The sequence below is a fragment of the Anomaloglossus baeobatrachus genome, chromosome 12 (genome assembly GCF_048569485.1).
Source record: "Anomaloglossus baeobatrachus isolate aAnoBae1 chromosome 12, aAnoBae1.hap1, whole genome shotgun sequence".
Taxonomy (NCBI): domain Eukaryota; kingdom Metazoa; phylum Chordata; class Amphibia; order Anura; family Aromobatidae; genus Anomaloglossus; species Anomaloglossus baeobatrachus.
This window is the reverse complement of record NC_134364.1, coordinates 106,884,236-106,956,324: the sequence shown is the minus strand read 5'-3', so window position 1 is coordinate 106,956,324 and position 72,089 is coordinate 106,884,236. Positions and strand designations below refer to the sequence as shown.

Here is a 72,089-nt window from a genome sequence, read left to right as displayed (position 1 = left end):
ATTCAGCCAAAGGCAAAAACGAAACCCAGTCATCCTGATCCGTAGAAACAAAACACCGTAAATAGGTCTCCAGGGTCTGGTTAGCCCTTTCAGTCTGACCGTTGGTCTGAGGATGAAACGCCGAGGAGAAAGACAGCTGAACACCCAATTTGGAGCAAAAAATCCTCCAAAACCTGGATACAAACTGCACCCCTCTGTCAGAAACAATGTTTTCGGGAATACCATGCAAACGAACAACATGTTGGAAAAACAAAGGCACCAACTCTGATGAAGACAGCAACTTAGATAGAGGAATCAAGTGGACCATCTTGGAGAATCTGTCACAGATCACCCAAATCACAGTCATTTTCTGAGAGACGGGAAGCTCTGAAATAAAATCCATAGAGATGTGCGTCTAAGGTTTCTTAGGTACAGGCAAAGGCAATAATAGCCCACTAGAACGTGAACAACAGGGCTTGGACCTAGAACAAACTCTACACGACTGCACAAAATGACGGACATCTCGGGACAGGGAAGGCCACCAAAAAGAGCGTCGTACAAGATCCCGAGTACCAAAAATGCCAGGATGACCCGCCAAAACAAAGCAATGAACCTCAGAGACAACTTGGTCTCTCCATTGGTCTGGGACAAACAGATTCCCTGTAGGACATCTCTCAGGTTTATCCCCCTGAAATTCCGCCAGTGCCAACCGCAGATCAGGCGAAATAGCCGAGAAAACTACACCATCATTCAGGATAGTAGACAGTTCGACAACCTCCAAAGAGTCAGCGCAGAAACTCCTGGAAAGGGCATCCGCCTTAACATTCTTGGTGCCCGGTAAAAAAGAGACCACAAAATTAAACCGGGTAAAAAACAAAGCCCACTTGGCCTGCCGAGGATTCAACCTCTTGGTCGATTCCAGATAGATGAGATTCTTGTGGTCCGTAAGCACCACAACTTGATGCCTAGCCCCCTCCAACCAATGCCTCCACTCTTCAAATGCCCACTTCATAGCCAATAATTCCTGGTTCCCCACATCATAATTCCGTTCAGAAGGAGCAAACTTCCGAGAGAAAAAGGCACAGGGCTTAAGTTTACCCAAAGTAGCGTCTCGTTGAGACAGAACAGCACCTGCTCCGATCTCTGAGGCATCGATCTCAACTTGAAATGGGTGAGACACATCAGGTTGCTGCAGAACTGGGGCAGAAGTGAATTGCCTTTTAAGCTCCTGGAAGGCCACAATAGCCTCAGGGGTCCAATGCTCAGAATCAGCTCCCTTCTTTGTAAAATCTGTCAGAGGTTTGACAATGGCAGAAAAATTGGCTATAAATTTACAGTAAAAATTAGCAAACCCCAAAAACCGCTGCAGGGATTTTAGAGAAGTCGGTTGCACCCAGTCGTAAATAGCCTGAACCTTAACCGGGTCCATTTCGATAGCGGAGGGAGACAGGATGATGCCCAAAAAGGAAATCCTTTGCACCCCAAAGAGGCACTTTGACCTCTTAACGTACAGTGCAATATCCTTAAGTATCTGAAAAACATCCCGTACTTGCCCAACATGAGAGTCCCAATCATCAGAAAAAATCAAGATGTCATCCAAATACACAATCAAAAATTTACCAATAAGGTCCCGAAAAATATCATTCATGAAGGCCTGAAAGACGGAGGGTGCATTAGTGAGCCCAAAAGGCATCACTAGGTACTCAAAATGCCCCTCAGGAGTATTAAAAGCCGTCTTCCATTCATCACCCTCCTTAATACGGATGAGATTATACGCACCCTTGAGATCCAGTTTCGTAAACCATTTGGCACTCTTCACTCTAGAGAACAGATCAGACATCAGAGGCAAGGGGTATTGATATTTAAATGTAATTTTATTAAGAAGACGGTAATCAATACAAGGCCTCAACGAACCATCCTTCTTAGCAACGAAGAAGAAGCCAGCACCCAAAGGAGAAGATGAGGGCCGAATGTGCCCCTTCTCCAATGATTCCCTGATGTATGACCGCATGGCATCATGTTCGGGCACAGACAAGTTGAAAATCCGCCCCTTGGGAAATTTACAACCGGGCACCAACTCAATGGCACAGTCACAGTCCCGGTGTGGGGGCAGAGAATCAGATTCCTGGTCATTAAATACATCACGGAAATCAGACAAGAAGGCCAGAACATCAACTGCCTGAGCAGACGTGGATGACACGGAGAGGTCCTGATTCACACCTTGACAACCCCAACTAGCTACCGACAAGGATCTCCAGTCAAGAACCGGATTATGGGTCTGCAACCACGGAAATCCCAGTACCAAGGTATCCTGTAGATTATGCAATACTAAAAATGTACAAGTTTCCTAATGCGCTGGTGCAACTCTCATAGGCACCTGGGTCCAAAATTGGGGTTTATGTTCTGCCAAAGGGGTAGCATCAATACCCCTTAAAGGAATAGGAGTTTGCAAAGGAACCATGGGGAAACCACAATCCCTAGCAAACCCAAAATCCATCAAATTGAGCGCTGCCCCTGAGTCCACAAAGGCAAATGCAGAAAAGGAAGACAATGAGCAAATCAATGTGACAGACAAAAGAAACTGGTTGCAAAGAACCCACAGTAACAGAAGTAGCAAATCTCCTTTCACGTTTAGGGCAGACAGAGATGTTATGAGAAGCGTCTCCACAATAGAAGCACAGTCTATTCTTCTGTCTGAACCCCTGCCGACTACCATTAGAAAGGACCCTATCACACTCCATAGGCTTCAAAGGCTGTTCCACAGGCACAAAACCAGCAGGTATCTTCCTGCGCTCACGTAAACGCCTATCAATCTGAATGGCCAAGGTCATAGAGGCATCAAGACCAGAAGGGACAGGAAATCCTACCATTACATCCTTCACAGCATCAGCAATACCCTTGCGAAAAAGAGCCACAAGCACATCATCATTCCATTTGGTAAGGACTGCCCACTTTCGAAATTTCTGACAAAACGTTTCTGCAGAATCCAAACCCTGCGTTAAGGACAACAAGACCTTTTCTGCTTGGTCTACAATGTTGGGTTCATCATATAATAATCCCAAGGCCTGAAAAAAGGAGACCACATCATTGAGAATCGGAACATCAGACACTAAGGAGAAGGCCCAGTCCTGAGGGTCACCACGCAGCAAGGAGATGACAATCTTAACCTGCTGTACGGGATCCCCTGAGGACTTAGGGCACAGGTGAAAAAATAATTTACAATTATTTTTGAAGCTCAAAAATCTCGACCTACAGTTAGGTCCAGAAATATTTGGACAGTGACACAAGTTTTGTTATTTTAGCTGTTTACAAAAACATGTTCAGAAATACAATTATATATATAATATGGGCTGAAAGTGCACACTCCCAGCTGCAATATGAGAGGTTTCACATCCAAATCGGAGAAAGGGTTTAGGAATCATAGCTCTGTAATGCATAGCCTCCTCTTTTTCAAGGGACCAAAAGTAATTGGACAAGGGACTCTAAGGGCTGCAATTAACTCTGAAGGCGTCTCCCTCGTTAACCTGTAATCAATGAAGTAGTTAAAAGGTCTGGGGTTGATTACAGGTGTGTGGTTTTGCATTTGGAAGCTGTTGCTGTGACCAGACAACATGCGGTCTAAGGAACTCTCAATTGAGGTGAAGCAGAACATCCTGAGGCTGAAAAAAAAGAAAAAATCCATCAGAGAGATAGCAGACATGCTTGGAGTAGCAAAATCAACGGTCGGGTACATTCTGAGAAAAAAGGAATTGACTGGTGAGCTTGGGAACTCAAAAAGGCCTGGGCGTCCACGGATGACAACAGTGGTGGATGATCGCAGCATACTTTCTTTGGTGAAGAAGAACCCGTTCACAACATCAACTGAAGTCCAGAACACTCTCAGTGAAGTAGGTGTATCTGTCTCTAAGTCAACAGTAAAGAGAAGACTCCATGAAAGTAAATACAAAGGGTTCAAATCTAGATGCAAAACATTCATCAATTCCAAAAATAGACAGGCCAGAGTTAAATTTGCTGAAAAACATCTCATGAAGCCAGCTCAGTTCTGGAAAAGTATTCTATGGACAGATGAGACCAAGATCAACCTGTACCAGAATGATGGGAAGAAAAAAGTTTGGAGAAGAAAGGGAACGTCACATGATCCAAGGCACACCACATCCTCTGTAAAACATGGTGGAGGCAACGTGATGGCATGGGCATGCATGGCTTTCAATGGCACTGGGTCACTTGTGTTTATTGATGACATAACAGCAGACAAGAGTAGCCGGATGAATTCTGAAGTGTACCGGGATATACTTTCATCCCAGATTCAGCCAAATGCTGCAAAGTTGATCGGACGGCGCTTCATAGTACAGATGGACAATGACCCCAAGCATACAGCCAAAGCTACCCAGGAGTTCATGAGTGCAAAAAAGTGGAACATTCTGCAATGGCCAAGTAAATCACCAGATCTTAACCCAATTGAGCATGCATTTCACTTGCTCAAATCCAGACTTAAGACGGAAAGACCAACAAACAAGCAAGACCTGAAGGCTGCGGCTGTAAAGGCCTGGCAAAGCATTAAGAAGGAGGAAACCCAGCGTTTGGTGATGTCCATGGGTTCCAGACTTAAGGCAGTGATTGCCTCCAAAGGATTCGCAACAAAATATTGAAAATAAAAAATTTTTTTTTGGGTTTGGTTTATTTGGCCAATTACTTTTGACCTCCTAAAATGTGGAGTGTTTGTAAAGAAATGTGACAATTCCTACAATTTCTATCAGATATTTTTGTTCAAACCTTCAAATTAAACGTTACAATCTGCACTTGAATTCTGTTGTAGAGGTTTCATTTCAAATCCAATGTGGTGGCATGCAGAGCCCAACTCGCGAAAATTGTGTCACTGTCCAAATATTTCTGGACCTAACTGTATCTCCCGAAAAAAATTCAAGAACAGGAATCTTAGGCTTTGCAAGGGGAGTCTGTGCAAGACAAGACTCTATACGACGAACCTTAGCATCAAGACGAGCAACACGCTCACCCAACTCATCCATGCTAGAAAAAGAAATCTTCCACAGAACCCAAAGAAGAAGAGGAAAAACACAAAAAAAAAAAAATGTTCTCAGCAGCTTTTTTTTTTTTTTTCCTTCTTAAGAGTACCCTTTAAATTTGTTGGCCGGATGTACTGTTATGATCCGGAACCATGGAAGACCACCACAAATCATTGGCAAAAGGTAACAAGAGCATTGGCAACTAATCTGGCCGCCATCCCCTTACTAACCATCACAACTAGAAGTAGCCGAGGGGTGAACTAACATCCTGTGCACCGCGAACCCAGTCGGAGAACTAACTATCCTAAAGGTAGGAAAGATGAATAACTCTCTGCCTCAGAAAATAGACAAGAATAGCTATTCAAAGACTGCGGTGATATAGGAAAAACACAATACACAGGTAGATGACAGGATTAGCAAAAGATGAGGCCCCCGCTGACTAAAATAGGAAAGGACAGGAAAGGGACTGATGGTGGCCAGAGAAAAACCCTGCAAAATACCAACTTCCTGATAGTACAAAAAGGCCCTCAGATCGCACGATCTGAACTCCGTCCTATACCAGTTGCCCTTGTCATACCAATGAACAGAAAACAAGAATGATAACAAAGTCAACAAGCCACAAACACATGGACCCAAAGGAGCTATAATCCACACAGAACCGCAGGGAGTTCCTCAACAATCTACTAAGGGGGAAAATCCCTGTAAGCAAATAAACTGAAACCAACCACAGCAAATGTGAAACCCAGATAAACAAAAGAACCAGACAATAAATAAAAAGCAAGCACTTATCTGGAGTAGGTGTGGTGTAGAGCAGGATTAAGCAGGCTGGAGATATAAAGAACAACTGACATCCAGCAACAACCTGCAATAAGACCAGGATTTAAATAAGCAGAGCGTTAGCAAAGGAAACACCCACTGCACAACACACCTTGTCCAAGTCCAAACCATTCCTGGCCACCAGAGGGAGCCTCCCAGCAGCCAAAACATAACTAATATTCACAAAAGCCACCTATTGGAAGTAGCGATCCTAAAAGTCAAATGTGGATTTTTAACAATTCTTTGCATATGACCTAGGATATATAAGCCAGATCAGAATCCCAATTTGCAGACACAGTGTTTCGGGGTGCTTGCCCCTCATCAGTGGAAAGTATTGGGTGTCTGATCTGGCTCATGAGAAGCTTTGTGTGGACCACGGGGGAACACTATTCTCCTTAAGGAGACTTTGCAAGCCAGTCTGGCTGCCAGTAAAGTAAGGGGACTTATAGCTGCCACGCCCCTCTGGGGAATATTCAATTTGTCTCTCCAGGAAAGGAGACAAACTCTAGCGCAGCGACACCTATTGAAAGTAGCGATCCTAAAAGTCAAATGTGGATTTTTAACAATCCTTTGCATATGACCTAGGATATATAAGCCAGTTCAGAATCCCAATTTACAGACACGGTGTTTTGGGGTGCTTGCCCCTCATCAGTACAAAGTATGCGGTGTCTGATCTGGCTCATGAAAAGCTTTGTGTGGACCACGGGGGAACACTATTCTCCTTAAGGACACTTTGCATGCCAGTCTGGCTGCCAGTAAAGTAAGGGGACTTATAGCTGCCACGCCCCTCTGGGGAATATTCAAATTGTCCCTCCAGGAAAGGAGACAAACTCTAGCGCAGCGCCACCTATTGGAAGTAGCAATCCTAAAAGTCAAATGTGGATTTTTAACAATCCTTTGCATATGACCTAGGATATGTAAGCCAGATGAGAATCCCAATTTGCAGACACAGTGTTTTGGGGTGCTTGCCACTCATCAGTGCAAAGTATGGGGTGTCTGATCTGGCTCATGAGAAGCTTTGTGGGGACCATGGGGAAACACTATTCTCCTTAAGGAGACTTTGCCAGCCAGTCTGGCTGCCAGTAAAGTAAGGGGACTTATAGCTGCCCCGCCCCTCTGGGGAATATTCAAATTGTCTCTCCAGGAAAGGAGACAAACTCTAGCGCAGCGTCACCTATTGGAAGTAGCGATCCTAAAAGTCAAATGTGGATCAAGTCTAGAAAGGTCATTCTGGTGGAAGAAAGGTCATAGGTAAGAAAAATGTTGATCTCATTCACATTTAGTTGTTCAATAAATTCCCGACATTCCAATTCTGTGCTTGTCCATAGAAAGAAGATGTCGTCGATATATCAATGCCATTTCTTCACATATTTTTTGAACCCCGGAGATGGAAAGACAATGGTGGCCTCCTACCGTCCCAAATAAAGATTTGCGATGGCCAGTAGGCATTTCACCCCCATGGCCACTCCTGAAACTTGGCAAAAATAGGACCTGTCAAAAAAAAAATAATTGTGTTTGAGAGCGAAATCAAGACGGTCCACCAAAAAGGAATCATGCATATGGTCAGAAGATATCTGATTGTCCAGAAAAAAAGTTGTGGCATGCATACCATCTAGATGTCCAATATTTGAGTAGAGCGACTCCACGTTGCATTAAACAAGTAGATCTTGTGATGTCACATCAATGTCTTGGCATATTTGCATAAAATGTGCCGAGTCTCGTACATGAAGGTAATTTGATGACCAAAGGCTAAGAAACAGTCAATATATGTACATGCCTTTTCGCAGGGACTGCCGATATTAGCAACAATGGGGCGGCCCGGTGGTTTCCGCAAATTCTTGTGTACCTTAGGTAATATGTAAAAGGTCAGAAGCACCGGGTGCTCCACCAAAATAAATTGCCTTTCTTTAGCTGTTATGATCTCCAAGTTAAATGCCGATTGCAACTGGTTCTTACGTTTTTTTCAAGAATAGAGGCCCTGGGTCTGATTGTAACTTGTGGGAAAATCTGATGTTATCCAATTGTCTATGGGCCTCCTCCATGTACATCTCTGTGGGCCATAGGACCACGTTTCCCCCCTTATCTGCTTCCTTCATAATGAACGAGGTGTTACTCTTGAGGGTATTAATAGCTCTCATTTCTACCAATGTCAAATTGGGGAACTCAATAGGACGAGAGCAAAGGGATATGAAAGCCTTCTTGGCTAGTTCAAAATAGATCTTAACTTCTGGAACCAAAGACAAAGAGGGGCAAACCGTGGATCTGTTAGTCATAGGAAATCTCAGCCTGCCTGATAAGAGAACGTGTTCATTCAGAAGATTCATAAGATCATGAAATGCTTGCCATTCGTCCTCTGGGTGTGTTGACCATATCTGGCCTCTGATAGATAACCCGGAGAATGAGTCTCCTACAAAAGAGGTAGAGGTCTTTGACAAGTGTAAACTTATCAACCGACTGAGTTGAAGAAAAAGTAAGACCCCGTTCTAATACAGAGGGCTCATTCTCTGAAAAATCATAGATTGAAAGGTTAATAACCTGTAAGGGTCCAGTTGGGGGCTGTTGCTTGTTCTCAGTAATATCCAACCGCACTGGCAACATTGTTTGTTCTAAAGTCTCTTGGACCGCAGGTACAGCTTCGTCTGATATCTGGCTTTTATCGGTCATTGCCTTAGTTGTCTTGATGGACCTGCAGCATCCTAATCGAGTGCAATGTCTGGGTCGCTGCTGGTTGTGGATAAAAAATCACTACTGGAAATGCCACCATCTATAGTGCTTCCCGTATTGTTAGCTTTTTGTCTCGATTCAGAGACTTAGATAAAGCGTTGGTTACCGGTATGGCTTCATTTATAGGCAGAGTTATTCTCATAATCCGTGCGGTCTCTATTGAATTTCTTTTGTTTTCTTGAAATAATTTCACCCTCATACTTATCTAAAGTGTCCTTTAATTTAGCATGGAAATTGGAGACCGGATATGTATCAGTATGGAAGCCAGTTTAGTCTCTAGCAGTTTGATATGTGCCTTGGTGCTAGCCAAGAGTACACGATCATGCTCAAGGAGCATGTTGATAATTATATTGGAGCACCATAGCAATCCCTGTTCTCAAGATTTACGGAATGACGGTGATGGTTCCCAATAAGGAAAAATAGAGACCCTCAGGCCTCGAGGAACAATGTTAATTTTGAGGTATTCTTCTAAGGTACATATGTACCACCAGGTACTCATACCTTTCTTATGGTACATGGTGAGTTCTTTTGTTAATTCTATAAATCCTGAATCCCCAGAAGGAATAACCATATTAGAAAAGACATTACTGGAACGAATCTGCCAGGCCACTTCACGAGCCTCCCAATCCATAATGAAAAGCTACACCTCCACAGCAGCAATAGACACTATTAGAAAGGAGAGACCATACAATATATATTATTATTATTATTTATTATTATAGCGCCATTTATTCCATGGTGCTTTACAAGTGAAAGAGGGTATACGTACAACAATCATTAACAGTACAAGAAAGACTGGTATAAGAGGAGAGAGGACCCTGCCCGCGAGGGCTCACAGTCTACAGGGAATGGGTGATGGTACAATAGGTGAGGACAGAGCTGGTTGCGCAGTGGTGTACTGGACTGAGGGTTATTGTAGGTTGTAGGCTTGTTGGAAGAGATGGGTCTTCAGGTTCCTTTTGAAGCTTTCCACGGTGGGGGAGAGTCTGATATACTGAGGTAGAGCATTCCAGAGTATGGGGGATGCACGGGAGAAATCTTGTACGCTATTGTGGGAAGAGGAGATAAGAGAGGAGCAGAGAAGGAGATCTTGTGAGGATCTGAGGTTGCATGCAGGTAAGTACCGGGAGACTAGGTCACAGATGTAAGGAGGAGACAGGTTGTGGATGGCTTTGTATGTCATGGTTAATGTTTTGAACTGGAGTTATATAAGTCTCTTACTCTATATTATAGGGCAAACAAACCACAACATTTGGCCATGTGCTACCCTGGGAAAAGGTTCCGAAGAAGGAACCACAGACAACAATATAATTAAGGGGCAGGGTGCACGCTTGCCAGAAAAATAAACAAATCCAAAAACTTGGGTGCTACAGCTTTGAGGAAATGCTTACTGTGAGGAAAAGAGGAAAAGGCTTCAATAGAAACATGTGCACACCAATAAATATGAAAATGTCTACATTTTTATTTTGTCAGGAACTTACAAAACACAAGTGAACAAATAAATTCATTTAAAAACAAAGCAGCCATTTATCTCAAAGTTTACATGATTCTATGATTCTATAACAAATACAATATTGTTTGAAATACTGAGTCCCCAAGAAAATATATAATTAGATGTAACAAATAGATGTCCAGTAAATTTCAATAACCTCTAGACATGCACAATCACCCTCAATAGCTCAGCGGTACAGTGAATATTTGACACAAAAGAAAAGAAAAAGAAAAAAAAATATTACTGCATAATACTGCATATAATTATTACTAAGCAAACTGTAACATAAACATGTTGTAGGGTCAAAGTCTACAGAATGAATTCCCATAAGAAGACATGATACTCGTTTTTGCTTGATAAAGTAAAATATAGTGGTACCCCTGCCGGGGGCTAGTACTTTTGTAGCAAACTGCCAGATATAGCGTGGACACATTACCGATCTATGCATTTCAGACATACCTGATATTATATTTTCGGCATGGCTAACAAATTTTATATTTTGAATGTGCAGACTTTTATTAACTTTATGATTCCACCTGTGATTTTTTTTTAATACTTAATAGAGATGAGCGAACCGGTCCCGGTTCGGCTCGAGGCCGGTTCGCCGAACGGGGGTCCCGTTCGAGTTCGGTTCGTCGAACGTTCGACGAACCGAACTAGAACCAATAGGCTATAATGGGGGGCAATCACAAACACATAAAAATGCATTATAAATGTACACAAACAGTTAATAAACATTGCCATAACACTTGCCGGTCCTCGCGATCCCTTCTGCACTCTGTCTCCTGCCGCTATTCCATCCGATGATCGCTGAATCCTCCCGGTGACCTGCACTGCCAGCAGAGAAGCAGGACCTATCGTGACGTCAAAATAGCCATGTGACCAGTCACGTGGCTATTATCTCATTGGCTACAGACTGGTCACATGACTATGACACGTCATGTAGGACCTGCGAGTGCATCTCTCCGGTACACGGTGCACATATGTGTATCGCCGTGTACCGGCGACATGCTCTAGCACACGGTCGACTCCCCGTTCCGTTAGGGACCGGCTGACACAGCCGGTCATTAACGGAGATCACCGTTGCCATAGCAACGCAGTTAGCGGTGACGTCACCGCTAACCGCGGCTCCGGGAGCACCGTTGCTATGGTAACGCGTCTGTCAGCGTTACCGCTGTTACCGCTAGCAGCCAGCAGTGATCACTCACGGAGTGAAGGCTGCACGCTGCTTCCCGATTGTAGTGAGCATTGTAGTTAGGATGGAGGTTCCCCAGCCCCAAGTGATGCCCCTCACTACAATCGTCACTACTACTACACTAGAAAGAAAGAAGACAGAAGAGCAGGATCGTGGAGGGCTGACAGGGGGTAATAAAGATGGAGTCTCTAATGTGTCTGTGTATTTATTTCTATTAAAGTATTTTTTCTCTGTGTGGTGTCTTTTTTTAACCCTTTATTGGAGATTCTTAATGGCCGGGTCAAACGTGCCTGACATTAAGAATCTCTGGCTTAATACTGGCTGGTAAAACAAAGCCAGTATTAACTCATGATTACCCAACAAGCCACCCGGCTCCAGGGCTGTTGGAAGAGTTGGATACAGCGCCAGATGATGGCGCTTCTATGAGAGCGCCATTTTCTGGGACGGCTGCGGACTGAAATCCGCAGCAGAGGCGCCCACAAACCTCGGGCTAACCTGTGCTGCGGATTCCAATCCCCAGCTGCCTAGTTGTACCCGGCTGGACACAAAAATAGGGCGAAGCCCACGTCATTTGTTTTTTAATTATTTCATGAAATAAGTGAAATAATTAAAAAAAACGGGCTTCCCTATATTTTTGGTTCCCAGCCGGGTACAAATAGGCAACTGGGGGTTGGAGGCAGCCCGTGGCTGCCAGCTGTACCTGGCTAGCATACAAAAATATGGCGAAGCCCACGTCATTTTTTTGGTGGGCAAAAAACTTCTGCATGCAGTCCTGGATGGAGTATGCTGAGCCTTGTAGTTCTGCAGCTGCTGTCTGCTCTTCTCCATACAGACAGACAGCAGCTGCAGAACTACAAGGCTCAGCATACTCCATCCAGGACTGTATGCAGAAGTTTTTTGCCCCCTGAAAAAATTATGTGGCTTCGCCATATTTTTGTATGCTAGCCAGGTACAGCGGGCAGGTACGGCTGCCCCCAACCCCCAGTTGCCTATTTGTACCCGGCTGGGAACCAAAAATAAAGGGAAGCCCTTTTTTTATTATTTCATGAATTTCATGAAATAATTAGAAAACAAATGACGTAGGCTTTGCCCCATTTTTGTGTCCAGCCAGGTACAACTAGGCAGCTGGGATTGGAATCCGCACCACCGGTTGGCCTGAGCTTTCTGGGCCCCACTGCTGCGAATTGCAGTCTGCAGCCACCTCAGAAAATGGCATTTTCATAGAAGCGCCATCTTCTGGCGCTGTATCCAACTCTTCCAGCACCTGCCTGCTATACCTGGCTAGCATACAAAAATATGGCGAAGCTCACGTCCTTTTTTTGTAGCTTTTTGGCAAAAAAAAAAAAAAATGCTTCCCTGGATTTTCCATTGCCAGTGAAGGTAACACCAAGCAGTGGGGGTTAGCAGCCAGTAGCTGCTTGGATTACCCTTAGCTAGCAATACAAAAAATGCAGTGGGAGCTAACATATATTTTTTTTAATTATTTATTTAAATAACTAAAAATAAAATGGGCTTCCCTGTATTTTGATTGCTGGACATCACAGTGCTGTAAAAATAAATCTTTAAAAAAATGACGTAGCGCTCCGCGGTATTTTTGATTCTCAGCGCAGATAAAGCAGACAGCTATGGGTTGCCACCCCCATCTGCCTGCCGTTACCTTGGTTGGCAATCAAAATACAGGGAAGCCCATTAATTTTTTCTATTTAAAAAATAGTTAAAAAAAAAAATTACGTTGGGTCCCCCCATTTTTGATAGCCAGCTAGGGTAAAGCAGACGGCTGTAGCCTGAAAAAACCACAGCTGGCAGCTTTACCGTGGTTGGGGATCCAATGTGGAGGTCCCCTCAGGCTCTTTTTTATAATTATTTTATAAATATTAATAATTACACAATAAAAGTAGGGGACCCCCCAAATTGGATCACCAGCCAAGGTAAAGCGGACAGCTGTGGTCTGGTATTCTCAGGGTGGGAAGGTCCATAGTTATTGGGCCTTCACAGCCTAAAAATAGCAGGCCGCAGGCACCCCAGACGTGGCGCATCCACTAGATGCGCCAATCCTGGCGCTTCACCCCAGCTCATCCCGTGCCCTGGTGCAGTGGCAAACGGGGTAATAAATCGGGTTGATACTAGCTGTAAAGTCACCTGAGATCAAGCCCAGCAGTTTGTGATGTCATGGCGTCTATTAGATACCCAACATCATAAACTGTCAGTACTAACAAAAACAAAAAATCGACAAAAGAAATTTATTTGAAAAAACAGTCCCCAAAACATTTCCTCTTTCACCAATTTATTGTAAGAAAAAAAATAAAGGGGTCCCACGACGACTCTGGACCGTCTAGAATATGGGGGGGAGACACTCAGGGAACGTATCCCCCATTTTCTAGGAGTGCGGACCCTTCATGTGAGGAGTGTGGGTGCAATGAATCTGCACTCACTCTCCCCGGGTCCACAGCAGCAGAGTCCATGTCGTAATGGTTGCTACCAAAGCTGCAATGCCCTGCTCATGAGGTAAGGGCATGCCTAATCAGGAGAACTACTGTAGAGGAAGCTCTGCTCACTGGTATATAGGTGCTCAGAGGTAATAATAGATAAAATTAGTGAGTAACCTCGGCACTCTATATCTCCCAGACTAAGTCAGTAAGTCACAACGGATAGTAATGCAAAATCACTCTTTATTGGTCCGTATTAAGAAAATTTTTTTTTCATAAGCATATATGTTTTTGTCCAAAACAAGTTACAAATGACGTTTCGGCCTGAGCCTTCGTCAGATTGGACTTATCTGCATGTAATCATGAAAAATGACAATAATCAGTATCACATAAGAGTGAGAGAACAATAACATAAACTCGAACAATGTAGAGGTACAATTGGGATGCAGCAAAAAAATTGCAACACAGCAAGAAATGAAACACATGATACAAATGTCATAATACAGTACAAGGACAATATAGTAATGACAAATATGGGGTCAGAGTAGACTTAGACAGCTCTGGTACGAAAGAGATGTCAATCATAAAGTAACATGTGCAGTAGGTGTAGAGCTACACTATGCATGGCAGAGCTAATGGGTAGACCGACCATAGAAAAAGTAGAGAAAAAGTGGAGAAAAAGTGGAGAATAAGTGGAACATAAAAGGAGAAAAAGTGGAGAAAAAGTGGAGAAAAAAGTGGAGAAAAAGTGGAGAAAAAGTGGAGAAAAAGTGGAGAAAAAGTGGAGAAAAAGTGGAGATTAAGAGGAGAAAAAGTGGAGAAAAAAGTGGAGAAAAAGTGGAGAAAAAGTGGAGCATAAGTGGAGAAAAAGTGGAGAAAAAGTGGAGCATAAGAGGAGAAAAAGTGGAGAAAAAAGTGGAGAAAAAGTGGAGAAAAAGTGGAGCATAAGAGGAGAAAAAGTGGAGAAAAAGTGGAGAAAAAAGTGGAGAAAAAGTGGAGAAAAAGTGGAGAAAAAGTGGAGAAAAAGTGGAGAATAAGAGGAGAAAAAGTGGAGAAAAAGTGGAGAAAAAGTGGAGAATAAGAGGAGAAAAAGTGGAGAATAAGTGGAGAAAAAAATGGAGAAAAAGTGGAGAAAAAGTGGAGAAAAAGTGGAGCATAAGAGGAGAAAAAGTGGAGAAAAAGTGGAGAAAAAGTGGAGAAAAAGTGGAGCATAAGAGGAGAAAAAGTGGAGAAAAAAGTGGAGAAAAAGTGGAGAAAAAGTGGAGCATAAGAGGAGAAAAAGTGGAGAAAAAGTGGAGAAAAAGTGGAGCATAAGAGGAGAAAAAGTGGAGAAAAAGTGGAGAAAAAGTGGAGCATAAGAGGAGAAAAAGTGGAGAAAAAGTGGAGAAAAAGTGGAGAAAAAGTGGAGATTAAGAGGAGAAAAAGTGGAGAAAAAGTGGAGAAAAAGTGGAGCATAAGAGGAGAAAAAGTGGAGAAAAAAGTGGAGAAAACGTGGAGAAAACGTGGAGAAAAAGTGGAGAAAAAGTGGAGAAAAAGTGGAGCATAAGAGGAGAAAAAGTGGAGAAAACGTGGAGAAAAAAGTGGAGAAAAAGTGGAGAAAAAGTGGAGAAAAAGTGGAGAAAAAGTGGAGAAAAAGTGGAGAAAAAGTGGAGCATAAGAGGAGAAAAAGTGGAGAAAAAGTGGAGAAAAAGTGGAGAAAAAGTGGAGAAAAAAGTGGAGAAAAAGTGGAGAAAAAGTGGAGAAAAAGTGGAGAAAAAGTGGAGCATAGGAGGAGAAAAAGTGGAGAAAAAAGTGGAGAAAACGTGGAGAAAAAGTGGAGAAAAAGTGGAGAAAAAGTGGAGCATAAGAGGAGAAAAAGTGGAGATTAAGAGGAGAAAAAGTGGAGAAAAAGTGGAGAAAAAGTGGAGAAAAAGTGGAGAAAAAGTGGAGAAAAAGTGGAGCATAAGAGGAGAAAAAGTGGAGAAAAAAGTGGAGAAAAAGTGGAGAAAAAGGGGAGAAAAAGTGGAGATTAAGAGGAGAAAAAGTGGAGCATAAGAGGAGAAAAAGTGGAGAAAAAAGTGGAGAAAAAGTGGAGAAAGTGGAGAAAAAAATGGAGAAAAAGTGGAGAAAAAGTGGAGAGAAAGTGGAGAAAAAAATGGAGAAAAAGTGGAACACCCTTTGGTACCTTTCATGTGGCACTAAGGGGTGCTTAGCTTTGTATTTAGCCAAAAAAATGAAAAAAAAATGACATAGGGTTCCCCCTAGTTTTGTAGCCAGCTAGGGTAAAGCAGACGGCTGCAGCCTGCAGACCACAGCTGGCAACCTCACCTTGGCTGGTAATCCAAAACTGAGGGCACCCCACGCTGTTATTTTAAATTAAATAAATAATTGAAAAAAAAAACACGTAGGGGTCCCCCAAAATTGGATCACCAGCCAAGGTAAAGCAGACAGCTGGGGCCTGATATTCTCAGACTAGGGAGGTCCATGGTTATTGGAATCTCCCCAGCCTAAAAATAGCAGGCCGCAGCCGCCCCAGAAGTGGCGCATCCATTAGATGCGCCAATCCTGGTGCTTCGCCCCAGCTCATCCCGCGCCCTGGTGCGGTGGCAAACGGGGTAATATTTGGGGTTAATACCAGATGTGTAATGTCACCTGGCATCAAGCCCTGGGGTTGGTGAGGTCAGGCGTCTATCAGATACCCGACATCACCAACCCAGTCAGTAATAAAAAAAAAATACACGACAAACACATTTTTATTTGAAAAAACACTCCCCAAAACATTCCCTCTTTAACCAATTTATTAGATTGAAAAACAAATCCAGGTCTGGTGTAATCCAAGGGGTTGCCATGACGATGCACACTGTCCCAGTCAATGAAGAGCAGGATGTTCCCCATTGGCTGGGAGAGCAGTGCAGTGACCTGAGCTAACATCAATGGGTCAGCCCAGGTCACTGCAGGGGGGTGACAAGTGCTGCTGTCAGTGAGGTACATTACCTGCGCTGATCTCCAGCACACTGACAGCCCCTGTCACTGAGCTCAATGACCGCCCGGCGCCTTCACACCAAGTATCGCGAGAGGTCCGTGACGTCACCGCTAGTCAGTCTCGGGTCGGAAGCGATAGGTGATGTGACAAGCGGCGGCCATGGAGGACAGTGACAGCGCTGAGGTCGGGATGGCGGGACTTCATCACCGCAGGTAAGCCGAGCGAGCGAGCGAGCGAGCGGGCGGGCGGGCGGGCGGGCGGGCGGGGGGGGGGTGGGGGGGGGGTATGTGGATGTGTGTGTGTGTGTGTGTGTGGGTGTATGTATGTGTACATGCCGCGGGCAGGAGGGGGTGGAGCGAGCTGAGCGGGAAAGTGTGGGCTTCCTGCACGTAACTAAGATAAACATCGGGTTACTCACCAAAGCGCTTTGCTTGGATACCCGATGTTTATCTTGGTTACCAGCTTGTGGCAGGCTGCCAGCGATGGCTCCTGCTCACTGTAGCTGTAAAAAGCCCTGCTTTTTGCTGCTAGAACCGTTCTCGAACGTATCTAGAACTATCGAGCTTTTAGCAAAAAGCTCGAGTTCTAGTTCGATCTCGAACAGCCCAAAAATCACTCGAGCCGCGAACTGGAGAACCACGAACCACGAACCGCGCTCAACTCTAATACTTAAATATAAGAGGTAAAAATCTTTTGAATTTATTTTTTTTTATTTTAGTTTATTTGTTAGTTCCCTCAGTGAAATTATACTATAAACAGCAATACTTTAGTATTTCTGTACAAAGTAAAAATTACAGTCTTCTTTGAAGTCCATCCAAAGGCTGGGTTTAAACAGAGCGCCATGATGGCAGACATTGGGATCTGTATTACAGTCCATAGGCAGTATAAATTTCCTGCTCCACTCATGGCTAAAAGAGATAGATCCTGGCTGTGTGTCCCAGCCATTACCTGCTGATATGCGCTTTACTAAGCTTCTCAGCCTGTTCCATACACCTGCTCCCAACTTGTATTATACATCTACTTTACAGTGGATGTTGGGCAAGGGTTAATGGCCATTTAATCTCTGATTCTGACTTTTTATAGCTTAGATGCTGGAATTAATAGTGGTGCTCACCACTGTTTGATACTTGATTGAGTTTTGCGAATACTCGAGTGCCATTCTCTCTCTCTCTCTCCCCAACCCTCCTGGTAGGGTCTTAAATAAACATGCTTGAGTTTCTCATTTAATTCCATTATACTTGTTACTCGAGTAGCCCATCTGAGCATTTAACCTGCTCAATTTGAATACTGAGCACTTGAACATTTTATTGCTCACCCATAACTAGTGATTTATCAAACCCAAACTGTATAGTTTGGAGTTCGTACTGAACACACAGTATTTGTTGCACACAATCCCAAACACGAGCTTTCCTGGGAAGCTTGTGTTACAGTTCGGGTCCAGTTCAAGTCCAGGGGCTATAAAAAAAAGCACATTATTAAAAAAACATTACCATCATACATACAGGTCCCGCAACGAGTCCTGCAGACTCTGTTTCCCGGCCTCTTCTGCTTCCGCGTCTGATCACTGCTTTGCTCCCCGGTAAGCACCACTGACTAAAGGACCTTTAATGGTGTCATACCCATGTGACCAGTCTTGTGTGAATGTTGTACAGATATTGGCTTACAGACTGGTCACATGGCTATGATGTTATCGAAGGTCCTGTTAACTGAACATTGACTGTCACTGTGCAAGTGTCGCATCGGCATCACCTCGTACAGCCGCACACTCTCCTGACAGGTGCAGTCGGCTGCATGAATTTCTATGCAGCTAAGGTGCTCCTGTCCTGAGAGAACTCGATCTTTACAAAACGTTTGTGCGAGGCTCCCAATCCCGAACATCGGGAGGTTCGCCCATCACTACTCATCACCAGTGGAGATCTCTGCATCTAAGCTGTTATATTGTGTGAAGGAGCACAACATATCATGACCTGGATACAGTCATAAGATAGATATAGAATGCCTTGAAAATATATTTTTTTGGCAATAAAAGGCCTGATAATGACCTCTAGGTTTGCCAACTTATGAAAACATATTTTGACTTTCCAGAGAAAAAGAATAATAGGTTGCTTGACAGAATTCTGTTATAAATAGTAATATTTATTTATTTAATTTTAGACCACCACTGATTCCATGGTGCTTTACATGTAAAAAGGGTTTACATCCAAAATATACATAAATATAAAATTACAATGAGCAAACAAACATTGACAAACTGGTACAGAAGACCCTGCCCTTCCAGACTTTCAATTTAAAGGATGTAATATATTAGAAAAATATATAAATGTACAAGTACCCTGGTGGAATTACTTGATATTGTAAAAAAAAGTATTTAGAAATATAAAGTACAAGCAAAGAAAAAAAATACAAAAATCATTTTTTAATTAAAATATGTTTTATTAAAAAAAAGCAAACTAAAAAAATAAACCTATGACAAGCAACTAACTACCTAAGACATATGTATGTCAAAATGGTAGAATTCAAAATTACAAATCATCCACTTAAATATCAACCTTTGTTCTGAGAACCAAAAAATAGACTAAGGGTAATGTTATGCATGCAGTTCAGGAATGGAGAAATATATTACACTTAAACAATTGAATTGCTGCTTTTTCCAAATTTCAACAGAAAGAGTCAATAAGTTGCATGTACTTCAAAATGATTCCATTTAAAAACTCAACTTTATAAAAAGAAATCAACAAAAAACAACTCCTCATATAGCTATAGTATAGAAAAAAATTAGAATATATTATTTAAAAAATAAAATAAATAATAGCAGTAATAATAATAATAATAATCATGTAAAATCTTCATAGTCCAAAAAAAAAGCTTTGTCTTTAATGGATAGCGAGCAGTAAAAATAATTAAAAATTATTAAATCAAGAGATAGAAATATCCATCTCAGTTTGCTTGTAGGATTTGATAACATTGATAAATTCTGTTGTTTTTTTTCTAAATGCGTTCTTTACTTCACGATTTCTAAAAGTATAAATAAATGGGTTTAGAAGTGGGGTAACCACAGTGTATGTGAGGGCTAAGAACTTGTCGTAATGACTGCCGTTAGGTGTGACATACACAATAATAGCTGAACCGTAAGCTAGAGATGCAACAATGAGATGGGAAGAACAAGTTGAATAAACTTTTGAGTTATTGTTCTTTCTGTCAATATTCACCACGGTATATATAATTTTAATATAGAATCCCACTATGGCAAAAAAGGGCAAAACTGTTGCAAGAACAGCTGCAAAACTAGTAGTCATATTACTAATAAATGGGTCTGAACAAGCTAAATTTTGCAATGGGGTAAAGTCACAGAAGAAATGGTCTACCTCATTTGATCCACAAAAATCCAACTGAAAAGTAAATATTGTGGGGAATAAAGAGGTTAGGAAACCAAGAAACCATGACATAGCAGCCAATTTACAGCAGAATCCACTGTTCATTATGACGGAGTACCGCAATGGATTGTTAATAGCTAAATATCGGTCAAAGACCATGATAGCTAGAAGAAAACATTCTGTTTCTCCTAAGGCATTAAAAGTATACATTTGTACAAAGCAACCAAAAAACGAAATGGTCTTTTTAGTCTGGAGTAGGATAGCCAACAATTTTGGAATGGTTACTGACACTATCATTATATCTAAAATGCTAAATATAGTGATAAAATGGTACATCGGAGAATGAAGAACAGGTTCCATTCTAATTAACTGAATAATAGTAATGTTTCCAAAAACACAAATGATATAAGCCAGAAGAACAGCAAAGAAGAGTAAATGCTGGAACGAGTGGAACTGGGAAAAAGCCAAAAGAAAAAACTCATTCACAACAGTCCGGTTGACATGCTGCATGTTAAGTCATTTCAAAAATAGTAAAAAAAAGTAATAAACAACAATCAGTACTCTAAATATAATATATAGTATAGGTTAACACAAAGAATATTTTGTCTTATTTTCTTAAAGAATTTATGAAGAAAAAGAAAATAGGAGACCGAAGAAGAGGACCCAACTGATGAATATCAACGTCATTTGGGTGCTATTTAGAGAAATGATGGTTGATTTGGTGAAATTAACAAAATGATAAATATATTTCACAATGTTACCATGTTTGTCAAATTTTCTAGATCATTCTACAATGAATCCTGTGGCTCACTGTTGAAGTTTCTGTCTTATTTTAAGTCCTCGAAAAGAATAGCTACAAAAGAAAAAATGAATAAGTTTTGATTAAAAAAAGACAACTCAACTTTCATAAAAAATGCAAACAAAAATAAAGCTTTCAAATGAAGTGTGTTTCAGCCTTTTTTTTGTAAAGTTTATGTTTTAGTTTAAACCATAAAAATTCCATATCTAAAGAAAATTTATACAAATTTAGAAAAAATGGGAAATTTAAAATTACAGTAAAAAAACCCCAGTTTTATTACAATTTGGTTAACCCTTTTATGACGATGTAACATAGTGTAAAATGCACAAAAGAAAAATTCTGGAGGAGGTTGATATATTAAATCTATAGTTCTGCATTTCAGTGATGATAACATATTTAGAGCTTGTTATAAAAATATTAATCTTGGAAAAAGGGCTAGGTATGTATGTATCCAAAAATCTAAACAAAAATATGCACTTATAGTTATTGCTGGTGAAAGGTAACATCAGTAAACCCCCATTAATGAGATATCAATGTAATATACCCCTTTTGTAAAATTTGACCGGTTGATTAAAAAATACAATATTAGTCTTTGATAAATAGCTAAATATATCTTTCAAGGTTGGAACACACCAGTCATTATTTTATTATCTGAAGAAATAGCATTTTTTCCACTTACTTATTGATGACTTAAGAAACTCAAAATCAAATTGCTCGTAATATATTTGGCACCTGACCATATAATATAAAGCATACTATATATGTAACCACACATTTCTCTTTTTATATTCTTTACTCAGGAAGGGAATTAAGACAAAAAATGTCCTTTGGTAATGCATTTAGTTTAATTGGTGTAATTAGGCACCTATTAGCATAAAAGAAATTCAACATTAAATTTGTTTTATGTTTCAGAACAATAAATTATTGGTTATTTAGTTATATTATTATAGAACTTTAATAATTAAGTTACCCAAGAATAGTATTGTTTACAGGGGAAAAAAAAGTCAAGAGAGGAGTTTTGCAAAAAAATCCTATATTTATTCACATACGGTTCCTTTAATGTATAAGGAGTTTCATTTTTTTATACAGTTAGTATGCTCAACTTAGTTTCAAAGTTTTCTTACATTTGTTAATTCATAAACAATGAAATTGTTGAAAATGACTGACATAGGCTAAGGTCACATGACTATTTTCTTTCATACAAGAAAATCAGTCCAATTATGCTAAACATACTCGGATGAAACTCTGATCAGATTTTGATCATAGTACGATCCATTTTTTCTTGAATGTGGTGAAGATGTTAAAAAAAAAGTCTCCATTTTGTGAGTCCCTCAAAATCTGACCGCATTCAGATAAGGTTCGATTTTTTTTCTCAGACCCATTGACTTGCATAACCATAGTGCAATCCTATTTCCATATGCAAATCATGCATCCTGCAATTTTCTCCTTGGATAGACTTGATCCTAGGCCGGCGTCACACTTACGATTGACTTGCACAAGTGCAATGCGATTGCACTCGGACCAATGTTAATCAATGAGGTCGCTCCAATCTGTTTTTTTTTTCTTAGCTTCAATCAGACTGAGATAAAAATTGCAACCTGATGCGATTTCTAGAGTTTCTCGTGCGAATATCTCCAATGCAAGTCTATGGGTGCGAGAAAAAAATGGATGTCACACAGATGGCACACGGACCATCCTAGTGACATCCGATTATCTAAATACAATTCTATCATGTAGCAGAGAACACTGTAAATGCTCCTGTAAACAAGATTATACAGCTCACCACTCAGTATAAATGTCCATCCATGGAAGAAGCCAGACGGTGCATGGAAAACAAAGGCTAAGGAACTTGCAGAAAAGGAGGTGGAATCCGGCAACAAAAAATGTCTTCATTCAGCGAAAATATCCATCATTAAAATCCCGTTTATTAGTGCTAATTAAAATCTATTACACATAATAACATGGGGACGCGGTTGATGCGTTTCAGAAGACTAACAACTAAGGAAGACTCTCTTCCGAAACGCGTCAACCGCGTTCCCATGTAATTACGTGTAATGGATTTTAATTAGCATTAATAAACGGGATTTTAATGATGGATAATTTCCCTGAATGAAGACGTTTTGTGTTGCCGGATTCCATCTCCATTTCTGACTGTAAATGCTCCTGTACAGGACTGTAATGATTAATAGCTGCTGAGAAAAAAAACGGATCACATACGGATTGAATACGGATTGCTCACGTACTACTATCATGAGAAAAATCATAGACTCGCATTGCAATTGCATTGCACAAGGATCAACACTCGGACAGTGCTCGTCCTACTCTCAGGCATGAGAATGGGACCGATTTTTTTCAATCGCAAGTCTGACGCCGGCCTTAGGAAAAAATCATAAGTGTGCACAGGCCCATAGAAAAACATTGATCTGAGTGCAATCTGATGTTTTATTAAATTGCACTAGGACCAAAAATATGGTTATGTGATCCTAGCCTTAGACTAAGGTCGCATATCAGCATAAGAAAAAAAAATCGATGCTATTTTCATCCAGAAAAATGGGATGATTCTTTTCTCACTTGCCACTCTTGCGCTGTCCATGTGCATTATTTTTTTTATTTTTATGCAGCAATTGCTAATAAATTACAGGAGTATTTACTTTTTCTCATGTTACAGAATTTTAAAGTATCTGTAATAATCAGAAGTAGAGTTGAGCGCGGTTCGCGGTTCGAGGTTCTCCAGTTCTAGGCTCGAGTGATTTTGGGGGCTGTTCTAGATCGAACTAGAACTCGAGCTTTTTGCAAAAGCTCGATAGTTCTAGATACGTTCGAGAACGGTTCTAGCAGCAAAAAAACAGCTAATTCCTAGCTGGCTTTCCGCTGTAATAGTGTAAGTCACTCTGTGACTCACACTATTATGAAATTTCAGTGTATAGTGTGCGGGAACAGCGCATTCAGATCACTGCTGTTTGGATAATGGCGATCGCCATTTTTTTTTTTCCTTGTCTTCCTTCCAATCATGATTTCTTTTTTCCCTGAAGAAGGAGACGGTCCTTGTCTCTGAAACACGTTGGATTGACTAAAATAAAAAAGAGATTTTCATCTTACTGATATCAGTGATCCTTTTAGCGCGGCATTAAACCCATTTTTTCCTATATGACATTTTCCTTCTGTGCCTGGGTGTCAGTCACCTCTGGCGTAGCTCCTGTCTCCGATACTGCTGTGTACGCTCTATACACAGCGCTATAGAGAATAGAGATAGAAGTTTGTTTCAGCCCTTGTAAGGGCTAATACCGTCAGGGTCAGAGCCATAGGTGACAGTCAGGGCCGTGAAAACAGATTTTAACAGCTACACAAGATGACAGCGTCTGTGTAGCTAAGGTCAGGGATTTCCTCGCTGCATTTCCCCATTAGGAGGGATAGAAAGGGAGGCTTCCTTTCCTCTACCCAGACCACAACCCTGCCACTGTACCCTCCTGCCCTTTGCACACTCAAACTCATTGTTACTAAGCCATTATACTACCAAACACTGAGGAAACTTAGTGGCATCCTAAAAGTGGCTGTTGGACTTCATCATTAGTGTCCCACTGGTGCAAAGCTATTTCCAGCACCTCTGCATGACACCCTCCTGCTCTGTTTTTAATAAGCTATAATAATAGCAAAAAATGCTGCCATTTAGTGGCATACAAAAAGTGGCTGTTGGACTTCCATTAGTGTCCCACTGGTGCAAATCTATTTGCAGCACCTCTGAATGACACCCTCATGCACATTTTGCTACACTAATTTTATAGCAAACTCAGGGAATTCCTTGCTGCATTTTATCATTCGGAGGGATAGAAAGTGAGGCTTCCTTTACTGTCCTGGTACCCACAGAACACGGCCACTGTACCCATCTGTCCACTTTTGCCACGCTATTTAATTTGCCCAAAGAGCTGACTCTTTTTCTGCCATCCTAAAATTGTCTGGAATACTAAGTTAGTGTTCCTTTGCTGCCAAGCAAGGTACAACACATGTGCATTCTACACTCCTTTCCATTTCTGGAATGCAATTATTAAATGCAGGTAGTCCAGCCAATCTGTGACGAAGGTGCAGGTGTGGATATAATGTAGCCTGCATCCAATGATGGTTCTCTCGATGTCTGACAGCTCAACAATACCATCTGTTTCCACTTCCAAAACAAGTGATGACCTGCCAATCACACTCCCTGTTGCGTGTAAAGGGGTGGAAGTTCAATGTGAAAAACCATGTGAGACTGCTGTCCCCACAGTCACAGAGGATGAAGAGCACGCAGATGCACTTGATGGGGCAGGCGGTGGTTGCACAGGCACGCTAGACCGCATTGTAGCACAGTGAAATTCACATTGCGACTTATGCTTCATTTTAAGTCGTGTACAGGGTGGGCTCCCCAGTATGCAGCAAAACCAGGCAACAGGAAAAGGACTCTAGGCAGTTGGGTTGATAAATGATTGTTTAACTTTACCAAAACAAACAATAAGAACCATGCATACAATTTAAATAATTGAACAATCTATTCTGTTGCCTACTACCTGCTAATCCCTCTGTGTAGCAGTAATTGTGTGTTTGTGCGTGTGTGTGTGTGTGTGTGTGTGTGTGTGTGTGTGTGAGCGAACACGACTTACCAGTGGCGCATCACAAGAGCTTCCCAGTTATCTACATAAACATAGACAAAACACATTACCCCTCCTGAATACCCTTGTTAGCTGAAGCCTCACAGATAAGGCAGATGATAACAGTGTGAATGCAAACCACACAGCTCTGCAACACAGTCATGGAAATCTTGAAAATCAACAGTCAATGCAAACATGTGTTGCTGTCCCTCTATGATTTAAACTGTACGTGACAATTTGACAGTGCAGAGGCAGCAAGTCTTATTGTCTATAAATAGTCGGCCTACCCAGAACAGATATGTGTTTTGCTAATAAAACAAAGTGTTGCATGCCCGCATTATTGTCTAGGCACAGCCTACCGTACCCAGGTACTGTGATGTCCAGTTCCCAGAAATACAGACTTTACGCTCCTCTCACGGTAAGCAGTATAGACAGCACCGTAAGAATGTTGGTCTGTGGCACAGGATGCTGCTCACTGGCGTTATGGTACTCCTCACCAAACTCCAAAATGACTCCCCTCACAATTGAACGAAGTGTTTCCGCGGTGGCTCCTTGCTGTAACACACACCTTTAGCTTTTCCTTCTGTTCATAGACAGCATCTCCAAGTCCACACCCAAAGTGCAATTTCTCCTCCATGTATAAGTGTGGAGAGGCAGCTAGTGCGCATGCGTGTGCCGATTTACCCCAGCCGCAGCCTAACTACAGTGTTTCACCTAGTGAGTATGCTCAGCCTGACTGTGCCATTCCTGAGGCTAAGTCTTCATTTCGGGATACAGCGCATGCTCCCACACTTAGTGCGAAAAGCCTCTTTGCACAAATACTTGCATTCCGTGCCGGGTCTAAGTCCTGGTTTGTGCCTAGACAAAATGCTAAAGCTGATAGTCTTTTTTCAGAGACTGTATTTCATGCTACTGAGCATGCTCAGGCACTTACTGCATCAGAGACTAGGTCCGGTAATGAACTCTTTGGCCCTGCCCCTGATGTGGGGGGCCCATATAGACCACAGGGCATCAGGTGTCCTGACGATGTGGCCAGGCCACTCCCAAATGGCTTGCAGAGGCATGCCTCTATGACTTGTCACCTCATTATTGATGGTCAGACGATGACTGGTGAGGTGTTTGTGTCGTGGCAGCCATGGGGTCATTATTGAAGTTGCGGTTTCAAATAGGACGCTAGTTATGCCACTCATGACGTGTCACTCTGCTTTTGTCTCCAGGAGGTGCATTGTGGTCCACCCTGGTTTGGGGCGGACCCAGGTTATAAAACGGGCTGGAGCCAACCAGGAGGTGCGCAGTCTTCTATTATGCTCCGAAAGAGCACACCTCCATGTGTTGAACCCATTGCGGCTTTAGGCCAGAGGTAGGCGTCGATGCAGGCCGCCACCACAGTTGGTAACGCAGAACGGTTAAGACCAGCTCCTGTCCTACAAGTCCTGCTTGTGCAGCCGAGTGGCATTAACAGGCCTGCTGCTGCTGATGCGCCTGCTGTCCACAGGTGTTGCCCCAATGCACACGGTCAGCGTACTCAATGGCCCCCGTAATGTTAACAGGGAGTTCCTGGGCTGGGTGGGCGTGTGGATCCTGTGACGCTTACAGGGCTCCCAGTCTCCAGATCCGAGTGGCGTCTAACTCGGTTCAGGCTACTATTAGTTTCATAGCCACACAGCTCTGTATCCTCCACCTAACCTTCCAGTTGCCAACCTCTCCTTTTCCATCTGGGAGCACGGTGGACATTGACTGCTGATGGGGATATATACCTTTCTCTTTCTTTTCTTATTAATTTTCGTTATATAGCGGTAACATAATATATACCACCTTATCCAAATCTGCCAGTCCCACCGTAACAGATGGTGTTTCTTCAGCAAATGTTACTTTTGCTTAACCACAAAACCCACGGACAAAAACTTTTTTCCCCTTTCCAACACACCTGTTCCCCTTTCCACCAGCATCTGTCCTTTTTCAACTCATTTTGTATATGACCAAAAGTGCAACTCTGCAGGGACACCGTACTCAACGTCATCTCAGCACAGCAGTCAGCCCTCGGTCCCTCAGATGTGGACAAGTAAAAGACCATTTCCTCCTATCCATGACAAAGCGTTGAGATTCACTCTGTGCAGCACTGGTGTTTAGTGGAAAAGCAGATCTAAGATTGCGTACCACCTTCTGCAGATACTCCTGTATACGTGCGGCCCTTTCTATGGCAGGAATTATTTCGCCAAATTTTGTCTTGTACCGGGGATCTAACAGTGTGGCAACCAGTAGTTAGCATTACTTCGAATTCGTACAATCAGAGGGTCATGTTGTAGGTAGTTCAGCAAGAAGGCGCTTATGTGTCTTGTGCATCCAGGAGGACCAAGTCCTTGGTGTGTTGGTGGCAGAGAGGTGAGAATTGTGCCTCCTTCCTCTGCCCTCTCCCCCCAACCTCGCACAACTGAAATGTGAGAAAGCTCTCACTCATCTGCTGAGTCTTCCATGCCCATCGCCAGTTCGTCCTCCATTTCTTCATGGGCTCCTGCACCTTCCTCAACACTTTTTGCTGATACTATGCGCCCTTTTTAATCCCTCTCCCCCACCATGACTGCCGCCTAGGTGCCGCTGACCATCTGGACCTCGTAGATCTTGTTATCCCTTCCGATTATGACTCCTCCTGTACTTCCCCCCCTTCCTCTTGTCCCAACACCTGACTCCGAGTAATGCTTACAGTATGCTCCAACATGTAGATGACCAGAATTGTCACGCTGAGAATGACATTGACAGTGCTAAACATCTTCATCGACATTTGTAAACTGTGTAGAAGGGTGCATAGGTCCTTGATCTGACACCACTCCAGCAGCGTGATCTGCACCACCTCTGGATCAAGTTAGGCCAGGCTATATGTCAGCAGGGTTCAGCGGTGCTGCAACATGTGCAGATTCAAATTCCTGCGTGTCGGCACATCGCATTTCAGGCGTTTAACCACCAGACCTAAAGACTTCGACGAAAGTTGTTGAGCTGCTGTGTGCAAACGATGGAAGTGAGCACAGAGCGAGCATGCCCGCTGCACAAGGCTATGTAGGCCGGGATGATGTTTTAAAAATTGCTGGAGAATTAGATTCAACACGTGAGCCACACAAGGCACGTGTGTCACATTGTCACGGCGAAGGGCCGCACCTATGTTTGCATCATTGTCACACTCGGCCTTCCCTGGCTGCTGGTTGAGTGGAGACAACCATTGATGAAACTTGGTCTCCAGAGCTAACCGTCCACAACTTCTCAGCGGTGTGACTCACATTTCCCATACATTTCAAAGTAAACATTTGACCGCATGATGGCATTGAGCTCTGCTGCCAGCATAGTAAGGAGGAGGTGGGTGGTTTTCCTTGTGCGCAGTTACAAGGAAGGATGCCCTGACCACACAGGGTTTGGGCCGAGGTGAAGGACCCACATGAGGTTGAGGATGCAGAAGGAATGTATTAACTTTTACATACAGAGGAAGGATTGATACAACTCGTGGGGACAGCAAGACTTGTACAGCAGACCCTTCTCCATCTCTCCCCATAGTAACCCATTGCCCAGTCAGCGACATGTAACGCCCCTGTCCATGCATACTGGGCCAAGTATCTGTGGTGAAATGCACCCTGTCACACAGTTTCTCAAAGAAGCGGTGATGTTTGGTGCGACATGCTGGTGTAGCGTGTGCACGCCTTTGTTGGAGAAGGAGTGGCGCCTGGGCATCGGCTCTTGGGGCACTGCGATGGGCATAAGGTCTCGAAAATCCTCGGTTAAAAAGGTTGGAAAGGAAGCATTTTGGTAGCCAACAGTTTGCAGATGCTGAAAGTCAAGCTCTAAGCCATGTCATGCCCTTCTAAAAGCATGTAAAACACAGCAAGGGGACTCCAACCACAGTCTCCCTCGTTTCCACTAATTGGGCCATATAACAGAGAGCAAAAGAGAAGGGTGTTTGATACTGCGCCAAAGGATCACAGGAACAGATGTTTAGATTAATGCATCTTTATTTCATCTAGGTCTACGCGTTTCCGGAGCCACTGCCCCCTTCCTCAGGACCGTCAGGAAAGACAAAACATCAAATCTGGGATTTGAGATTTGATGTTTTGTCTTTCCTGACGGTCCTGAGGAAGGGGGCAGTGGCTCCGGAAACGCCTAGACCTAGATGAAATAAAGATGCATTAATCTAAACATCTGTTCCTGTGATCCTTTGGCGCAGTATCAAACACCCTTCTCTTTTGCTCTCTGTTATCTGCCAATTGGGTGGCTGCAGCCTTGGATCAGTTTCTACATGCGAATACAGTTGTTGTGACTCTCACAACGACATCTGGTGAGTAGTTTCACCCTCCTCCCACCCCTTATATACTGGGGTAAGACCCTATATGCGCTTTTCTCTCCACAGATTTCTTGTCTGCACTAATTGGGCCACACACACCCCACTTGACTGGCATCAGTTGACCCCCATTTTCAAGATGAAAAAGATGCTTTGCATGAAGCACTCTCAAAAATACGCATGCCTTTCACCTCCCCTGGCTGAGCCAGGGGAAGAAAAGTCCTCTGAGAGCCATGACTTGTTCATCTTTTAACACTACAATAAAGGAGGACATTATAATACCCCTATGTTGTAATTTTGCTAATAAAAAAATCCTGAAACCAAGCCTTGTGTGTTGTGTGCCAGAGAAAGTGTCCTTCATTGCTTTTGAAACAGACAACGCAGAATTTGCTTTTCTTTAAAGACAAAAAGAAACATATCCAAAGCGTGAGGGTGCTAAAAAATATATACATAATTTTACGACACCTACTTGTTGTAAAAGTCCTTTATTAAATCCCATATTTCTTTATTTTCTTTTTTTGTTTTAAAAATTCAAATATTCATTTTTTAATACCTATTTTTTGGACAAATTTAGCAACCTTACCACATTACTTTACGCCGACGTTGTATTTTTCTGCCATGGTGTGAAACTATGTATGTATGTATGTAAGAACACTGCTATGTAGGATTATGCTGCATTATTGGTAAAGGAGGGATAATTAAAATTAAAAAAATAATAATATAAAAGGTTTGCAACGTTTATTAGTCCAATTTAATAACCATTAACCCCATAACAATACTAGCTAGCAAAATAGTTTTTTAGGTATATGAAATTTTTCAAATAAGGTGGAAAATTGAAGTAATTTTTTTTAAAAAAAACAATTACCGTAAAAAGGTAATTTTTTGGCAGTTTTTTTTTCTCTGGTACAATTTAACCTGTTTCCAACTGCCAATTATGGATGGAAGTCAGGAGGGGATTGTGACCCTCTGAGTGCTGCAATCACTAGGTTTAAGCCCCCGTCACATTTTGTGACTTACCAGAGATCCCGAAAACGATACGACCTGGTAAGTCGCTGGGAGGTCACACAGTCAGACCTTACTGTTATGATCCGGAACCATGGAAGATCACCATAAATCATTGGCAAAAAAGGTGACAAGAGCATTGGCAACTAATATGGCCGCCATCCCCTTGCTAACCATCAACACTAGAAGTAGCTGAGGGGTGAACTAACATCCTATGCACCGCGAACCCAGACGGAGAACTAGCTATTCTTAAGGAAGGAAAGATGAATAACTCTCTGTCTCAGAAATAGACCGCAAAGGTATAGCAAGCCCCCCACATCCAAAGACTGCGATGATATAGGAAAACACAATACACAGATAGATGATAGGATTAGCAAAGGTGAGGCCCTATTGACTAAATAGGACAGGATAGAAAAGGGGCTGATGGTGGCCAGAGAAAAACCCTACAAAAATCCAAATTCCTGATAGTGCAACAAGCCCTCAGATCGCTAGATCTGAACTCCGTCCTATACTAGGCGCTCTTGCCATACCAATGAACAGAAAGCAGGAACCATTACAAATTCAAGAAGCAAAAAACACATAGACTTATAGGAGCAATACTCCAAACATAGCTGCAGGGAGCATCCCAGCTAAGCAACTGAGAGGGAAGATTCCTGCATGCAAATAAACTGACAATAACCACAGTAAATGACGAACCCAGATAAGAGCAAAAAGAACAAAACAACATAAGAAAGAACCAAGCTCTTATCTGGGGTAGATATGGTCTGGAGCAAGATGAGAAAGCTGGTAAACAAAGAACAAATGACAACCAACTCAGACTGCTAGCAGACCAAGGTTTAAATAGGCAGAGAGTTTGCAATGGAAACGCCCATTGCTCCAGCTCACCTGGTCTCTGTCCAAACCATTGCTGGCCACAAGAGGGAGCCTCACAGCAGCAAAAGCATAACTGACATTCACAACACCTTACCAATGACTCAGTAACGATAAAGGTCACAGTAGCAACCTGTATAATGATCTCTGCTGTCACTGGGACCCTGTCACAAAGTGTCAAACATAGTGATGGGTCCTGCCCAGCAGGACATCGCCTTTGAAGAAAATAAACCAAAACAGTGTGTAATGATCAGCAATTTCACAGCAGGGGCCAAGTTGCTGCTTAGTGTCACACATAACGAGATTGCTGGTGAGACCCCTTTATGTCACAAAACCTGTGACTCAGCAGCGATCTCGCTAGTGATCTCGTTATGTGAAAAGTACCCCTTACAATGCAGAATGCTAGTTCTGCCTGAAGTGATCATCGGGACCTGATTAGATCAAGTCATGATGACGGTATACCTTTACAATCTTCTACGAGCCACAATCAATAGCGATAGCTGCACATAGAAGTTGGAGAGGACCAGGATGCTCCTTATCTTACCTCTCCAGCTTCCTATGACAAGCTCATGATGAAGGATTTAATGGTAGGTAGTTGAAACAGATAGGAGAGTGATAGTTTAGAATATGGACGTGCAGTGTCTGGAAAGTTGTGTGTGGCCTAAACAGTTGCTAGCGAAGTATTTAATAATTAATTAATTAATAATTTAATAATAATTAATAAGAATAATTTAAAAAGTGTTTCTTGCCAATTTTAATTGCCTGCTGAAAATTACGCAAACACATTAATAGGTATTGGTAGTTAACCATGCGTGGCCTAAAAAGTTGTTAGTGAAGTATCTAAAAAGTGTTTTTTGCCAATTTTAATTGCCTGTTGCAAATAACACAAACACATTTATCGGTATTAACCTGGAAAAAAGAGGAATACCCCAATAAAGATTATCATAATGGTAATGTCAAAGGGAAACACCAGAAAAAAAAGACAAGGACAAAAAGTATGATAAAAATGCAAAACTATTTATTCAAATGGTATTATGAAGGTGATACAGCAAAGAAAGTGAAGGTGGCTAAGATGACTACAGCCACGAAGGGGCAAACACAGTACAAAAGCACAACCAACAGATGCCACCATGTTAAGTGCAATTACAACATAGCATATAATAGTGCATAGGTAATTTAGTCTAGACAAACCACAGCATAAAATACCACCAGATAAAAAATTCAGTGTAGAAACAAATTGTGCTGATCCAACACAGATACTAAGTAACAGTAACCTCAATAGAGAAAAATAATGTAGAGTGAATTATATTAAATCTGTGTAGGATCACAACAATGAACAGTTGTTGCAAAGAATGGGAAATGCATGGGATCAGATATCATTAGGCGCATTTATAGGTATTGCTAGTTAGCGTTGTTAAAAAGTTACAAGGGAAGTAATGAAAAGTTTCTTGGCAATTAAATTTGCCTGCTCAAAATTACACAGTGAAACACATTTATAGATATTCTTATTAGTGCATGCTGAAAATTTGCTATTGAACAAGCTAAAAAGGCCTTCTTGGCACTTTTCCGTGTCTGCTTCAAATTATGTTGTGAAACACATTTGTAGATAGTGGTCCTTTTTTAGTACCTTCACAATATTGCCAACTCAGGCAGAAAATAAACAATTATTCTTCTGAGTCAGGTGTCTGAAAGCAGCGGGCGTAGGTTTGTGAAACATCTGTTTGAAAGGGGAAGGGTACATCAACCATGATTGGTAAATCACAATTAGGGTGTCGTGGAAGGGGGAATAGGTGGGGTGTTGTAAGTGTATGAGTGGGAAGTTCTGTTAGCCAAAGGTCTAATGAGCAAACACCGCTTCATGCTATCCCAAGAGAAATAAGAAAAGTTTTCTTTGGCAGCTGCACATCACTTCAACTTTGAAATGAGGCTGATAAACAGCAGGTGGTGGATGACAACTGCTGAATCAAGTAGCCTCTCCTTTTCCTGCACCTCCACGTCACACACAGTTCATTCCTCAGAGCTTATCACCTTAATTGATAAAGTCTCAAGAGTTGTTCACACATTCTATCCCATTGGCATTACAGGTCCGCTCCAAAGATTCCCAGACTCTGGAGGAGGAAAGCATCTGCATTGATGACCAAAATCTTTGTGAGTTGGATCCTGACCTTGATGAAGTAGGATCCCAGCAGGATCCCAACCCTCGTCAACTGGTGGAGGTGATGACGAAGAGACTTAGATACCTGAGGCACATGCGTACTGTCCTGTGATGTCAGGTCAGGAAAAGGAGGAGTGGGACAACATAGAGCCTGATGATGAAGTTGTAGCTCTCACTTGGTGTGAACCCAAAAAGACGCAGCTGTGCAGCTCAGCAGATATGGAGGAAGAGGAAGCTGAGGAGGTAATGTTGGCAATTCCCAAATGGAGTCTTCATTCATATGTGTATGCAAGGGAAACAATGCTACAAAACTAGCGTGAAAATGAGTCAATTTAAGTCTGATGATGTCATTACAGTCTACATGAAAAACCTACGCTTTCATTCCACCTCATATGCAAAGAAATTTTCAACTGTAAAGTGCCACGAAAAGGCAGTTTGTCTTAATAAAAATGTTCCCTGCAGGTGTCCCCAATGCCATCAGCATGAACATCTAAATGAACATCGCTGATTTGGAATGATGCAACTCTATCTGGTAGAACTTTGAGCGCCACACCCTTTCATGTTTGTGAAGCTCGTCCATACACATAAGCAAATTTATCATATTTTATAAGATAAAAAGAAGGATTGACTGGTACTTGATCCAAAACAGTTACTTTCCATTTGGTAATTGGACTACTTCCCTCTTTCCAGCCATGTTGCATCCTGCAACCTACAATATTTCATCTTGGTTGAGAAATTGGTTAACTTGTCCCAGATTGCATTGATTTTTCTAGTGAGAGGTCCTTTTCTTCATCGTATTTGCAGAAACACCTGCATGTGATGCATCAGCTCTTAATCGCTTAGCTACGGCCTTTCCAAATGGAGTATTCATTCATCTGTGTATACTGCCAAACTAGGGTGCAAATAAGTCTGATAGGTCTGAAATAAGTCTCCAAGTCTGATTAAGTCATTACAGTCTACATGAAAAAGATACCCTTTTGTCCACCTCATACTTATAGATATTTTTGTCTGTAGTGCCACTCTTCTTTAAGCAGGAAGCCTACAGAGGTCACTGTAGCATGTCTTCCTTTTTCAAATTCTAGTGCTGGGCCACAGCCTGTGTGTTGGATAGACCATACCTCCTTGCTCTTTTAAAGCCCAATGTGGGGCGGGGAAATTGATGTGTTTTTAAATGTCAAGATTACAAGATAGGTGTCATAGTTGTGTCTTGTGGGTATTGCCAGTCATCTGGGAGCAAGAGGCATACATCAGTCACTTTACCATGTCTTCCTTTTTCAAATTCAAATGCCGGGCCACAGCCTGTGTGTTGCATGGAATGTACCTCCCAGCTCTTTTAAGGCCCTATGGGGATGTGGGAAATTGATGCTAATGTACTGCTGTCTGCCTAAAAAGTTTTTAAATCTCAAGTCGGTTTTCAACTTTCTCTTTTTACTGCAGTTTCAGTGGTCTGGGAGCAAGAGGCCTACACCTTTCTTTTATGTTGCTGTTACTGATGAAGGTAGAAATGCTAGTTCAGGCCTTGTTCTAGGGCCGATCCCATGCAGCCCTGTTGCTTAGTTGGCCTATTTGTAGTGTGTGCCAATTGGTGCCACTTTTCCTTTTACCTGACCTTAAATTTTGTAAGTGTAGAAACTCCAAGTAGGGAATTACGGTCTCCAAGTTGGCTTTTGTTTGTAGTGCCAGGGGTATGGGATCCCTCGCCCTACGCCTCTCACTCATGCATCTCTTTATTTTTAAAATGAAAATGCCAGACCACATCCTGTATGTAAGTCAATGTTATCAGGCAGTGCTTAAATTAATATATATTGTGGAACACAGTCACACAGCTGCAGAGTTGTGGACCACTATCCAGGCCCATTTTGATCAATAGCTGTCTCCACTTAACCTGGAGCCAGAGAAGTCCGTGTGTGATAACGGTGCAAACCTGGTGGCAACACTATGCTTGGGTAACATCACATGGTCAATGTATGTGTCACGTGCTCAAACTGGTTGTACAGAAATTTCTAGGGCACTATTCCTGTCTGGATGCGCTGATGCAGTAGGTACGGTCACTGTGTGCATACTTTTTAAAATGGAAATGCCAGGCCACATCCTTTGTGTTGCATGGACCAAGACTTCCTGCTATGCAATGGGAAATGGGGGAAGGTGAGCAATTTATATTTATACACTTTTCTGCTATCTGTCTGAAAGGTTTTTAAATCATTAAACACCAATTTAGGACTCCAAGTTGTGTCTTATCTGTACTGGCAGGGGTATGGGAGCACCAGCCTTAAATCTGTCTCTCATTCATGTATGAGGGGGTAATACCAATATGAGAAGTTGTGTATAGCACTGGTATTTAAAATTTAACCTTTATTAATTTCTCTATTAAAATTATAGGACCAATCAGGTGATACCACAAGGTAAACAAAAAAACAAAAAAACACAAAGTACAGATTGGATGCATACAATATATCAACAGGAGTTATATCCAATTCCCTCACGGTCCTCCTGGTTCAGATATATACATCCAAATGATTAAAGTGACATTGTGCAAAAAAACCGTGATCCTCCCAAAATTGCACTCTTTCCCTTAGATTAACACTCTTTTTAAAGTGGCTACGTGCAAATACAAAGATTATCCACAGATCACAGAAAACACTGGGGTATAATCAGGGAGGAAAAACAATGGTTTTTGTAAAACTGGTGCTCAAAAAGTGCAAAATAGTGCAATCATTGGTGGTAGTGGGACTTATGCTCACCGTCTATCCCACTATTCACCAATGAAACCATATGTTAACTTACTATATACGGGGGGGGGGGGGCGACTCACTAACGCGCCACACAGTACCCCTAAGGTAACAAACTCAAAGTCCTCCTTTGGGAGGATCACGGTTTTTTTTTGCACAATGTTACTTTAATCATTTGGATGTATATATCTGAACCGGGAGGACCGTGAGGGAATTGGATATAACTCCTGTTGATATATTGTATGCATCCAATCTGTACTTTGTGTTTTTTTGTTTTTTTGTTTACCTTGTGGTATCACCTGATTGGTCCTGTCTCTCATTCACCTCAATATTCTTATGTCAATAGTCTAGGAAGCTAATGGCTATGCCAAAACTGTGGTGCTGCACTGTAAAACAGATTTTTGGAAGCTTTTTGACTCCCTAAAGCTGTTTTCTCTATCTTACTTTTGGCCTCTCATTGAATTCAATGAGTTTTGGAATGGTTCAAAGTTTGCTTTGATAAAGGTCTTTACGAACATACCCTTTGTTCGGTTGGGCTTGACAAACGGAACTTTGAGAGGATCGCTCATCTCTTCATCTCTTCTCAAGAGAAAAGAAGAATCAATGGCTTTGAAATGTGGCGCCGGAACAGGATGTGTTAAAGAGTATGGATGGCAACAAGAATTAACAACTCAATTTTGGAAAAAATCAACCCAGACATTCCACTCAAAGCAAGGCTCACCAAGTAATGCCATGTCTCCTTTGGACACATATGAAAAGAGTATTCACTGGAAGAGAACATCATGGTCAGAAGGAAAAGGCAAAGAGAAAGACCAGCAACTAGATGGCTTGATACAATCAAGAAAAATGGGGAGAAGACCCTCTTGCACACTACCGATCCTCCTACAAAGCATCCATACATCAAGTGGCCATTGCTCAAGATCAAGCTGACAGCTATATATATATATATATATATATATATATATATATATATATATATATATATATTTGAGGACCCCAGTTACCGTGATTAAATGATACGATTGACATATAGGAAAAAGGAATCCATTTGTCAGGAACTGAGAGACACAAGGTCAATAGGTAAAATCACTCAGCTTGATTAACAAAGGATTTTACAAGTAAGAAAATTAATTATTTTTGAAAACACTAGCTAAGAAGTGAGCTGAGTTATAATGAACCTTTATAATACAAAGTTTTATCAATTATCGAAACTGGTTTAAAATTTGTCTAGTTATTTTTCTAAAAGCTATTTTTACCTCTCTATTCCTTAAAGTATAAATAAATGGGTTTAGTAGTGGTGTAACCACAGTGTACGTGAGGGCAAGATACTTGTCGTAGTGACTGCCATTAGGTTTCACATACACTATAATTGCTGAACCATAAAATAAAGATGCTACGATGAGATGGGACGAGCACGTTGAGAAAGCTTTTGATTTACCCTCTTTGCTGTCAATCTTCAACACGGTATGTATGATATTGATATAAAACCCCACTATAACAAAAAAAGGCATAGCTATTGAGATAAAAGCAGCCACAATTGTAGTCATCTTACTAATATATGGGTCAGAACATGCTAAATTTTGCAGTGGTGCCAGGTCACAGAAAAAATGGTTGATCTTGTTTGGTCCGCAGAAGTCCAAAAGTAAAGTTTCAACTATAGGAAATAATGATATAATAAAACCAAATATCCAAGGCAAAACCACCAGCTCATAACAGAATCGGCTATGCATTATAGTGGAATAACGTAATGGGTTGCTAATGGCTAGATGTCGATCAAAAACCATCAACGAAAGAAGGAAGCACTCTGTCTCTCCCAAAGCACTGTAGACATACAGCTGCATAAAACAGCCAAAAAATGAGATGGTCTTCTTAGCCTGAATGAGGATAGCCAACAATTTGGGAACTGTTACAGAAACAAACATTATTTCCAAAACTGTAAATGTGCTGATGAAAAAATACATTGGAACATGAAGAGAGGAATCGGTCCTTACTAAAAGAAAAATAGTGATGTTTCCTAGAATACATATAATATATGCCAGAAGAACTATACAAAAGAGAAAGGTCTGAAATTTAGGAAAATTGGAAAATCCCAGAAGAACAAATTCCATTGATAAAGTTTTGTTGACACCTTGCATTTTGAAATCGAATCAAGATAACAAAAATGTCCACAGGTTGTCAGTATCACAAGAGCATCTACCTCTGTTACGTTGCAATCTGTCATCAATTACTTCCATATATGATCTTTTCCATACTATCAGGAAATTTAAAGGAATTTTTCATAGCAAATCAACAAAATTAATAAGCCTAAAAAAATCTCATGCATTTACCAAGTTTTTTTGGATCTGCTGAATTGGTTTCCTACTGAAATCTAGAACAACATTAAGAGTCTCACTGAGTAAAACATTCAGTAATAATTATTAATTAAATAACATTAAGGCTTTGTTCACACATGGTACACATGAAGTACAGCAGTGTAACTTCAGCAGGCAGTAAACAGGCAAACCACCAGGGGGAAATAGAGTAGTCAAACAGTCGGGGTCTAGCCAGGAAAGTCAAGTCACTGCAAAGGAAGGATCAAAATCAAGTCAGAAAACAGAACCGAGTCAGAAGCCGTGGTATCAGGAATGCAGAGGGAAACACAAACAACAGACAGAATCGGGAAGTCAGGGACTGGGACAGATGGATGAACGAGGGAGGGTACAGGTCAGGGCATGGTAACAAGGAGTCAGATCAAACAGGAAATCACACCAGAGCCAGTCAGGGGCTGCAGAGCAAAACTATAACACTCACTGGAATGTTAGTGCAGAGACCAGATATAGTGTCTCCTAAAACCAGAAAGAGGCTGATGGGAATTAAACCCTGACAGGACCAGGTCAGGTCTGGGAAACTCTGAAGAGGAGAATACCAGTCCTGGATCATGACACAAAATGTGTAGTTTAAAATAGGTTTGTGCTACTGTGAGGGTAGGCTTGGGCTATAGGCGCTTGTCCAGATGTAATAAGATGATCTGTGTATGTAAATAATTAAAGTATAGATGTTATTGCATAATTATGTGTGTGTCTATATGACATTCGCATAGAAGCTTCATAATTTGATTCTAAGATGCGTTTACCATAATGTGTTAAAGATAATGAAGCCAAAAGGAACAATGAACAAAGAGGTATTCATAACATACTGAGAGAATTCATAATCAGTTGGTTCATATCATGTAGGATGTGGGATGTTGACTCCTTGTTCGTGCTCCAAGGTCGAAGTCGAATAAGGTATTCTATAATCACAAGATTCTTTAATACACAGGTCAGAAGTTAACTTCTGCTCAAGCAGTGAACACATTTCATTGTCTGATACATTTATATCTGCGCAGATCTATTTGAAATCCGTCTCTGTGACCCTGAAAAGCTCCATTTGTGGTTTTCCCTAAATTCCCAACCTTGATACTAACAGAGAAAGAATTAATGTGTAGGACTTTAAATTACAATACAGTGTCCCTACATGCTATTAAAATATTGGCATAGTTATAACATTTATGGAAAGTACACACTTACATAGACAGAGAGCACCTCCAATGTCCTTTTCGCCATCTTTTTCAAGAAAATATATCATCATTATCAATATATTGATTTAATATATAAATATATACATATACTAGATGTGCTACCCGGCTTCGCTCGGGTTAATAACTGTTGTTAACAAAATAGAATGTATTAACAAAAAATTATTCTGCACACAATATCCGTTGCCCGGGATAGTAACTGTCTCTCTGTTTCTCTCCCATTCTCTGTCTGTCTCCCCCTCTGTATATATCTCTCTGTCTCTCTCTCTATCTCTTTGTCTGTCTCTTTCCCTGTATGTCTCTGACTGTCTCTGTCTCTTTCTCCGTCTGTCTCAATCTCTTTCCCTGTCTGTCTATCTATCTCTTTCATTGTCTGTCTATCTATCTCTGTCACTTTCGCTGTCTGTTTATTTCCCTGTCTGTCTCTGTCCCTCTCTTTCCCTGTCTGTCTCTTTCCTTCTGTCTCTTTCCTTGTGTCTGACTCTTTGTCTGTCTCTTTACCTGTCTGTCTCTTTCCCTCTCTTTCCCTGTCTGTCTGTTTCCCTGTGTCTGTCTCTTTGTCTGTGTCTGTCTCTTAACCTGTCTCTCTCTTTCCCTCTCTGTCTCTTTCCCTTTCTTTCCCTGCCTGTCTGTTTCCCTGTGTCTGTCTCTTTGTCTGTGTCTGTCTCTTTACCTGTCTGTGTCTGTCTCTTAACCTGTCTCTCTTTTCACTCTCTTTCCCTGTCTGTCTCTTTCCCTGTCAGTCTGTCTCTTTGTCTGTCTCTGTGTGTCTGTCTCTTACCCTGTCTATGTCTGCCTCTTTCCCTGTCTGTGTCTGTCTCTTTCCCTGGCTGCATTGTGACACGCCAACATTCCATATAAGGGCGTGGCTGCGCATTCTTCTGAAGTTCTGGCTGCACTGTGGCTCCCAGCTACATTCGCTTTAATGGAGGCAGGTTTTTTGGCGAATAACTGTAAAGCGCGGGGTTAAAATTTCCCCTCAAAACATAGCCCATGATGCTCTCGGGGTCCAGACGTATAAGTGTGCAAAATTTTGTGGCTGTAGCTGCGACGGTGCAGATGCCAATCCCGGACATACACACATATACACATACACACAAATTCAGCTTTATATATTAGATTTAAATTTATTTTGGACACATTGTGTTTTCTATTTATTTATTTTTCCCATTCTATTATATACAGTACAGACCAAACGTTTGGACACACCTTCTCATTCAATGAGTTTTCTTTATTTTCAGGACTCTGAAAATTGTAGATTCACATTAAAGGAATGAAATACCTAAAGTGTGAAACAACTGAAATTATGTCTTATATTCTAGGTTCTTCAAAGTAGCCACCTTTTGCTTTCATTACTACTTTGCACACTCTTGGCATTCTCTTGATGAGCGTCAAGAGGTAGTCACCGGAAATGGTCTTGAAGGAGTTCCCAGAGATGCTTAGCACTTGTTGGCCCTTTTGCCTTCACTCTGCGGTCCAGCTCACCTCAAACCATCTTGATTGGGCTCACATCTGATGACTGTGGAAACCAGGTTATCTGCGTCGCACCCCATCACCCCCATCACCAGCCGCTGCAAGATGCTGTGGTAGGCATGCTGATTCTGTATGCCTTCAATTTTGAATAAATCCCCAGCAGTGTCACCAGCAAAGCACCCCCACACCATCACATCTCCTCCTCCATGCTTCATGGTGGGAACAAGGCATGTAGAGTCCATCCGTTCAACTTTTCTACAAAGACACGATCCAAAGATCTCAAATTTGGACTCATCAGACCAAAGCACAGATTTCCACTGGTCTAATGTCCATTCCTTGTGTTCTTTAGACCAAATAAGTATCTGCTTGTTGCCTGTCCTTAGCAGTGGTTTCCTAGCAGCTATTTTACCATGAAGGCTGCTGCACAAAGTCTCCTCTTAACAGTTATTCTAGAGATGAAAAGGTGTGTCCAAACTTTTGTTCTGTACTGTATATATACATCTAATGTGTAGTTTCCTTATTATTTATCTATTTTTGGATATTGTTAGCCAGTGAAGCTTTTGCTGTTCCAGAATTATCTTCCTGTATAGTATTGTTTTAACAAATTAAAAAAACCATCAAAACAATTCTAATAAAATTCATATATTTTATTATATTTTTGTGTAGTGCATTATCCTTATAGATTTCCATGTTATCATGCTTGTCAAATTTTCTTGTTTAGCGAGAACATTCTACAATTAATCTTGTGGCTCACTGTTAGAGTTTCTGTCTTCCCCAGTAAAGGTTCTTACTTTACCGTAAGTCCTGTCAAAGATCGGCTACAAAAAAATTGTTAAATTTTCATTAAAAAGAAAACATTCATATAAAATTCAAACAAACACATGGCTCTCATGTGAAGTGTGTAGGTCATTGTGTATGCTTTGTTCTTTTTGGTATAGTTTGTGTTTTAGTTTAAGTTGCCTTTACCAGTTACCTAAAGCAAATTAAACAGTTTTTACAAATTCAGAGCCATTGGGAAATTTAAAATTATGGAAAAAACCCCAAATTTTAAAATTTGTTTAAATCCTAAATGACTATGGAACATAGTGGAAAGCGCAGAAATGGAAACATTTCGGAAAAAGTTAATATATTACATGTGTAGTTCTGGATTTCAATGATGATAACATCTTTTAGTGCTTGCTATAAGAAAATAATTTTGGAAAAAAAAGACTAGAGATTTGTGTACCCAAAAATCTAAACAAAAATATGCAATTATATTTATTGAGCGTGAAGGGTAACCCCAGTAAACTTCAATTGAGGAGATATCAATATGATATACCTGTTTTGAAAATTTGACGGGTTGATAAAAAAAATATTAGTCTTGTATCATTGATAAATAACTAAATATATCTTTAAAGGGTGGAACACACCAGTTATTATCTTGTTCTCATGAAGAAATAGCATTTTTTCCACTTACTTATTGGTGACTGAAGAAATTCAAAATCAAATTGCTCGTAAAATATTTGGCACCTGACTGCATAATATGAAACTACTGCATATGTAACCACGCATTTCTCTTTTTATATTCTTTACTCAAGAAGGGAATTTAGACAAAAAATGTCCTTTGATAATGCATTTAGTTTAATTGGTGTAATTAGGGACCTATTAGCAGAAAATAAATTCTTTATTACATTTATTTTTATTCTGAACAATAACTTCTTGGTTATTTGGTTATATTATTATAGAAGTTTATTATTAATAATAATAATAATAATTATGATTATTTATATTGCACCAACATATTCCGCGGCGATTTACAATTCAGAGGGTCATATACAAGCAATAGTTATAGAAAATACAATAATTAAAGGGAACCTGTCAGCAGAAATTTCGCCCAAAACCTAAAAGATTCCCCCTCTGCAGCTCCTGGGCTGCATTCTAGAAAGGTCCCTGTTATTATTGTGCCCCATGTGAGACCAAAATAAAGACTTTATAAAGTGGTACCTTTTTGTATTCAGATACTGTAAATGTGACACGGGGGCGGGCTCTCTGGCGTCCGTTATTCTGCCTCCTGGTCCTGTATGCCACCCCCCATCGCTCCTTTCCATAGCTGATGCACCGCCCACTGCTCCAGCCATCCCCGCGCATGCCCAGTGCCAGTCTCAAGGGACGAGCAGTGTGACCGCTGGTGACGTGTGCGCAGGCAAGTGATTATGGGCGGGGCTGTGATTGTTATCAGCAAGTACCCGCCCATAATCTCGTGAGCGCGCAAACCTCACCAGCGGTCACACTGTGCTCAGGGTACATGCTAGACTGTATGGGCTGCTTCCAGGGATGACGTCCCTTTTGTCACGTGATAGGGGCGTGTTCAAAATACTAGTCAACCAATCTTTGAAATGCTTTTGGGTGCGGTGGAATTTGATGGAGAGTTATGTTGTGAGAAGTAGTGGAACTATGTGAATTTAATTTGATGGGAGTGTGATAGGCGACCCTAAAAAGATGTGTTTTTAGGGAGCGTCTGAAGCTGAGTAAGTTGTGGATCGTCTTGGTTTCTTTAGGTAGAGCATTCCAGAGCATTGGTGCAGCTTGGGAGAAGTCTTGGATTCGGGAGGGGGAGGTTCAGAATAGTGTGGACGTTAGTCAAAAGTCGTTTTCAGAACGTAGAGAATGGGTAGGGTGATAGACAGAGAAGATGTAGGAGGGTGCCGCACTGTGGAGAGATTTTTGGGTGAGAACAAGCAATTTGAATTTGATCCTGTGATGTATGGGCAACCAGTTCAATGACTGGCACAGAGCAGAAGCATCCGAGTACCTGTTAGCAAAATAGGTGACCCTGGCTGCAGCATTAAGGAAGGACTGTAGAGGAGAGAGTCTAGTTAGGGGGAGACCATTTAATACAGAATTGCAGTAGTCTACGGAGGAGTGCATCAGGACCACGGTGATGGTTTTTGAAGTCTCCATGGTGAGGAACGGGTGGATTCTAGAGATGTTCTTGAGGTGCAAGCGACAAGAGTGGGCAAGAGATTGTATGTGGGAGGTGAAGGAGAGATTACTGTCAAGTATAACATCCAGACAGCGATCCTGCGGCCTAGAAGTTATAGTGGTGCCACACACAGAGAGGGAGATGTCAGATTTAGGGAGGTTAGAAGATGGAGGGAATAGAAGTAGTTCAGTTTTGGAAAGGTTAAGTTTCAGATAGAGGGCAGAAATGGTGTTGCAAACTGCAGTCAGGCAGTCACTGGTGTTCTGTAGTACAGTGGTGGTGAGCTCAGGGGATGAGGTGTATAGATGTGTGTCATCAGCATAAAGATGGTACTGAAAGCCAAATCTGCTGATGGTCTGTCCAATTGGGGCAGTGTAGAGGGAGAAGAGAAGAGGGCCAAGGACTGAACCTTGAGGGACCCCAACAGTGAGAGGAAGATGTGGAGGCAGCAAATGAGATGCTGAATGAGCGGCCAGAATGATAGGAAGAAAACCATGATAGAGCGATGTCCTTAAGGCCAATTGAATGAAGCATAGAGAGAAGGATATGGTGGTGAACAGTGATGAGCGAGTACTAAAAAGCTCGGGTGCTCGAAGCTCGGGCCGAGCCTCCCAAGATACTCGTGTACTCGGGCCGAGCAACGAGCCCAATGTTATCCTATGGGAGACCCGAGTATTTTTGTGAAATGACCCCCCGGCAGCATGGAGAAACCCTAAAAATGTCACAAAAGTCTCAGAAGAGTGCTCAAATGACATGGCAACAGCATGGGGAAGACCCCTTGAAGCATTTATCACTCAAAAGTCACAGCTGTGAACAATTTTGTCCGCGTTTCACGCCATTTTTACGGACTCACCAGAAAACCTTCCAAAATGACCCCAAAATGATTTTTCATGGCAGAAATGTTAAGGGCACATACCCAATAGTGAGATAGAGCTGGTGTATGTTACTTTTTGAGATTAATACATGAAAGATTTTACGTGAAAACATTGTGTGGCACTCCGATGTCCCTGAGAAGAGACGTACATGAAGGCCTCTTGAGTCTAATGTGCCCATTTTGAGGAAGTGAGTCTTTGTAGTATTTTCCTTTGCCAGGGCAGTCCAAAATTGTGAGGTTCACCAATGCCCCTGCATACAGACGTGCATGAGGGCCTGTAAACCTGAAGTGCCCATTGTAAGGAAGTGGGTCTATTTCAGTATAGCCCTTTGCCAGGGCAGCCAAAAATTGGGAGGCTCCACATTGTCCCTGGATAGAGACTAGAGTTGAGCGCGGTTCGTGGTTCGTGGTTCTCCAGTTCGCGGCTCGAGTGATTTTGGGGCATGTTCTAGATCGAACTAGAACTCGAGCTTTTTGCAAAAGCTCGGTAGTTCTAGAAACGTTCGAGAACGGTTCTAGCAGCCAAAAAACAGCTAAATCATAGCTTGGTTTCTGCTGTAATAGTGTAAGTCACTCTGTGAATCAAACTATTATCACATTTCAGTGTATAGTGTGCGTGAACAGCACCTTCAGATCACTGCTGTTTCTATAATGGCGATCGCCATTTTTTTTTTTTTTTTTTCTTGTCTTCCTTCCCTAAGCGCGCGCGTCTTGTGGGGCGGGCCAGCATGTCAGCCAATCCCAGACACACACACAGCTAAGTGGACTTTGAGCCAGAGAAGCAACGGCATGTGTGATAGGATCTGCATGTCACATGTCCCTGCATTATAAAACCGGACATTTTCTTCACGGACGCCATTATCTGCCTTCTGCGTCTTTGGTGTCAGACATCACTGTCGCAGCTCCGTCTTCCTGAGTCCTATAGCCGATACAGCTGTATGCGCTGCATACACAGCGTTAGACAGCTTAGGGAGAGCACTTTATAGCAGTCCTTTTAAGGGCTCCAACCGGCAGGGTCAGAGAGCCATAGGTGACAGGTCCTGCAAACAGCAACAGCGTCTGTGTAGCCCAGGTCAGGGATTTCCTACCTGCATTTCACCATTAGGAGGGAATAGAAAGGCAGTCTTCCATTCCTCTACCCAGAGCACCACAATCCTGCCACTGTACCCTCTTGTCCTCTGCACACTCCAACTGATAACTAAGCCATTATACTAGCAAACACTCAGTGTACCTAGTGGCATCCTATACGTGGCTATTGGACTTTGCTATAGTCCCACTAGTGCAAAGACATTTGCAGAGCGCGTCTGCCTGCATTGCACACTACAACTCATTCTAACCAAGCCATTATACTAGCAAACACTCAGTGTACCTAGTGGCATCTGTCACGGCCGGGCGGTCGGGCAGACCCAGGAGGTGGATCCACTGGACCGAACTCTAAGATGGAGGTAGGGAGTCCGGCAGCTGAAGCACTGAAGGGCAGCAGGATAGTCCGTGCAAGTGAAGACAGCGGAGGAGTCCCTGGGACCACGGAGTCACAGAAGGTAGTCTTGGTGACGTAGCTCAGGTTCGGAGGCCGAGATGATATCAGGCGGAGTCCGGAACCTCTGGAGCAAGATGACGGGTCACCGCAGGGATCCGAGATGGCAGGTGCTGTCGGATGGCAGACGGACAGCGTGCGGGGTTCGGGATACGGCAGACTGGATGGCGAGGCAGGTACGGCTCTACAAAGAGAGATAGGTGAGTACAGGCACATAAACACCAGGAGACCTGACTCCTAGCTCAGGGAACACGAAGATCAGGCCCCGCCCCCTTGGACAAGAACCCCCTTTATACCCTGAACCTGACTAACCTCATTTCCTGTTACCGGACACTGGCCCTTTAAGAAAGGGTCAGTGACCGCGCGCGTGCCCTAATGCGCATGCGCGCGGCCCGGGTGCCAGAAGCCAGGGAAGGAGGCTGCGAGGAGGACGCAGGAGAGCCGGCCAGGGCCTGGGAAGATGTCGGACGCCGGGATCGGCGACCAGAGGACCTATGGAGGACGGGCACCGGAGGCTGGGACGAGGGGAGCGTGGCAGGTGAGCCGGGGAGCGGAGCTGAGGACCCGGGGAGGGGAGCCGAGGACCCGGGGAGCGTGACAGTACCCCCCCCCCCCACGCCCCCCTCCCCGCAACCGGGACATGAAGGCACGGATAAGAGGAGTGCCTACGTTCTCCCTGGGCTCCCAGGACCTATCCTCAGGACCATACCCTGCCCAGTCCACCAGGAAGAACTGCCGACCTCGTACGGTCTTCATGGCCACGATATCCCTTACCGCATAGATGTCATCATCGGCAATAGGTGGAGGAGCTGGACTGGCAGCAGCGGAGAAGGGACCAAGGACCACCGGCTTGAGCAGGGAGACGTGGAACGAGTTGGGTATCCTCATCGTGGCCGGGAGCTGCAGCTTGTAGGAGACCTCATTGATCCTGGTGAGGACTTTAAACGGCCCAATGTAGCGAGGACCCAGCTTGTATGAAGGTATCTTCAGGCGGACGTACTGGGAAGAAAGCCAGACGAGGTCTCCAGGAGAGAAACACGGAGGATCCAGGCGTTTCTTGTCTGCGTGTCTCTTCATCCGCAGGGAAGCACGTCCTAGAGACACCTTGACAGAGTCCCAAATGGTGGCAAAGTCACGGGCTACTGTATCTGCAGCAGGGACATCCGAAGAGGGGGATACAGGCAATGGGATGGAAGGCTGAAGTCCGTAAACAACATGGAAGGGAGAGCTGGAGGACGACTCACTGATGTGGTGGTTGTGGGAGAATTCAGCCCAAGGTAGAAGAGCGGACCAGTCGTCGTGATGGGCGTTAACATAGTGACGTAGAAATGAGGTCAAGATTTGATTGACCCTCTCTACTTGGCCATTAGACTGAGGATGGTATGCAGATGAAAAGTCCAGAGTCACTCCCAGATGGTTACAGAGAGCCCTCCAGAAGCGGGAGGTGAACTGAGTTCCTCTGTCTGATACGATGTGTAATGGAAAGCCATGCAAGCGGAAGATGTGTTGTATAAAAGCGTCCGCGAGTTCCTGAGCAGAGGGCAGTCCAGCCATAGGAACGAAATGGGCCATTTTTGAGAACCGGTCCACCACGACCCATATGACTGTGTGCCCGGATGACAATGGCAAGTCCGTAATAAAGTCCATTGCTATGTGTTGCCACGGAATCGAAGGTATCGGCAGAGGCAGAAGGCGGCCATGTGGGAGGTGTTTGGGCGTCTTGTTTCTGGCACAAGAGGAGCAGGCAGAGACAAAGGCGGCGACGTCCGTGCGAAGAGATGGCCACCAGTAATGGCGTACAATCGCACCCCATGTTCTCTTCTGGCCTGCATGGCCGGCTGTTTTTGAGGTATGACCCCAGTGTAAGACCGTTAGCCTGTCGGTCTCCGAGACATAGGTCTTCCCAGGTGGTATCTGGGCCAGAGTGACAGGAGCCACCGGAACAATCTTGCTAGGAGAGATGATAGGCTGGATAGTCTCTTCCTCCTGTTCCATGGGCATGAGAGACCTAGACAAGGCATCAGCGCGTACATTCTTGTCCGCTGGTCGGAAGTGGAGCTGGAAGTCAAACCTGGCAAAGAATAAGGACCACCTGGCTTGCCGTGGGTTCAGTCGCTGAGCGGACCGCAGGTATTCCAGGTTTTTGTGGTCCGTGTAGATAATCACGGGGTACACTGCTCCTTCCAGGAGGTAGCGCCACTCCTCCAGAGCCAGTTTGACCGCCAGTAGTTCTCGGTCACCGATGGTGTAATTACGTTCGGGTGCTGAGAAGCTCTTAGAGAAGAAACCGCAGGTCACCATCTTCCCGGAGGAGGATTTTTGCATGAGCACTGCTCCGGCTCCTGAGGAGGAGGCATCCACCTCCAAGGTGAACTGGCGGTTTAACTCCGGTCGGTGGAGTACAGGGGCGGAGGCGAATGCTCGCTTCAAAGAACAAAATGCGGCGTCTGCCGCAGGTGACCAGTCCTTAGGATTAGCCTCCTTTTTGGTCAAAGCGGAGAGAGGAGCGGTCAAGGCAGAGAAGTGCGGGATAAACTGGCGGTAGTAGTTGGCGAATCCCAGGAAGCGTTGGATTGCCTTCAGTCCAGAAGGCGGAGGCCAGTTGATGATGGCGGAGACCTTCTTGGGGTCCATCTGCAGTCCAGTATCAGAGATGATGTACCCCAGAAAGGGGAGGGAAGACTGCTCAAAGACACACTTCTCATACTTTGCGTACAGGCGATTCTCTCTCAGTCTTTGTAAGACCAGCTGTACGTTTTCTCTGTGGGTTTGGAGGTCCGGAGAGAAGACAAGGATGTCATCTAGATAAACAACCACACAGATGTAGAGAAGGTCCCGAAACACGTCGTTCACCAGTTCTTGGAAGACGGCAGGAGCGTTACACAGACCGAAGGGCATCACGCAGTACTCATAATGTCCATCGCGCGTATTAAACGCGGTTTTCCATTCGTCACCAGAGCGGATGCGTACCAGATTGTAAGCACCCCGAAGATCCAGCTTGGTGAACACACGAGCTCCTCTAAGCCGGTCAAATAATTCGGGAATGAGCGGCAGGGGGTATTTGTTTTTCACGGTGATTTGGTTGAGACCCCGGTAGTCTATGCATGGGCGTAAGTCTCCCTCTTTCTTCTTGACAAAGAAGAAACCTGCTCCAGCAGGAGAGGAGGATCTCCGAATGAACCCTCTTGCTAGGCTCTCTGAGATGTAATCTGACATGGCCCTGGTTTCGGCTGGAGATAAAGGATATATCCGTCCTCTAGGTGGGGTTGTCCCTGGAAGCAGGTCAATGGCACAATCGTATGGACGATGTGGCGGCAGTACCTCGGATTCCTTTTTGTCAAAGACATCGGCAAAGGACCAATAGGCCGAAGGCAGCCCCGTTAGGGTCTCAGGAACCGGAGGTCGTCGGAGGGGTGGTATGGACTTTAGGCACCTCTCATGACACGAAGAGCCCCAACGGGTGACTTCGCCAGTACCCCAGCTAACCGATGGTTCATGTGTCCGCAACCATGGGAGTCCCAACAGGATCTGGTGGGACATGTGTGGGAGAACGTAGAGAGCGATGTTCTCGGTGTGAAGAGCACCGATGCGTAGTTCGACAGGCCTGGTGATCAAGGAGATGGTATCAGAGAGAGGCCTCCCATCCACCGAGGCAATCACTAGGGGTTTGTCGAGTGGCATGACAGGCACCCGGTACTTGTCCACCGTGGCCTGCTGGATGAAATTGCCTGCTGCCCCGGAATCGAGGTAGGCATCAGCCGTGAACCGCGTCTCTCCCGTGGTCACTTGCACTGTCCATGTAACTGGGTCAGAGAGGGTCCCAGCACCTAGGGTGGCCTCTCCTACCAACCCTAGGCTTTGGAGTTTCCCGGCCTCTCTGGACAGGAGCGTAGCAGGTGGGTGTCCTCACCACAGTAAAAGCAGAGGCCCTGGGCGAGCCGCTCTGCTCGACGTCGTTCAGACTGCCGCACTCGGTCGATCTGCATGGGCTCGTGGACGGGAATCCCAGCTGTTGATGACTGAGGAACGGAGGACTTCTGCGGAGGAGGAGAATGCCGTACCGGGCGTCTCTCCCGAGATAGCTCTTTGGAGCGCTCCTGAAAACGTATGTCCACACGAGTTGCTAGGGCGATCAGTGCATCTAGGGTGGAGGGCACGTCCCGACCCGCCAACTCATCCTTGATGCGACTCGAGAGTCCTTCCCAGAAGGCGGCTGTTAGGGCCTCATTATTCCACCCGAGTTCTGAAGCCAAAGTGCGGAAACGGATGGCGTATTGACCCACCGTCAGTGTCCCTTGACGTAGGCGGAGGAGTGATGAAGCAGAGGCAGAGGCGCGTCCTGGCTCGTCAAAGGTACTGCGGAAGGCCTGTAGGAACTGTTGAAGATCCTTGGTCATGGGGTCCTCCTTCTCCCACAAGGGGTTCATCCACGCCAGCGCCTCGCCCTCTAGGTGGGACATTATAAAGGCGACCTTGGCTTGGTCGGAGGCGAACAGATGTGGCAGCTGCGTGAAGTGAAGGGAACATTGGTTTATGAAGCCCCTGCAGGTCTTGGGATCTCCAGCATACCGAGGAGGTGACGCCAAACGGAGTCGGGAAGCATCTGAAGAGGCTGCCACTGGTACGGGAGCCATGGCTTGCCTGGCGGGGGACCTGGGTGCCGCAGGCGTCATTGATGCTTGTAATGTGTACAGGCGGGTGTCCACGGAGGTCATGAATTGCAGCATGCGGGTCTGGACTTCACGCTGGCGTTGGAGTTCCTCTTGCAGGGCCATTAGTGCAGCAGCGGGATCCATGGCCTGATCTTACTGTCACGGCCGGGCGGTCGGGCAGACCCAGGAGGTGGATCCACTGGACCGAACTCTAAGATGGAGGTAGGGAGTCCGGCAGCTGAAGCACTGAAGGGCAGCAGGATAGTCCGTGCAAGTGAAGACAGCGGAGGAGTCCCTGGGACCACGGAGTCACAGAAGGTAGTCTTGGTGACGTAGCTCAGGTTCGGAGGCCGAGATGATATCAGGCGGAGTCCGGAACCTCTGGAGCAAGATGACGGGTCACCGCAGGGATCCGAGATGGCAGGTGCTGTCGGATGGCAGACGGACAGCGTGCGGGGTTCGGGATACGGCAGACTGGATGGCGAGGCAGGTACGGCTCTACAAAGAGAGATAGGTGAGTACAGGCACATAAACACCAGGAGACCTGACTCCTAGCTCAGGGAACACGAAGATCAGGCCCCGCCCCCTTGGACAAGAACCCCCTTTATACCCTGAACCTGACTAACCTCATTTCCTGTTACCGGACACTGGCCCTTTAAGAAAGGGTCAGTGACCGCGCGCGTGCCCTAATGCGCATGCGCGCGGCCCGGGTGCCAGAAGCCAGGGAAGGAGGCTGCGAGGAGGACGCAGGAGAGCCGGCCAGGGCCTGGGAAGATGTCGGACGCCGGGATCGGCGACCAGAGGACCTATGGAGGACGGGCACCGGAGGCTGGGACGAGGGGAGCGTGGCAGGTGAGCCGGGGAGCGGAGCTGAGGACCCGGGGAGGGGAGCCGAGGACCCGGGGAGCGTGACAGCATCCTATACGTGGCTATTGGACTTTGCTATAGTCCCACTAGTGCAAAGACATTTGCAGAGCGCGTCTGCCTGCGTTGCACACTACAACTCATTCTAACCAAGCCATTATACTAGCAAACACTCAGTGTACCTAGTGGCATCCTATACGTGGCTATTGGACTTTGCTATAGTCCCACTAGTGCAAAGACATTTGCAGAGCGCGTCTGCCTGCGTTGCACACTACAACTCATTCTAACCAAGCCATTATACTAGCAAACACTCAGTGTACCTAGTGGCATCCTATACGTGGCTATTGGACTTTGCTATAGTCCCACTAGTGCAAAGACATTTGCAGAGCGCGTCTGCCTGCGTTGCACACTACAACTCATTCTAACCAAGCCATTATACTAGCAAACACTCAGTGTACCTAGTGGCATCCTATACGTGGCTATTGGACTTTGCTATAGTCCCACTAGTGCAAAGACATTTGCAGAGCGCGTCTGCCTGCGTTGCACACTACAACTCATTCTAACCAAGCCATTATACTAGCAAACACTCAGTGTACCTAGTGGCATCCTATACGTGGCTATTGGACTTTGCTATAGTCCCACTAGTGCAAAGACATTTGCAGAGCGCGTCTGCCTGCGTTGCACACTACAACTCATTCTAACCAAGCCATTATACTAGCAAACACTCAGTGTACCTAGTGGCATCCTATACGTGGCTATTGGACTTTGCTATAGTCCCACTAGTGCAAAGACATTTGCAGAGCGCGTCTGCCTGCGTTGCACACTACAACTCATTCTAACCAAGCCATTATACTAGCAAACACTCAGTGTACCTAGTGGCATCCTATACGTGGCTATTGGACTTTGCTATAGTCCCACTAGTGCAAAGACATTTGCAGAGCGCGTCTGCCTGCGTTGCACACTACAACTCATTCTAACCAAGCCATTATACTAGCAAACACTCAGTGTACCTAGTGGCATCCTATACGTGGCTATTGGACTTTGCTATAGTCCCACTAGTGCAAAGACATTTGCAGAGCGCGTCTGCCTGCGTTGCACACTACAACTCATTCTAACCAAGCCATTATACTAGCAAACACTCAGTGTACCTAGTGGCATCCTATACGTGGCTATTGGACTTTGCTATAGTCCCACTAGTGCAAAGACATTTGCAGAGCGCGTCTGCCTGCGTTGCACACTACAACTCATTCTAACCAAGCCATTATACTAGCAAACACTCAGTGTACCTAGTGGCATCCTATACGTGGCTATTGGACTTTGCTATAGTCCCACTAGTGCAAAGACATTTGCAGAGCGCGTCTGCCTGCGTTGCACACTACAACTCATTCTAACCAAGCCATTATACTAGCAAACACTCAGTGTACCTAGTGGCATCCTATACGTGGCTATTGGACTTTGCTATAGTCCCACTAGTGCAAAGACATTTGCAGAGCGCGTCTGCCTGCGTTGCACACTACAACTCATTCTAACCAAGCCATTATACTAGCAAACACTCAGTGTACCTAGTGGCATCCTATACGTGGCTATTGGACTTTGCTATAGTCCCACTAGTGCAAAGACATTTGCAGAGCGCGTCTGCCTGCGTTGCACACTACAACTCATTCTAACCAAGCCATTATACTAGCAAACACTCAGTGTACCTAGTGGCATCCTATACGTGGCTATTGGACTTTGCTATAGTCCCACTAGTGCAAAGACATTTGCAGAGCGCGTCTGCCTGCGTTGCACACTACAACTCATTCTAACCAAGCCATTATACTAGCAAACACTCAGTGTACCTAGTGGCATCCTATACGTGGCTATTGGACTTTGCTATAGTCCCACTAGTGCAAAGACATTTGCAGAGCGCGTCTGCCTGCGTTGCACACTACAACTCATTCTAACCAAGCCATTATACTAGCAAACACTCAGTGTACCTAGTGGCATCCTATACGTGGCTATTGGACTTTGCTATAGTCCCACTAGTGCAAAGACATTTGCAGAGCGCGTCTGCCTGCGTTGCACACTACAACTCATTCTAACCAAGCCATTATACTAGCAAACACTCAGTGTACCTAGTGGCATCCTATACGTGGCTATTGGACTTTGCTATAGTCCCACTAGTGCAAAGACATTTGCAGAGCGCGTCTGCCTGCGTTGCACACTACAACTCATTCTAACCAAGCCATTATACTAGCAAACACTCAGTGTACCTAGTGGCATCCTATACGTGGCTATTGGACTTTGCTATAGTCCCACTAGTGCAAAGACATTTGCAGAGCGCGTCTGCCTGCGTTGCACACTACAACTCATTCTAACCAAGCCATTATACTAGCAAACACTCAGTGTACCTAGTGGCATCCTATACGTGGCTATTGGACTTTGCTATAGTCCCACTAGTGCAAAGACATTTGCAGAGCGCGTCTGCCTGCGTTGCACACTACAACTCATTCTAACCAAGCCATTATACTAGCAAACACTCAGTGTACCTAGTGGCATCCTATACGTGGCTATTGGACTTTGCTATAGTCCCACTAGTGCAAAGACATTTGCAGAGCGCGTCTGCCTGCGTTGCACACTACAACTCATTCTAACCAAGCCATTATACTAGCAAACACTCAGTGTACCTAGTGGCATCCTATACGTGGCTATTGGACTTTGCTATAGTCCCACTAGTGCAAAGACATTTGCAGAGCGCGTCTGCCTGCGTTGCACACTACAACTCATTCTAACCAAGCCATTATACTAGCAAACACTCAGTGTACCTAGTGGCATCCTATACGTGGCTATTGGACTTTGCTATAGTCCCACTAGTGCAAAGACATTTGCAGAGCGCGTCTGCCTGCGTTGCACACTACAACTCATTCTAACCAAGCCATTATACTAGCAAACACTCAGTGTACCTAGTGGCATCCTATACGTGGCTATTGGACTTTGCTATAGTCCCACTAGTGCAAAGACATTTGCAGAGCGCGTCTGCCTGCGTTGCACACTACAACTCATTCTAACCAAGCCATTATACTAGCAAACACTCAGTGTACCTAGTGGCATCCTATACGTGGCTATTGGACTTTGCTATAGTCCCACTAGTGCAAAGACATTTGCAGAGCGCGTCTGCCTGCGTTGCACACTACAACTCATTCTAACCAAGCCATTATACTAGCAAACACTCAGTGTACCTAGTGGCATCCTATACGTGGCTATTGGACTTTGCTATAGTCCCACTAGTGCAAAGACATTTGCAGAGCGCGTCTGCCTGCGTTGCACACTACAACTCATTCTAACCAAGCCATTATACTAGCAAACACTCAGTGTACCTAGTGGCATCCTATACGTGGCTATTGGACTTTGCTATAGTCCCACTAGTGCCAAGACATTTGCAGCACGTCTGCCTGCGTTGCACACTCCAACTAATTATAACTAAGTTGCATTGTCAGGGATATTTATTCTTTATTATTCTGCTGTTAATAAAGCTAGACCACCACTGCAATCTTCACCACCTCTCAATTTTTACTACCACATTTTCAGTCCACAATCTTGTCGCAATCAACATGAGTGGCAAAATGACAGATGCTGGTGGAAAGGGGAAGAGGCGTGGTGGAAAAGGCAAAAAAGGTTTTGTCCGTGGGGAAGGTGGCAAAGCTCCATTATCATCTGCTGAAGATAGACCATCTACCAGCAAAAGTAAGATGTCTACTACTTACCGTGGACAATCCGATGTGCTCCCTTTTTTACGGACACGAACAACAGGAAGAAAGGTAGATGATGGGCAAAAAAGGAAAATGCTTGAATGGATCTCAAGTGGTCCAACAAGTGCCCTCTCAGCCACTTCAAGTACCGCATCCAAAAAACACCAGTCCTCTGAGTTGTCATCCCAATCACACTTGATTTCTCCCAGCTCTGAAGTCTCCATCAGCCCTGCACAGTATGGTGGAACTGAGATGGCTGAGTCTGCAGAGCTGTTCAGTCACACTATAGCCTGGGAATCAGAGGTCTGCTCCCAAGCTACAGTGAGTACAGAACAGGAAATGGTCTGCAGTGATGCCCAGAACCTTTGTGACTCAGATTCAGGCCGTGAGGACCAAGTTTCTGAGCATAATGTTGACCCTTTGTCACAAACTGTAACACCTGTGGTTATAGACAATGAGGAACATACTGATGAAGATGAGACGCAGATACCCGATTGGGATGACAACTTAAATATTCCGTCAGGGCAAGAAGAGGCTCGGTCTGAGGGGGAGGGGAGTGCAAACACAACAATTGATGATGACGTTCTAGATCCCACCTACTGTCAACCCCCAGTCAGGCACTCGAGGAGGTCAACAGAGGCGGTGGAGGAGGATGCAACCGACGACGAAGTTACCTTGCGCCTTCCTGGACAGAGTCGGAGCACTGGTAGCACGTCTACAACTGCATCCTCAGCCACCACTCTGCCTATGAGCATTATTCGGGGTGGATCAACAGGTCGCATGGCCTCTAAGCCTTGCCTAGCCTGGTCCTTTTTTCACATCGAAAAAGATCGCCCAACTCATGTGATATGTAACATTTGTCATGATTCTCTTAGTAGAGGTCAAAAGCTCAGCAGTTTGACAACTTCTTCCATGAATCGTCACATGAATAAATATCATAAGTCCCGGTGGGAAGCTCACCGTGCTGCAATGCGGCCTAGCGGAGCGAACCATCCACCGCCCGCCCCTTCCACTGCATCCGCGCGCTCTTCATCTTCTAGGACTGTGGGGACAGCTGCCACACCTGTTTTTCCACGCAAAACTTCCACCACTGTAACCGCAACAGGCAGTTTGCTTGTAAGGTCGTCAGTTGGTTTGGAAGGGGAAACAAGTGAGTGTGTACAGCTCTCTCAGACATCGATAGCACCAACGTTGGATGAAGGCAACATCATGTCTCCGCCTGCACTTTCCTCACAAACCTGCATTTTTCCAGGGACACCCTACTCAACACCGTCTACACACAGCAGCCAGATCTCTGTCCCTCAGATGTGGTCAAATAAAAGGCCACTTCCTCCGACCCATGACAAAGCTAAGAGGTTGACTCTATCCCTCTGTAAGCTGTTGGCTACCGAAATGCTGCCTTTCCGCCTAGTGGACACACAGGATTTTAGAGACCTTATGTCTGTCGCTGTGCCCCAGTACCAGATGCCTAGTCGCCACTACTTCTCTAAGAAAGGTGTGCCCGCGCTACACCAGCATGTCGCACACAACATCACCGCTTCCTTGAGAAACTCTGTGTGTGAACGGGTGCATTTCACCACCTATACTTGGACCAGTAAGCATGGACAGGGACGTTACATGTCGCTGACTGGGCACTGGGTAACTATGGTGATAGATGGTGAAGGGTCTGCTGCACAAGTCTTGCCGTCCCCACGACTTGTGTGTCAATCCTCTGTCTGTCCAAGTTCCGCCACTGCTTCTGCATCCTCCACCTCATCTGGGTCCTCCACCTCCGCCCCAAGCCTGCCTGGTCAGGCCACCAGCGTTCTCACTGCGCAGAAGGAATCACGCACCCCTCATTACTATGCTGGCAGCAGAGCGCAACGGCATCAGGCGGTCTTTAGCTTGACATGTCTTGGTAATAAGAGTCACACAGCTGAGGAGTTGTGGTCAGCTTTGCGGTCCGAGTTTAATAAATGGTTGTCTCCACTCAAACTGCAGCCTGGTAAGGCCGTGTGCGACAATGCTGCAAACCTGGGTGCGGCACTTCGCCTGGGCAAGGTGACACACGTACCTTGTATGGCTCACGTGTTGAACCTTGTCGTGCAGCAATTTTTAACACACTATCCCGGCCTAGATGGCCTTCTGAACAGGGCACGAAAACTGTCAGCTCACTTCCGCCGTTCAAGCGCCGCAGCAGAGCGACTTGCATCGCTCCAGAGGTCTTTCGGCCTGCCGGTTCATCGCCTGAAATGCGATGTGGCGACACGCTGGAATTCAACTCTCCACATGTTACAGCGACTGTGGCAGCACCGCAGAGCCCTGGTGCAATACGTCATGACGTATAGCCTGGGCCAACGAGATGCAGAGGTGGGGCAGATCACCCTGATGGAGTGGTCTCAGATCAAGGACCTATGCACCCTTCTGCACAGTTTCGACATGGCGACGAATATGTTTAGCTCTGACAATGCCATTATCAGCATGACGATTCCAGTCATTTACATGCTGGAGCACACGCTAAACACTATTCGGAGTCAGGGGGTGGGACAACATGAAGGGGAGGAACTACAGGAGGATTCATATGCGCAAGGGACAACAACATCACGAAGGTCCAGACGTTCATCATCACCAACGCAGCAGGCATGGGACCATGGGGGACAGGGATCGACAAGGGCGCATAGTAGCAGGCGAAATGTTGAGCAAGGTGCAGGAGAACATGAAGAAATGGAGGACGAACTGTCCATGGACATGGAAGACTCAGCGGATGAGGGAGACCTTGGTCAAATTTCAGTTGAAAGAGGTTGGGGTCAGATGTCAGAGGAAGAAAGAACGGGTAGCACCTCTATGCCACAAACACAGCATGGACTTGGTCCGCATGGCTGCGCAAGACACATGAGTGCCTTTTTGTTGCACTACCTCCAACATGACAGTCGTATTGTCAAAATTAGAAGTGATGATGACTACTGGATTGCCACACTATTAGATCCCCGGTACAAGTCCAAATTTTGTGACATAATTCCAGCCATAGAAAGGGACGCACGTATGCAGGAGTATCAGCAGAAGCTGTTACTAGATCTTAGCTCGGCTTTTCCACCAAACAACCGTGCAGGTGCAGGGAGTGAATCTCCCAGTTGTAACTTGACAAACATGGGACGGTCTCGTCATCTTCAACAGTCTACCCGTACCAGTAGGACCTTTTCTGGTGCCGGTAACAGCAATTTTATGGAATCTTTTCATAATTTTTTTAGACCCTCTTTTGCAAGGCCACCAGAGACAACAAGTCTGACACATAGTCAACGGCTGGAGAGGATGATACAGGAGTATCTCCAAATGAACATCGATGCCATGACTGTGCAACTGGAGCCTTGCTCCTTTTGGGCTTCAAACCTACAAAAATGGCCAGAGCTCGCAACTTACGCCTTGGAGATTTTGTCGTGTCCAGCTGCCAGCGTTGTCTCTGAACGTGTATTCAGTGCTGCTGGGTGTGTGCTGACAGATAAGCGCACGCGTCTGTCCAGTGACAATGTGGACAGACTGACGTTCATCAAAATGAACAAGTCATGGATCCAGAAGGAATTTACTACCCCTGTGTCATCCTGGGGAGAGTAAATGCTTGTGGATTTGGAATGTGCTTGATGCAAATCAAAACATCCTGTTTGCAACTAGGGCCCAAGTGCTGCCACTGATGGGGTGGGTGTCTGTGTGGCCCAATTTTTGGAAAAAAGGGAGACTCCGCTTGGAGTAACCCTTGCTTGCTGTGTTTTTAAAAGAAGCCAAGATGAACAGAGCTGGGATCAGGAAAGACTTTGCTACCTACCCCGGTGTCATCCTGGGGACGGCTAAGAATAGCGTATTTTTGAATGTGCTTGATGCAAATCAAAACATCCTGTTTGCAACTAGGGCCCAAGTGCTGCCACTGATGGGGTGGGTGTCTGTGTGGCCCAATTTTTGGAAAAAAGGGAGACTCCGCTTGGAGTAACCCTTGCTTACATTGTTTTTAAAAGAAGCCAAGATGAACAAGTCATGGGTCAGCAAAGACTTTGCTACCTACCCCAGTGTCATCCTGGGGACGGCTAAGAATAGCGTATTTTTGAATGTGCTTGATGCAAATCAAAACATCCTGTTTGCAACTAGGGCCCAAGTGCTGCCACTGATGGGGTGGGTGTCTGTGTGGCCCAATTTTTGGAAAAAAGGGAGACTCCGCTTGGAGTAACCCTTGCTTGCTGTGTTTTTAAAAGAAGCCAAGATGAACAGAGCTGGGATCAGGAAAGACTTTGCTACCTACCCCGGTGTCATCCTGGGGACGGCTAAGAATAGCGTATTTTTGAATGTGCTTGATGCAAATCAAAACATCCTGTTTGCAACTAGGGCCCAAGTGCTGCCACTGATGGGGTGGGTGTCTGTGTGGCCCAATTTTTGGAAAAAAGGGAGACTCCGCTTGGAGTAACCCTTGCTTGCTGTGTTTTTAAAAGAAGCCAAGATGAACAGAGCTGGGATCAGGAAAGACTTTGCTACCTACCCCGGTGTCATCCTGGGGACGGCTAAGAATAGCGTATTTTTGAATGTGCTTGATGCAAATCAAAACATCCTGTTTGCAACTAGGGCCCAAGTGCTGCCACTGATGGGGTGGGTGTCTGTGTGGCCCAATTTTTGGAAAAAAGGGAGACTCCGCTTGGAGTAACCCTTGCTTGCTGTGTTTTTAAAAGAAGCCAAGATGAACAGAGCTGGGATCAGGAAAGACTTTGCTACCTACCCCGGTGTCATCCTGGGGACGGCTAAGAATAGCGTATTTTTGAATGTGCTTGATGCAAATCAAAACATCCTGTTTGCAACTAGGGCCCAAGTGCTGCCACTGATGGGGTGGGTGTCTGTGTGGCCCAATTTTTGGAAAAAAGGGAGACTCCGCTTGGAGTAACCCTTGCTTGCTGTGTTTTTAAAAGAAGCCAAGATGAACAGAGCTGGGATCAGGAAAGACTTTGCTACCTACCCCGGTGTCATCCTGGGGACGGCTAAGAATAGCGTATTTTTGAATGTGCTTGATGCAAATCAAAACATCCTGTTTGCAACTAGGGCCCAAGTGCTGCCACTGATGGGGTGGGTGTCTGTGTGGCCCAATTTTTGGAAAAAAGGGAGACTCCGCTTGGAGTAACCCTTGCTTACATTGTTTTTAAAAGAAGCCAAGATGAACAAGTCATGGGTCAGCAAAGACTTTGCTACCTACCCCGGTGTCATCCTGGGGACGGCTAAGAATAGCGTATTTTTGAATGTGCTTGATGCAAATCAAAACATCCTGTTTGCAACTAGGGCCCAAGTGCTGCCACTGATGTGGTGGGTGTCTGTGTGGCCCAATTTTTGGAAAAAAGGGAGACTCCGCTTGGAGTAACCCTTGCTTGCTGTGTTTTTAAAAGAAGCCAAGATGAACAGAGCTGGGATCAGGAAAGACTTTGCTACCTACCCCGGTGTCATCCTGGGGACGGATAAGAATGGCGTATTTTTGAATGTGCTTGATGCAAATCTAGCTGTGAAGTGTACAACTGGGGCACAACTGCTGCCACTGAATGGGTGGGTGTGTGTGGGGCCCAATTTTTGGAAAAAAGGGGAGACTCCGCTTGGAGTAACCCTTGCTTACATTGTTTTTAAAAGAAGCCAAGATGAACAAGTCATGGGTCAGCAAAGACTTTGCTACCTACCCCAGTGTCATCCTGGGGACGGCTAAGAATAGCGTATTTTTGAATGTGCTTGATGCAAATCAAAACATCCTGTTTGCAACTAGGGCCCAAGTGCTGCCACTGATGGGGTGGGTGTCTGTGTGGCCCAATTTTTGGAAAAAAGGGAGACTCCGCTTGGAGTAACCCTTGCTTGCTGTGTTTTTAAAAGAAGCCAAGATGAACAGAGCTGGGATCAGGAAAGACTTTGCTACCTACCCCGGTGTCATCCTGGGGACGGCTAAGAATAGCGTATTTTTGAATGTGCTTGATGCAAATCAAAACATCCTGTTTGCAACTAGGGCCCAAGTGCTGCCACTGATGGGGTGGGTGTCTGTGTGGCCCAATTTTTGGAAAAAAGGGAGACTCCGCTTGGAGTAACCCTTGCTTGCTGTGTTTTTAAAAGAAGCCAAGATGAACAGAGCTGGGATCAGGAAAGACTTTGCTACCTACCCCGGTGTCATCCTGGGGACGGCTAAGAATAGCGTATTTTTGAATGTGCTTGATGCAAATCAAAACATCCTGTTTGCAACTAGGGCCCAAGTGCTGCCACTGATGGGGTGGGTGTCTGTGTGGCCCAATTTTTGGAAAAAAGGGAGACTCCGCTTGGAGTAACCCTTGCTTGCTGTGTTTTTAAAAGAAGCCAAGATGAACAGAGCTGGGATCAGGAAAGACTTTGCTACCTACCCCGGTGTCATCCTGGGGACGGCTAAGAATAGCGTATTTTTGAATGTGCTTGATGCAAATCAAAACATCCTGTTTGCAACTAGGGCCCAAGTGCTGCCACTGATGGGGTGGGTGTCTGTGTGGCCCAATTTTTGGAAAAAAGGGAGACTCCGCTTGGAGTAACCCTTGCTTGCTGTGTTTTTAAAAGAAGCCAAGATGAACAGAGCTGGGATCAGGAAAGACTTTGCTACCTACCCCGGTGTCATCCTGGGGACGGCTAAGAATAGCGTATTTTTGAATGTGCTTGATGCAAATCAAAACATCCTGTTTGCAACTAGGGCCCAAGTGCTGCCACTGATGGGGTGGGTGTCTGTGTGGCCCAATTTTTGGAAAAAAGGGAGACTCCGCTTGGAGTAACCCTTGCTTGCTGTGTTTTTAAAAGAAGCCAAGATGAACAGAGCTGGGATCAGGAAAGACTTTGCTACCTACCCCGGTGTCATCCTGGGGACGGCTAAGAATAGCGTATTTTTGAATGTGCTTGATGCAAATCAAAACATCCTGTTTGCAACTAGGGCCCAAGTGCTGCCACTGATGGGGTGGGTGTCTGTGTGGCCCAATTTTTGGAAAAAAGGGAGACTCCGCTTGGAGTAACCCTTGCTTACATTGTTTTTAAAAGAAGCCAAGATGAACAAGTCATGGGTCAGCAAAGACTTTGCTACCTACCCCGGTGTCATCCTGGGGACGGCTAAGAATAGCGTATTTTTGAATGTGCTTGATGCAAATCAAAACATCCTGTTTGCAACTAGGGCCCAAGTGCTGCCACTGATGTGGTGGGTGTCTGTGTGGCCCAATTTTTGGAAAAAAGGGAGACTCCGCTTGGAGTAACCCTTGCTTGCTGTGTTTTTAAAAGAAGCCAAGATGAACAGAGCTGGGATCAGGAAAGACTTTGCTACCTACCCCGGTGTCATCCTGGGGACGGATAAGAATGGCGTATTTTTGAATGTGCTTGATGCAAATCTAGCTGTGAAGTGTACAACTGGGGCACAACTGCTGCCACTGAATGGGTGGGTGTGTGTGGGGCCCAATTTTTGGAAAAAAGGGGAGACTCCGCTTGGAGTAACCCTTGCTTACATTGTTTTTAAAAGAAGCCAAGATGAACAAGTCATGGGTCAGCAAAGACTTTGCTACCTACCCCAGTGTCATCCTGGGGACGGCTAAGAATAGCGTATTTTTGAATGTGCTTGATGCAAATCAAAACATCCTGTTTGCAACTAGGGCCCAAGTGCTGCCACTGATGGGGTGGGTGTCTGTGTGGCCCAATTTTTGGAAAAAAGGGAGACTCCGCTTGGAGTAACCCTTGCTTGCTGTGTTTTTAAAAGAAGCCAAGATGAACAGAGCTGGGATCAGGAAAGACTTTGCTACCTACCCCGGTGTCATCCTGGGGACGGCTAAGAATAGCGTATTTTTGAATGTGCTTGATGCAAATCAAAACATCCTGTTTGCAACTAGGGCCCAAGTGCTGCCACTGATGGGGTGGGTGTCTGTGTGGCCCAATTTTTGGAAAAAAGGGAGACTCCGCTTGGAGTAACCCTTGCTTGCTGTGTTTTTAAAAGAAGCCAAGATGAACAGAGCTGGGATCAGGAAAGACTTTGCTACCTACCCCGGTGTCATCCTGGGGACGGCTAAGAATAGCGTATTTTTGAATGTGCTTGATGCAAATCAAAACATCCTGTTTGCAACTAGGGCCCAAGTGCTGCCACTGATGGGGTGGGTGTCTGTGTGGCCCAATTTTTGGAAAAAAGGGAGACTCCGCTTGGAGTAACCCTTGCTTGCTGTGTTTTTAAAAGAAGCCAAGATGAACAGAGCTGGGATCAGGAAAGACTTTGCTACCTACCCCGGTGTCATCCTGGGGACGGCTAAGAATAGCGTATTTTTGAATGTGCTTGATGCAAATCAAAACATCCTGTTTGCAACTAGGGCCCAAGTGCTGCCACTGATGGGGTGGGTGTCTGTGTGGCCCAATTTTTGGAAAAAAGGGAGACTCCGCTTGGAGTAACCCTTGCTTACATTGTTTTTAAAAGAAGCCAAGATGAACAAGTCATGGGTCAGCAAAGACTTTGCTACCTACCCCGGTGTCATCCTGGGGACGGCTAAGAATAGCGTATTTTTGAATGTGCTTGATGCAAATCAAAACATCCTGTTTGCAACTAGGGCCCAAGTGCTGCCACTGATGTGGTGGGTGTCTGTGTGGCCCAATTTTTGGAAAAAAGGGAGACTCCGCTTGGAGTAACCCTTGCTTGCTGTGTTTTTAAAAGAAGCCAAGATGAACAGAGCTGGGATCAGGAAAGACTTTGCTACCTACCCCGGTGTCATCCTGGGGACGGATAAGAATGGCGTATTTTTGAATGTGCTTGATGCAAATCTAGCTGTGAAGTGTACAACTGGGGCACAACTGCTGCCACTGAATGGGTGGGTGTGTGTGGGGCCCAATTTTTGGAAAAAAGGGGAGACTCCGCTTGGAGTAACCCTTGCTTACATTGTTTTTAAAAGAAGCCAAGATGAACAAGTCATGGGTCAGCAAAGACTTTGCTACCTACCCCAGTGTCATCCTGGGGACGGCTAAGAATAGCGTATTTTTGAATGTGCTTGATGCAAATCAAAACATCCTGTTTGCAACTAGGGCCCAAGTGCTGCCACTGATGGGGTGGGTGTCTGTGTGGCCCAATTTTTGGAAAAAAGGGAGACTCCGCTTGGAGTAACCCTTGCTTGCTGTGTTTTTAAAAGAAGCCAAGATGAACAGAGCTGGGATCAGGAAAGACTTTGCTACCTACCCCGGTGTCATCCTGTGGACGGCTAAGAATAGCGTATTTTTGAATGTGCTTGATGCAAATCAAAACATCCTGTTTGCAACTAGGGCCCAAGTGCTGCCACTGATGGGGTGGGTGTCTGTGTGGCCCAATTTTTGGAAAAAAGGGAGACTCCGCTTGGAGTAACCCTTGCTTGCTGTGTTTTTAAAAGAAGCCAAGATGAACAGAGCTGGGATCAGGAAAGACTTTGCTACCTACCCCGGTGTCATCCTGGGGACGGTTAAGAATAGCGTATTTTTGAATGTGCTTGATGCAAATCTAGCTGTGAAGTGTACAACTGGGGCACAACTGCTGCCACTGAAGGGGTGGGTGTGTGTGGGGCCCAATTTTTGGAAAAAAGGGAGACTCCGCTTGGAGTAACCCTTGCTTGCTGTGTTTTTAAAAGAAGCCAAGATGAACAGAGCTGGGATCAGGAAAGACTTTGCTACCTACCCCGGTGTCATCCTGGGGACGGATAAGAATGGCGTATTTTTGAATGTGCTTGATGCAAATCTAGCTGTGAAGTGTACAACTGGGGCACAACTGCTGCCACTGAAGGGGTGGGTGTGTGGGGCCCAATTTTTGGAAAAAAGGGAGACTCCGCTTGGAGTCACCTTGCGGTGTTTTACATGACTTTAGAAGGGCGTGCCATGCCTATATCTGTGTGTCCTCCTCTTTTTCCTTGTCCAGCTGTTTTGTTTTCGCATGAGTACATGTCCTTGTCACTTTCCCATGTGTTTGTGTTGTGTTGTGAGTTGTTTGTCACCTTTTGGACACCTTTGAGGGTGTTTTCTAGGTGTTTTACTGTGTTTGTGATTGCCTGCCATTGTTTCCTATGGGCTCGAGTTCGGTTCGTCGAACGTTCGACGAGCCGAACTCGAGCCAGACCCCCCGTTCGGCGAACCGCCTCGAGCCGAACCGGGACCGGTTCGCTCATCTCTAATAGAGACGTGCATGATGGCCTGTAAACCTGAAGTGCCCATTGTAAGGAAGTGGGTCTATTGTAGTATAGCCCTTAGGCAGGGCAGCCAAAAATTGGGAGGCTCCACGTTGTCCCTGGATAGAGACGTGCATGAGGGCCTCAAAACATTAAGTGTCCATTGTCAGGAAGTGGGTGTATTATATAGTATAGCCCTTAGGCAGGGCAGCCAAAAATTGGGAGGCTCCACGTTGTCCCTGGATAGAGACGTGCATGATGGCCTGTAAACCTGAAGTGCCCATTGTAAGGAAGTGGGTCTATTGTAGTATAGCCCTTAGGCAGGGCAGCCAAAAATTGGGAGGCTCCATGTTGTCCCTGGATAGAGACGTGCATGATGGCCTGTAAACCTGAAGTGCCCATTGTAAGGAAGTGGGTCTATTTTAGTATAGCCCTTAGGCAGGGCAGCCAAAAATTGGGAGGCTCCACATTGTCCCTGGATAGAGACGTGCATGATGGCCTGTAAACCTGAAGTGCCCATTGTAAGGAAGTGGGTCTATTGTAGTATAGCCCTTAGGCAGGGCAGCCAAAAATTGGGAGGCTCCACGTTGTCCCTGGATAGAGACGTGCATGAGGGCCTCAAAACATTAAGTGTCCATTGTCAGGAAGTGGGTGTATTATATAGTATAGCCCTTAGGCAGGGCAGCCAAAAATTGGGAGGCTCCACGTTGTCCCTGGATAGAGACGTGCATGATGGCCTGTAAACCTGAAGTGCCCATTGTAAGGAAGTGGGTCTATTGTAGTATAGCCCTTTGCCAGGGCAGCCAAAAATTGGGAGGCTCCACATTGTCCCTGGGTAGAGACGTGCATGATGGCCTGTAAACCTGAAGTGCCCATTGTAAGGAAGTGGGTCTATTTTAGTATAGCCCTTTGCCAGGGCAGCCAAAAATTGGGAGGCTCCACATTGTCCCTGGATAGAGACGTGCATGATGGCCTGTAAACCTGAAGTGCCCATTGTAAGGAAGTGGGTCTATTTCAGTATAGCCCTTTGCCAGGGCAGCCAAAAATTGGGAGGCTCCACATTGTCCCTGGATAGAGACGTGCATGATGGCCTGTAAACCTGAAGTGCCCATTGTAAGGAAGTGGGTCTATTTTAGTATAGCCCTTTGCCAGGGCAGCCAAAAATTGGGAGGCTCCACATTGTCCCTGGATAGAGACGTGCATGATGGCCTGTAAACCTGAAGTGCCCATTGTAAGGAAGTGGGTCTATTTCAGTATAGCCCTTTGCCAGGGCAGCCAAAAATTGGGAGGCTCCACATTGTCCCTGGATAGAGACGTGCATGATGGCCTGTAAACCTGAAGTGCCCATTGTAAGGAAGTGGGTCTATTTTAGTATAGCCCTTTGCCAGGGCAGCCAAAAATTGGGAGGCTCCACATTGTCCCTGGATAGAGACGTGCATGATGGCCTGTAAACCTGAAGTGCCCATTGTAAGGAAGTGGGTCTATTTTAGTATAGCCCTTTGCCAGGGCAGCCAAAAATTGGGAGGCTCCACATTGTCCCTGGATAGAGACGTGCATGATGGCCTGTAAACCTGAAGTGCCCATTGTAAGGAAGTGGGTCTATTTTAGTATAGCCCTTTGCCAGGGCAGCCAAAAATTGGGAGGCTCCACATTGTCCCTGGATAGAGACGTGCATGATGGCCTGTAAACCTGAAGTGCCCATTGTAAGGAAGTGGGTCTATTTCAGTATAGCCCTTTGCCAGGGCAGCCAAAAATTGGGAGGCTCCACATTGTCCCTGGATAGAGACGTGCATGATGGCCTGTAAACCTGAAGTGCCCATTGTAAGCAAGTGGGTCTATTTCAGTATAGCCCTTTGCCAGGGTAGCCAAAAATTGGGAGGCTCCACATTGTCCCTGGATAGAGACGTGCATGATGGTCTGTAAACCTGAAGTGCCCATTGTAAGGAAGTGGGTCTATTTCAGTATAGCCCTTTGCCAGGGCAGCCAAAAATTGGGAGGCTCCACATTGTCCCTGGATAGAGACGTGCATGATGGCCTGTAAACCTGAAGTGCCCATTGTAAGGAAGTGGGTCTATTTCAGTATAGCCCTTTGCCAGGGCAGCCAAAAATTGGGAGGCTCCACATTGTCCCTGGATAGAGACGTGCATGATGGCCTGTAAACCTGAAGTGCCCATTGTAAGGAAGTGGGTCTATTTCAGTATAGCCCTTTGCCAGGGCAGCCAAAAATTGGGAGGCTCCACGTTGTCCCTGGATAGAGACGTGCATGATGGCCTCAAAACATTAAGTGTCCATTTTAAGGAAGTGGGTGTATTATAGTATAGCCCTTAGGCAGGGCAGCCAAAAATTGGGAGGCTCCACGTTGTCCCTGGGTAGAGACGTGCATGAGGGCCTCAAAACATTAAGTGTCCATTTTAAGGAAGTGGGTGTATTATAATATAGCCCTTAGGCAGGGCAGCCAAAAATTGGGAGGCTCCACGTTGTCCCTGGGTAGAGACGTGCATGAGGGCCTCAAAACATTAAGTGTCCATTTTAAGGAAGTGGGTGTATTATAGTATAGCCTTTAGGCAGGGCAGCCAAAAATTGGGAGGCTCCATGTTGTCCCTGGGTAGAGACGTGCATGAGGGCCTCAAAACATTGTTCCCATTGCAAAGGAGCGGGTCTCCTGCCGTTGTAATGTCCATTCTGCAAAGAATGGGCGAAAAAATTTACCACTGGGGGTATACCTGAAACAAAGGCCTAAGTATTGCAATTTGTAACGGTCATCATCATGGTGGCGCATGAGGAGAAGGAGGAGCAGTCCAGCGATTATCCAAAGTCCAGAAGTGTGTACCCATGGGTGAGTGGAGGTACATGGCAAACTTTAAATTCCGCTCTCATTTGCTGGTGGTGTGGTGAAGTCTGGCCCAATCCAACCCTTGTTCATCTTGATCAGAGTCAGCCTGTCAGCATTTTCAGTTGACAGGCGGGTGCGTTTATCTGTAATGATTCCACCTGCGGCACTAAAAACACGCTCTTACAAAACGCTAGCAGCAGGGCAGGCCAGGACTTCCAAGGCGTAGAGAGCCAATTCATGCCACGTGTCCAGCTTGGATACCCAATAATTGTAAGGCACAGAGGAATGTCGGAGTACAGTTGTTCGATCTGCAAGGTACTCCTTCAGCATCTGGGCAAACTTAGGATTTCTTGTGGCACTACCCCGCACCTCAGGGGCTGTGGTACGTGAGGGGCTGAGAAAACTGTCCCACATCTTAAAGACTGTTCCCCTATCTCTGGCGGATTGGACTTGTGCCTCTCTCGGCTGTACGCCTCGGTTGTCCACTGATTCCTGACCTATGCCGCTAGCGTTTTGTGAGGGGAATGCTTTGCCTACTTCCGTGAGTATGGCCTTCCGGAACTGCTGCATTTTGGTTGACCTCTCCTCCACGGGAATAAGAGACAAAAAGTTCTCCTTGTAGCGTGGGTCTAACAGTGTTACCAACCAGTAATGATTGTCGGCCAAGATGTTCTTAACGCGAGGGTCACGAGACAGGCAGCTTACCATAAAGTCAGCCATGTGCGCCAGACTCTTAACAGCCAGGACTTCAGTAGCCTGACCAACAAGATGACTGAACATGCTGTCCTCCTCCTCCTCCTCCTCCTCCTCATCTACCCTGTCCTCTGGCCAGCCACGCTGAACCGAGGATATGACTGGTGTGCATGTCATATCCTCAATTTGGCCGGAGAGTTGCTCCATGTCTTCATCCTCCTCCTCGTCATAGTCCTCCACTGCACGTTGTGATGAGACGAGGCTGGGCTGTGTGTTATCACCCACACCCACTACTGTTTCTTGCTGCAACTCATCGCGCTCCGCCTGCAATGCATCATGTTTGTTTTTCAGCAGAGACCGTTTTAGAAGGCAGAGTAGCGGTATGGTGACGCTAATAATGGCGTCATCACCACTCACCATCTTGGTGGAGTCCTCAAAGTTTTGGAGGATGGTACATAGGTCTGACATCCATCTCCACTCCTCAGGTGTTATGTGTGGAGTTTGACCCATTTCCCGACGGCTTAGGTGATGCAGGTACTCAACAACTGCCCTCTTCTGCTCACATATCCTGACCAACATGTGCAGAGTTGAATTCCAACGCGTGGGGACATCACACACCAGTCTGTGAGCCGGAAGATGCAAACGGCGCTGAAAGCCGGCAAGGCCGGCTGAAGCAGTAGGTGACTTTCGAAAATGTGCAGACAGGCGGCGAACTTTTACCAGCAGATCAGACAGCTCTGGGTATGACTTTATAAACCGCTGAACCACGAGGTTGAGCACATGGGCCACGCATGGAACATGTGTCAGCTGGCCTCGCCTCAAAGCCGCCACCAGGTTCCGGCCATTGTCACACACGACCTTTCCTGGCTTTAGGTTCAGAGGTGTGAGCCAGTGATCTGCCTGCTGTTTCAGAGCTGTCCACAGCTCTTCTGCATTGTGGGGTTTGTCACCTATGCAGATTAGCTTCAGCACAGCCTGTTGCCGCTTCGCCGAGGCAGTGCTGCAGTGCTTCCAGCTTGTGACTGGTGTGGAGGGCACAGTGGATGAGGATGCGCAGGAGGAGGAGGAGGCTGAAGAGCATGACATTCCGGAGCTGTAGAGTGTGGGTGAAACACTGACTGAGGTAGGGCCTGCAAACCTTGGTGTGGGAAGGACGTGTTCCGTCCCTCGCTCAGACTGGGTCCCAGCTTCCACAATATTAACCCAGTGTGCCGTCAACGAGATGTAGCGGCCTTGCCCACAAGCACTTGTCCACGTGTCTGTGGTTAGGTGGACCTTGGGTGAAACAGCGTTGTTCAGGGCACGTGTGATGTTTTGTGACACGTGGTTATGCAACGCGGGGACGGCACACCGGGAGAAATAGTGGCGACTGGGGACCGAGTAACGTGGGACAGCTGCCGCCATCAGGTCACGGAATGCTTCTGTCTCCACCAGCCTAAAAGGCAACATTTCCAGCGCAAGCAGTCGCGAAATGTTAGCATTTAGAACTGTGGCATGTGGGGTGTTGGCAGTGTATTTGCGCCTGCGTTCAAAGGTTTGCTGAATGGATAACTGAACGCTGCGCTGGGACAAGGACGTGCTTGATGATGGTGTTCTTTCTGCGTAGGCAACTGCAGGTGCAGGAGTGGAGGAGGCTTGTTCGCAGGCAGCATGGACAGAGGATTGGCTCGCATGCACAACCAGCGAAGACGTAGCAGTGACATCAGCAAGCACTGCTCCTCGACTCTGTTGTACTTCCCACAAAGTCGGGTGCTTGGCTGACATGTGCCTGATCATGCTGGTGGTGGTCAGGCTGCTAGTTTTGGTACCCCTGCTGATGCTGGCACGGCAGGTGTTGCAAATGGCCTTTTTTGAATCATCTGGATCCAACTTAAAAAACTGCCAGACTCGGGAAGACCTAACATTTGTACAGGCACCTTGTGTCGTCGTGTTGTTCCGGGGAACGGTTGCCTGACTTCTGCCTGGGGCCACCACCCTGCTTCTTACTGCCTGTTGTGATGCTACGCCTCCCTCCCCCTGTGCACTGCTGTCCTCGCTCTGCATATCCTCCTGCCAGGTTGGGTCAGTTACTGGATCATCCACCACGTCGTCTTCCTCTTCCGCACCCTGCTCCTCCTCCTGACTTCCTGTCAATTGTGTCTCATCATCGTCCACCACTTGTTGAGACACGTTGCCAACTTCGTGAGAACGTGGCTGCTCAAATATTTGGCCATCTGTACAGACGATCTCCTCATGACCCACTTCAATATGAGCTGGCGAGAGGCCAGAATGTGTGAATGGAAACGTGAACAGCTCTTCCGAGT

The 72,089-nt window shown here is 45.0% G+C and overlaps 2 protein-coding genes across 2 annotated transcripts; both read right to left on the bottom strand.

Moving 5' to 3' along the window:
• Positions 1–19,533: 19,533 nt before the first annotated feature.
• On the bottom strand, positions 19,534–20,502 carry LOC142257648 (olfactory receptor 6C4-like). Its single transcript, XM_075329784.1, has one exon. The coding sequence runs from the start codon at positions 20,500–20,502 to the stop codon at positions 19,534–19,536; it is 969 nt and encodes a 322-aa protein (XP_075185899.1).
• Positions 20,503–32,331: 11,829 nt separating this feature from the next.
• On the bottom strand, positions 32,332–38,619 carry LOC142257647 (olfactory receptor 6N1-like). Its single transcript, XM_075329782.1, has 2 exons — positions 37,728–38,619; positions 32,332–32,375 (listed from the first exon to the last, which is right to left on the bottom strand). Exons 1-2 carry the CDS (start codon positions 38,617–38,619, stop codon positions 32,332–32,334), a joined length of 936 nt encoding a protein of 311 aa, XP_075185897.1.
• Positions 38,620–72,089: the final 33,470 nt, after the last annotated feature.

Bases quoted from the DNA above. Each gene is read 5' to 3' on its own strand.
- LOC142257648 (XM_075329784.1), bottom strand. From the start codon at position 20,502: ATGCAGCATGTCAACCGGACTGTTGTGAATGAGTTTTTTCTTTTGGCT.
- LOC142257647 (XM_075329782.1), bottom strand. From the start codon at position 38,619: ATGCAAGGTGTCAACAAAACTTTATCAATGGAATTTGTTCTTCTGGGA. The intron at 32,376-37,727 runs TTAGAAAAATAA...AATGTGTTTGCG, and splicing joins TAGAGAGGTAAAAATAGCTT to TAATTTTCAGCAGGCAATTA.